The 65,000-nt window shown below is 44.1% G+C and overlaps 5 protein-coding genes across 5 annotated transcripts; all 5 read left to right on the top strand.

Moving 5' to 3' along the window:
- The first annotated feature begins 2,447 nt into the window (after positions 1-2,447).
- On the top strand, positions 2,448-6,714 carry cyp26c1 (cytochrome P450, family 26, subfamily C, polypeptide 1). The gene is made up of 6 exons (XM_069177175.1): positions 2,448-2,654; positions 3,745-3,969; positions 4,115-4,390; positions 4,483-4,641; positions 4,961-5,383; positions 5,783-6,714. The coding sequence occupies exons 1-6, from the start codon at positions 2,448-2,450 to the stop codon at positions 6,125-6,127; spliced, it is 1,635 nt and encodes a 544-aa protein (XP_069033276.1). The 3' UTR covers positions 6,128-6,714.
- An 8,861-nt stretch (positions 6,715-15,575) lies between these two features.
- LOC138215196 (C-type lectin domain family 10 member A-like) lies at positions 15,576-19,097 on the top strand. Its single transcript, XM_069177224.1, has 7 exons — positions 15,576-15,660; positions 16,194-16,271; positions 16,400-16,489; positions 17,255-17,635; positions 17,736-17,893; positions 18,561-18,673; positions 18,757-19,097. Exons 1-7 carry the CDS (start codon positions 15,600-15,602, stop codon positions 18,878-18,880), a joined length of 1,005 nt encoding a protein of 334 aa, XP_069033325.1. The 5' UTR covers positions 15,576-15,599; the 3' UTR covers positions 18,881-19,097.
- Positions 19,098-24,922: 5,825 nt separating this feature from the next.
- Positions 24,923-27,069, top strand: LOC138215187 (D(1)-like dopamine receptor). Its single transcript, XM_069177212.1, has one exon. It carries the CDS (start codon positions 25,297-25,299, stop codon positions 26,788-26,790), a length of 1,494 nt encoding a protein of 497 aa, XP_069033313.1. The 5' UTR covers positions 24,923-25,296; the 3' UTR covers positions 26,791-27,069.
- Positions 27,070-34,463: 7,394 nt separating this feature from the next.
- Positions 34,464-40,051, top strand: fgfbp3 (fibroblast growth factor binding protein 3). The gene is made up of 3 exons (XM_069177213.1): positions 34,464-34,538; positions 37,725-38,025; positions 38,821-40,051. The coding sequence occupies exons 2-3, from the start codon at positions 37,730-37,732 to the stop codon at positions 39,254-39,256; spliced, it is 732 nt and encodes a 243-aa protein (XP_069033314.1). The 5' UTR covers positions 34,464-34,538; positions 37,725-37,729; the 3' UTR covers positions 39,257-40,051.
- A 14,305-nt stretch (positions 40,052-54,356) lies between these two features.
- ppp1r3cb (protein phosphatase 1, regulatory subunit 3Cb) lies at positions 54,357-56,795 on the top strand. Its single transcript, XM_069177238.1, has 2 exons — positions 54,357-54,518; positions 54,723-56,795. The coding sequence occupies exons 1-2, from the start codon at positions 54,505-54,507 to the stop codon at positions 55,717-55,719; spliced, it is 1,011 nt and encodes a 336-aa protein (XP_069033339.1). The 5' UTR covers positions 54,357-54,504; the 3' UTR covers positions 55,720-56,795.
- The last annotated feature ends 8,205 nt before the right edge of the window (positions 56,796-65,000 follow it).

Genomic DNA, 65,000 nt, shown 5'->3' with positions numbered 1-65,000 from the left:
GATGTCAGAGATTCGTCTGGAGATTGTGGCGCAGAGGATAAAACAGGGAACTTTTTAATTAGCACGTTCACACATGGAGACAGAAAGAGAGAGAAAGATAAGGATGAATTTAACGACTTGTCTCCCTTCAAAAAAATAAAAATAAAAAAGAGCATAAAATGAGCAAAGAAAATGACAAAAACATGTTGAATTGTATCGAATAATTTAAAGGCGTTTACGACATTTAGTATGAATTAAATAAAGTGTATTTTAATGTGCTGCTTTTAGAAGAAAACCTTTCCTGAAAACTGAGAATAAATGTGATAAAAATGTTCCTTTTTGTAGAGAGCTCGCGGGATCTCTGCAGGTTAAATTCACACAGAAATAATGGTGTTGATTGAAGGTGTGAAAAGCAGCGCGCGGCCTTGTTTCCATCAGGCGGCTCGGAGCTCGTTCACCCACCGGCAGCTCCTCCAATCAACACCGGCCGGGTGGGACCGGGAGGACACACACCGGAGGAGCGGGAGGTGGGTGGGTGTGTGTGTGTGTGTGTGTGTGTGTGTGTGTGCGCGCACGAGGCCCGATTTTACACGTCCAGCTGTAAAACATCAGCTTGAATTCTGTCCTTGAAGTCGCAAACTCGAACATTTAAGTTCGAGAAATGCCAAGAAAAAATTAAAGCAGAACATTTTTTTGCAGGTTAATATACATTAAAAATAAATTTCACTTAAAGCTGGAGGTTCAGTGGATTTAGATCGGAGCAGATTTTCTGCACAAAAATAATCCGGCAGGTCTGAAGCTGTTCTTACGTTGAATTCATCTGGTTTAGGCCTTTTTTCCAGGTTAAATTATTACGTCTTCATTCATATTTTCTGGACGTAACAAAGAAACAAACCGCGTCACAGTTCACTCCAAAAATCTGCAGAATGGAAAAAAAACAATATACTTTCAGTTTTTGTGCATTTTTTTTTAAACACGACTCTTTTATATTTAAAACTCTAGATTATATTTATTTCTCTGTTCTTATTTCTTCTGAAACCAGACTGACAGGATGAAGTGAACTGAAGCAGGCTGAACGTCAAACCTGCGTAAAACTCTGAACGGATCCACGCTGATTGGCTACCTGAGAGTTTCCTCCATCTGCCCCCCTCCTCCTCCTCCCTCCCTCCCTCCCTCCCTCCTCCCCTCTCTCTCTCTCTCTCTCTCTCTCTCTCTCGGCGTCTCCGCTCTGATCTCCAAACGTTTCCCTTTTTTTTTTTTCCGGTTCCCAGTCCGCTCCGCGCGGCTGTGAATGAACGAGCCTCTTTAACATATTCAGACCAACGTCATCCGCTGAAGGTGGATCGCTCGCGCCGGGCAGCCTCGTCTATAAAGCCCCCCGCAGCCCGCTCACTGTGGAGGAGCAGTCTCCGGTCGGACGGCGGAGGAGGAGGAAGAGAAGAGTTTGCAGGAGAACTGATCGGAGTCGTGTCGCCACTGAGGCTGCGTGGAGGTAAGTCCGCGGAGGATAAACTGAGGGACTCCTTTAAAGCCAAACTCCTCCACTCATCCTGTTCTCCTCCTGTTCTCCTCCTCTTCTCCTCCTGTTCTCCTCCTCTCACCTCCTGTTCATCTGAAGCCGACTACTGTATTCAAAACCCTCTTTCTTCTTCTTCAACTTTTTTTTTTTTTTTTTTTAAACCTGATTTATTGCCATTGCTCTATAAACTCCGGGGTCGCCCGGGGTGGTGGAGGTGGAGGTGGGGGAGGTGTAGGGGGAGGTGTGGGGGGGGTGGCTGAGCCCCCTGAACTGTACCTATAAAGGCGCATAACCCTAATAGACAAGCCGGCGCACGCAAACCTGTAAAACTATTTGGAATAGTTGACAGCTTCTCCTCATTTTGAAGCAGCAGCAGCAGAGTTTGTGATCTGGTTCATCCATCTGGTCCGATGACGGTTTTATTCTGTAAAACAAATCTCTCACTTCATATTTCTGAATAATTTACGGTTAAAAGAGAAAAAACTTCGCTTTGTTGGAATCTAAAACGACCACAAAATTACAAATAGTCTGGAAAATGAGAGAAAAACTGTCAATAATCATAACAGAAGTGACCACACATCCATCAGGAGGCTGAGACCACTGTGATTATGATCATTATCATTATCATTATAGTAATAATAGGAGTTTATAAAGGCTCTGAGTCGTCTCTGACAGAGTTCACAAAGAGTTTAGCTTCCCTCCTTGTTTTGGTTTTTTTCTGCAGCAGAGGTCGAACATCTCAGTCCGAGCTAACACGCCCTGATCCCTCTTCACACAGATCCCACAGGAGCCCAGAGGACAGAGGAGGAGGAGGAGGAGGAGAGGGGAGCACACCACAGCCGGACGGGAGAAGCTTTTACGCGCTGCTGCTGCTGCCGCCGCCGCCGGACACCCGTTTTTCAGACGACGGACGCAGGTGCATGCTGGGAGGCGGACCGGCTCGCAGGAGATGTTGCCCCTGGCCCAGTTCGGGGTGCTGTCGGCCCTGGTCACCGCGCTCACCTCGGTCCTGTCAGCGGTGCTGCTGCTGGTGCTGACCCGGCAGCTGTGGAGCCTCCGCTGGAGTCTGACCCGGGACAAGGAGAGCAGCCTGCCGCTGCCGAGGGGCTCGATGGGCTGGCCGCTGGTCGGGGAGACCTTCCACTGGCTCTTCCAGGTGAGTCCGGACCTTTTCTTGGGGGTATTTCCCCGCGCGCGCGTGTTTGTGTGTTTGTGTGTTTGTGTGTGTGTGGATCCTTTTTTTTTTCTCATCTGCTTTCCATCCTTCACTTTCTGACTTATTAATAATAAGGATGTATAACCCTCAGGAAGTTTTAATAATGCCATTATTGATGATGTTTATGGAAAGGCGGGAGGCTCGGAGAGGCTCGCTCGGATTCTTGTGCAGGCTGAGTTGTGTTGTTAATGCGACGTGTGCGGACTTGATGCTCTCGGTGCGTTAATTCCTTCTCTGGGAGCAAAAACAGACGTTTTCTGTTCAATTGTCGCAGCTCTGCGTTTCCCTCCCTCCGCCAGGAATGTCCGCTCTCATCCCTTCACGTGTCTGCTGCAGACATCCTCTCTGCACGCGGGCCTTTTTCACCTCATTTTAATCTCTCAAACCAAGTTGAACACTTCAGCTGAGCAGGATGTGTTGATATTAACACAGTAAGGAAGTAAGAAAGCAGGAACATTTCAGTTTTCTTTACACCTGTAAGTTAATTTGTGTTCATTAATCTGCTGCTTTTTACCTGATAAAAACTCGCTGAATATACAAACATATGTAATAAAGTATTTTTAAAATTCCACATCTGCATCTGAACACTGAGAATGAACATCGGTCAATTGTGGCAATAATTAGGTGCTTAAATGACATAAAAAATTAATAAATTGCACTAAAGGCTGCAGAAAATGAAAAAAAAAAAAAAAAAAAAAAGTAAAAATGTCCTCGTTTATAAAGTGATGAAATCTTAAATAAATCAAATAACTAACTATGTATTATATATTTATTATATACAGTATACTGAACTATTTTTTAAACTATCGTCCTCAGTAAACTAACAAACTGGATCAGGTTGATGTTTGAAGAGTATATATTCATAAAATATTTTTAAAAAAAAATATGGAAAATGCACTTTTAAATTTCTGGTTTAATTGTTCAAATGAATTTTCTAGTCTGACTTCAAACTTTTAAAATCTGAACTTCTTAAATCCAAACTATAAATCTAAACTTTTTAAATCCTAATTTTCCATTTTTCCGTCCGCAGGGCTCCAACTTCCACATCTCGCGCAGAGAGCGCCACGGCAACGTGTTTAAGACACACCTCCTGGGGAAGCCCGTCGTCCGGGTGACGGGCGCCGAGAACATCCGTAAGATCCTGCTGGGCGAGCACAGCCTGGTGTGCACCCAGTGGCCCCAGAGCACCCGCATCATCCTGGGGCCCAACACGCTGGTCAACTCCATCGGAGACCTGCACAAGAGGAAGAGGAAGGTGAGACGCCGCTTCCTCCTCTTCCCTCCCCCCCTCCTCCTCTCCCTCCTCCGCCCTCCATCTCTCCTCTCCAGTGAGTGTTGACTGCCGTGTACCAGGTCATAACTTTTTACGGCTCTCCTTTGTTTTCCTGAACCCTTTGAAGATCCTGGCGAAGGTGTTCAGCCGCGGCGCTCTGGAGTCCTACCTGCCGCGGCTGCAGGACGTCGTCAAGTCCGAGATCGCCAAGTGGTGCTCTGAGCCCGGCGCCGTGGACGTGTACGCCGCCGCCAAGGCGCTGACGTTCCGGGTGGCTGTGCGGGTCCTGCTCGGTCTGCGGCTGGAGGACGAGCGCGTCGTCTACCTGGCTCGGATCTTCGAGCAGCTGATGAACAACCTGTTCTCGCTGCCCGTCGACGCTCCGCTCAGCGGCCTGCGAAAGGTGAGAGGACGAGAAACGGAGGACGGAGGTCACGTTTAGATCTTTGATTCTGCAGCACAAACTAACCGGCGACGTGTCCGCGGTCTGTCCAGGGGATAAAAGCCAGAGAGATACTCCACACCAACATGGAGAAAATCATCGAGGAGAAGATGGAGCGGCAGCAGGCGGAGGACGAATACCACGACGCCTTCGACTACATGCTGTCCAGCGCCAAGGAGGCGGGCCGGGAGCTCAGCATCCAGGAGCTCAAGGTAGCGGACGGCGTGCGGACGAGACCACAAACACACCGAACCTTCAATTCAGACCACGTTGACAGACAGGAAGCTCTCAAAATAAGAGTGGATCTGTGTTCCTGTCAGATCAGCTGGTTCCTCTGGAATCCAGGTCCACATGTTTTTAGAGCTCTCTGCTCAGTGACGAGAGATTTATTTTGGGCTTCATTCAAAATCGTAGTTTTTCTCTTGTTTTTGCAGAATATTTCCTTCAGTTGATCATCGATGTTTAATATTTGAATACGTGCCAGTAACTCCAGGTGACATTAAGTCCAGGTGTCCTCCTCCGTCCCTGCAGGAGACGGCGGTGGAGCTGATCTTCGCCGCCCACTCCACCACAGCCAGCGCCTCCACGTCGCTGGTGCTGCAGCTGCTTCGCCACCCGGCGGTGGTGGAGAGGGCTCGGGTGGAGCTGGAGGCCGAGGACCTCGGCTACGAGTCTCACGGCCCGTTGGCGTGCGTCGCCACGGAAACAGAAGAGGATGCCGCCGCCGCCGCCGCCGCCGCCGCCGCCGCGGAGACGACCCTCCTGCTGAACACGGGGAGTCCGAGTCGGAGCGATGAAGCCGGGTCTCCGCCGTCCCGCTCTCACATCCCACAGCTGAGTCTGGACAAGCTGAGTCAGCTGCGCTACCTGGACTGTGTGGTGAAAGAGGTGCTCCGCTTCCTGCCGCCCGTCTCCGGGGGTTACCGGACCGCCCTGCAGACCTTCGAGTTAGACGTGAGTTCGAGTCTCCGGTAGCGAGATGTCTTTTTGTCTGGTGCTGTTTGGCTCTTTTTTCTTTTTAAAGACGTAAGCAGATCATCTAAAGTGGAAGTTCATTTAGGTCTAAATCTACTTTTACAAGTTTAACGGCAGATAATCTGAGTTCCACGGTAGAAAGAGGTCGGACTGAGTCTTCATCAGTCAGAGGTGTTTTAACATAAAAGAAACCAATCAAAGTCTCATGTCCCTTTAAAACCCAGGAGAAGCTTATTCCACCAATGTTTGATCTGCATTTTTAAATAATAATAATGTTTTGCATGTTTGTGTACGTGCATATTTTTTTTGAATCAGAAATATACACAAAAAATGCCCCGACCTTCTTCTATGTGTTGACGGTCCTTCCTCCGTTCTCAGGGCTACCAGATCCCCAAAGGCTGGAGCGTGATGTACAGCATCCGGGACACGCACGAGACGGCGGCGGCCTTCCAAAGCCCGGAGCTGTTCGACCCGGACCGGTTCGGCCCGGACCGCGAGGAGAGCCGCGCCGCCCGGTTCAGCTACGTGCCGTTCGGCGGCGGCGTGCGGAGCTGCGTGGGGAAAGAGCTGGCTCAGGTCATCCTAAAGACTCTCGCCGTGGAGCTGATCGGGACGTGCAGATGGACCTTGGCCACGGAGAACTTTCCCAAGATGCAGACGGTGCCGATCGTTCACCCGGTGAACGGGCTGCACGTCCGTTTCAGCTACAAGCACCCGCTGTAGAGGCAAAACAGACTTCCAGAAACACTCACCCACGAAGCAGGAAACTCTCCGAGGACGGAGACGCCACGTCCTCACGGTCCCGACGCTGCAGCTCTGTCGGACCTGGACGGGTCGACGGCACTTCATCACTTATCTGATCCGAACCTCCTTCTGTTGTAGCACAAGTTCATATTTAATTCGGTCAAACAGGTTCTCGCTGTCCTGCAGGTGAACTTTAACTTATTGATGCATCGAGGAGAGAAAAAAAATACTTTTTTTTTATCTGCTCATCAAACAGAAGATCCGCCTCAACGGCAAAACACACTGTCGTTGAAAGACTATGAAAACACACATTTTAAGTTATTGAAACATCTATCAGAGATCTGCAGCTGGTTTCTCGGCTGGTGTTCAGCTCGGTGTGATTTCACTGATTTCAGATTCCTCTCCGCTGACACCTGTCAGTCTCTGCAGACATCCAAATGTCATGCATTTGGTTCTGGTGCTTTTTATGTGCATCACTAACTTCACAATATGTTCTCTGCAGAACCAGCTGGTCAGGAGAAGTTTTCTTTTACTTAAATGTCGGGAAACGTTTCACAGACTTCACCTGCAACGAATGCAAAAGAACACGTTCATTCAGTACGAAGTGAAAACGAGACGACCGGACTCGTGCAGCAGGGAACGTTTTTCTTTTTTTTCAGCGGAACGTAAACTTGATTTTTTCACAAGTTGGTTCGACCGAAACATCCAACGAGTTCTGTTCTTTTAAACATGAATGTTCTCGCTCTCTCTCTCTCTCTCTCTCTCTCTCTCTCTATATATATATATATATATATATATATATCCTTACCAGTGCTATTATGTGTGTATTAAATGAAGTAGCATTATGAATAAGCTGTATTTAAATTGCAGAGGCATCATATTTTGTTTTATCGTTTTTTTTGATAGAGAAAACTAACCTGTCAGAGATCTGTCATTGTTTAGAGCAGCAGACACCGACAGCGACGTTATGATGACGATATCTAGCGCTGGTCCGACGGCGGGACTGTTCCCGTGTCGGTCTTGAAGTCTAATCGATGTGAAATCTTTCGTACGGATGGATTTGTTTGGAAGGAGATAGCACTTTCTCCGCTTTAAGGAGTCTGTAAATATTTGTCCCGTTCATGCGTTCATTGAGTGTGTCGGATATAGCTGCTGTACAGTTGATGTAAAGAGTAAATTAGAAGATGAGAAACTAACCAGTTTGTCATGTGATGCTGATGAAGGTTTTTTTTGGGTAACTTTTTTGGCAAAGTAATCAAGAAAATATAGCAAAAATATTCATCCTGGAACATAAAGTTCTGACATTTTTCTTTTTGCATTAAAACTGCAGGGCGAAAATGTTGTCACCCCCATCTGGTGAGCGAGAATAATTACAAACAACACTGACGCTGGTGTCGCGGCATTAAAAGATAATTGTTGTTTAGTTACCAATAACAACACAATAAAAAAAACAATAAAAAGGACAATAAAAACAAGAATTAGATAAGATAAAAGGTCCATAAACAATTAATACAGCAACAAAATCACATTGAATTATTTTAAAATTGGATAAATTGCGGACAAATGAAATAAAAAGACACCAGATTTAAAAACGGTCTCCTGTGAAATACTGACAGATTTATGTCACTGTGATCTCGTAGCGGACGTTTATTTATATGTAAAATACCAACATTATAACTTCAGGATTGTAGAATTATTATTATTTATTTTTTTGTAACCCCACCCACTTTTCCACCTCTGACGTAGAAATGCGTCATGATTTTATGTCTTTTAAATAGTCCTTAAAAAACGAAATAATCAAATAGTTTATATTTTTGGGGGTATTTTTTACCGGAGCCTGGAAGTAGCACATCATCCTGCCAGGAGGTGGCGGTGATGCACCTAAAAGCTGTTTACAAACTGCGATGAAACAACAAAAGGAGGATATCATTGATATAAATATAAGATCATTAATAGTCGAATATCAGCGAATATGGAACAGCATTTATGCTTGAAATGTTGGATGGTTGAATACTTTTATGAAATTGTTACGCAACTATGAACAACAAAAACATTTTTTTTTTTAAAGCTTTCCAATTCAACACCTGAAACATGTCAGGCTGAAACGAGACGCTTCATATCTCGACCTCATTACAAACCAAAAATGACAGTGAGGTCAGCGCCGAGGTCACGGCGGGGGTCAGCGCCGAGGTCAGCGCTGAGGCTGCTGCTTAGGTCAGCAGGCATTTGCAGCCTCCACCTGACCGCCCTCATTGACAGGTGGAGAATAGGGTGAAGCTATGTGGCAGAAAATTAATGGGGCACAAACAGCCCGGCCTAATTATGTCCGCTGCAGGGCCCCGTAGCGCTGCCAAGGACGTTATCTGATGGACACGCAGCCACTGTGAACTTGGCGACGTTTTCAACCCCCGGGTTCACCGCGATGCCACCGGCTGCACAGGTCAGCGACCGGTCAGCTGATCGGGAGGGCGCATGGGAACCAACAAGGGGGGACGCAACACAACACGGGACAGTGTGACGCCAGCGAACCGCCACTCCTGCAGTGCTTTATACACCCGACACAGGTCGTATAAAGAGCTACAGGAGCTTTTAGTTAGAGATGGCAATAACGCTGACTCGTGGAATCCTGTCACAAAATCAAACATATAAGAAAAGTAATGTTTTTTGTTTTTTTTGTCACAAACATAACTCTGAAAACGAAGCCTCACTGGTGCTGTTTTTTATTTTTATTATCAGAAATGTTTTCTCAAAAAGTTCTGATGTAATTTGTGGAGTTTTAGTTTGCATTAAAATTGCAAGAATTAGAGAAAAAAAATGTTTTCTTTGCAGCTACATTTTGTAATCACTATCTATGATAATAAAAATGCTGCACGTCACAAAAATACTTTTAATTTGCAAATTATTGAGTTTGTATCTCGTGAGATAACCTTTTGAATGGGAGTCTATGGAGCCAGAGGTTTTTGTTTGTAGCCAGCCCCCTAGTGACCTTCGGTGGCATTACACTTTGTCATTCACTTTTCAGACCTGGAAGCTCCGCCCCACTTTTAAAGACAGTCTATGCACTCAAGCTATGTACGTTTGTACCCACAATGTACCGACCTACAGCTCGTAGCTTCAGCCTTCGCTGTGATTTTAAGTCTGGAAACCCTGCTCACTTTAGAGTTGCACATCGGGGGAGGGTTTGTTTGTTTTGTTTACAGCTTCTCGAGTTTCCGTGCAACAACTTACGTCACTGGAGATCCACGCACATTAGGATCAACGAGTGGAAACATTCCTCAGCGGAGCGAGGCCCGACTCAGATAATCACAGCGAGTTTGGGTCCGGTAACACAGAAGGTTGTGTTTACAAATGCAAGATTTAAAAACACAAAGATTTACAGGTTTAAGACTCCTGGAAAATAAACTCCAGCGCCTCACAAATCAACAATAACTCAGGAAATAAATAAAGGAACAACACCACGTTTAAAACAAACCAAAACAACCAGAATGAAGGTCGATCTGACAAAAAGAGCCAAACCCATCATCCTCTGTCACGTTAGCTGTTAGGCTGGACACAGGGCGTCCTTTCATCTGCCTGCTCAGATATTCACAGGATCAAACTGGATGACATAACAATAACTCCATCAGCAGCGCTGCACTCTGAAACACACTCACGATGTCTTCATCCGTCCCAAGAAATCTATTTTTTTCTTTCCCCCTCTGAGCTATAATAATCTTTCCATTTCGGTCCCTTGGCCTTCTTCGCCTTTCTCCTCCTCGTATTTGTGTGTTTTCTGGTTCAGAGGCAGTTCTCGGCCACGATAAGGGACGCCCATTTGCGAAATGAGGGGGAAAACGGGGTCAGATGGTGACTTGGATAAAACGATTGGTGGCTAACATCAAGCCGGCCTGTGTGTGTGTGTGTGTGTGTGTGTGTGTGTGTGTGTGTGTGTGTGTGTGTGTGTGTGTGTGTGTGTGTGTGTGTGTTCAGATATTTTACCTCCAGCTTGTGTGTTTTCTTTAAGTTTATTTTAATCGCTGCTGCTGTCACAGGAAAAACCACAACGCTGCAATCTTGGTGTTTTTTTTCTTCTTTCTCATACTTGTAATTGAAAGTTTACATTTCCATTTATGTGCTGAGTCAGTTCAAAGGACCTTCGGGACTCCATTGTGTGACTTCAGGAATAAAAATGGACCGAAGTTAAATTCAGCCTTGAAGTTTCGACAGGAGTTCATCAGTCCTGAAGCAGCAGAGAAATGTTGAAATAAAGATTGATATCGAACCAATTTAACGATGACTTAAATGAAACCCTGACAGGTTGTCACCACTGGGACGTGAACATACGTGATTTCACCACTGGGACGCGAACATACGTGATCTCACCACAGACGTGAAACTTGAGCAGAGGAATATCCCATTTTGGGTCAAACCTTTTTGGGAACGGAAAATTTTTCAACACGCCAAGTGTTCCTGAGCCCATGCCCGTGATTTCCACTACAGAATCCCGGGGAACCCTGTTGCCATGGCGACACAGATCAGGGACATTTGTGTTTTCCGGCTTTTCAAAAGACCCAGCAAACAGACAGGAAACTGAAACAAAGTGACAAAGAGAGAAGAAGAAGAGCACAGACTAAATACAGCAGGGAGGGAAGGACAACGAGGGACAGGTGAAACTAATCAGGGGGACGGGGCCAACAACTCTGTGTTGACAGACTGACTCTGGGGAACGAATTCACGGTGACACAACCCTGCCAACATTTCAAGGGCAACAGGGTTCCCCGGATTCTGTGGTGGAAATCACTGCATGGGCTCAGGAACACTTGGCGTGTTTAAGATTTGAGTTTGACATGCAAATTGGAACTCTTACGAAAGTTACTGCAACTCTTTTTCTCCGTATTTCATTTTCTGAACGAACCTTATTTTTCATTTTGAGAATCAACTGTTTTATTTTCACCTACTTTTTTAATCAAACTATAGATCTGGACGATGACATGTACCTTCTCGGTTCATAAAAATAAAAAGTTTCTTGTTGTTTTCATTCTTTAGTAGAAACATAATCTAAACAAACAAACTAACAACCTCAGAGCTTCCTGGTGCATCGCCACCTCCCGACCTCCTCACCTCGGACTCGTGTCGCTGGCGCTCCTGCTCGAGAACAAAAGGTGCACATCAATAAATGTTTCCCTAAACGGCTGTTTCAGGTCATTGAGAGAGCACCTCATTATTATAATGAGGTAAAAGAGCGGTCTTTAGAGAAAAACTAACCAACGGGCCTGCGGGTCAGCGGTGCGTTCGCTTGGCGATCCGCCAACTCAGACAAAACAACGTAAAGTCAGGTTTATTTATAACAGACGTTGTTCTGCAGCAGCGTTTACATGGAGCCCAACGTTCCCATTAAAAACTGTTTAAAAAAAAAAAAGCTCCATTTAAACACCTTGAGTTTAAACCTCATCAAAAAACTGATCAAAATAAGAATCTCACCACTTAAACAACTAAAACTGAAAACGACTTTCTGCTCTCGAAATGTGAGGACGTACGGAAAAATGCTGTTTTAACCTCGCAGGCTACAACACAAAGTAGAAAATAACAACAACATATGGACAAAAAACAAACATTTACCTGCTAGAAGCACTAAGATGAAGAAAAAAAAGACCCAATCAGGAAATAAAATAACCAACAACAACAACAGGTGAACAAAACGACGTATTTCATCACTTCTGCAAATCGGCCTGCTGATCACAAAACCATGTAAACAGCTGACAAAGTATTCAGAGTGAAAACAGAGAACCCGTAACAGCAGAACGATGAAGAGCGGCGAGCACCAGACTTCTCCTTCAGTTGAGCTTTTTGCAACGACGACTTCTTTTTATTCATCTGGTGAACAAAAAATGAAAATGTTAAAGTAAAAAAACAAATGCAAAACAGAAAGAACTTATTGGTGCTTTAGTTTCCTGTCTTCCTGTTGCACTACAGTCTGTTCTGCATGGCGGCGTTTTAAAATACCGGGCGGGTGCAGTTCAGCTGATATTATGATCATTTTCTCCTCTGACGACTGTTTTTCTTCTGCATTCCTGTCCAGACAGATATTTTGTGTGAATTTTGCCTTTCAGAGGTTACTCAAATGAAAACTTCCAGGTGTCCCAGCGACGTGAAGAGTCTCTAGTTTGTCCAGACTTTTTTAAATGTGTTTTCAATGCTGCGAGCGACATAAATGCGACCGCTGAGCTGCGGTGGCGTGACGTCCCACCAGGAGGAAGTGAGACGCTGTGGTGGGTTTTTTTAATTTTTGGGTGAAGCTGCTCTTTTAAAAGCTACAATTGGAAGTTATGATAAAAGATCGTTTTCACGTGTTTGTCGACTCGCAACTGGAGGAAATGTAGATGTCGGAGCAGTTGAGGAGGCGGAGGAGGATGTGGAGAGGGGTGGGGGTGGGACGGGGGGGGGGGGGTAGGAAGAAGAGCGGGTACGGACATACAGCCGTACAGCAGATAATTATTGGCTGTGTCAGACAACATCTGTTATGTCAGCATTCCAGCCGTCAGCCCGGAGGAGGACGAGCTGCAAACCGCCTGCAGAGTTCAGGAAGACCGAACCCGACGAGAGCTTCATGTTCATGTGAACAGAGTCACAAGTTCAACCCCCGTCTGTCCCGCTGTCGTGTACTTGACCAAGACTGAGCCCCCTCCCTCGGGCTGACCTTGACCTCTGACCTTCCTGGAGTCTGGAGTGTCCTGGAGACGGCGGCTCAGACTGACAATTTTGACTTCTTTCAGTCTTAACCAATCAGCAACCAGCAGTGATGTCATCGTTGGTTTGTGAACCTTATGAAGCCTCCAGTTCAGATTCTGTCCGTCACCATCTTTGCTAGTTCGGAGCAAGTTTGGACGAGCTGGGGGAGGAGCCAGCGGTGGATCTGACCAATCTGATTAGAAACCTGACGATACTACGTCCCGCCCACCGATAGCTGTAACCTGACTACACCGCAGGCCTGTCAATCAAACAGACACGCCCCCAAAAACAGGTCTTCTTGAATCTTCTTTTCTAATGAATGAGGGATTATTTTCAGATGGACCTCCAGAAAACTAATAAGAAGGAGTGACTTTAGCTAACAACACCGAGATAACTGATGGACACATTTTATTCACTTTGGATTTGATGAGAGAAGTTGAATGGGAGTCTATGGAGCCGGAGGCTTTTTGGAGCCGACCTCTAGTGGCACTCGGTGGTATTGCAGCTGAAGACACTTCTGCATCAGAACTCTTTTATAAACAGTCTGCAGTCTTAACACAGCTTCTACTGTCAGGTTTAGTTCACGCACCAGGTAAACACTTCTGCTGTCCCGGCCTCGTTCAAATGAAGCGAACTAAAGTGCCAAAACGTTTCTGGCAATAAAGGATTTATTCCATGTTGCATCTCTAAAACCTGCACCTTTTTTTTCCCTGCAGCAACATGTCAGAAAAAGACAATCTGATCAAATATTCTCCTTCTGACTGCACGGCGTGTCCACAATGTTCCACAACGCTGCGTGATGCAGCAGGTGTGTCGCCCCGAGGGGCCGATAAAAGAGAGTGAGAGTCGGAGGGAGGAGGGCCGAGACGAGAGGGATGGGGGAGATATACGAATCCAGAGAAGGAGAAGGGACAAACACACGACAGATTTACTGCTCGTCTCTGTGATGGATCCTCTGACTGACTGACAGATGTCAGGCACTCGGTCCCGTGTTGACAGATCTACTTTTACTGCAGAGACACTCACTGTTTACATGCTGTTTTTTTTTTTTTTTATATAATATAATAATACAGGAGTCCAGAGAGAGAGAGAAGTCCAAACAAACTCTCTTTAAATTTAACGTTTTCTCCTCAGATTATGATTTTAGGACGAATCAAAGCAGCAAAACAAATGTGGCGTTTACAGAGGAGGCAACAGCGCCCTCTGTGGCCACTAACTGTAACTACATTAACACTCTGTTTCCCCGCTGTGCAGGCAGGAGATTAAACCCCAAACAGAAGCGTTCAGGTCCTTTTGCTTTAATCCCGCACGGTGACAATAACCGAGCGTCTGCCTGCCGCATACCAGAGATCGGTTCAAGAGTTCAGTTCACTCATGAACTCTGTCGGGGCACCACGCCCAGCCGGCGGCACCTTCAAGCCCTCTGCAGGAGCGTTCGCGCCGCGGCGTCCTCATGCATTAGTGACTCTACAGTATGTGTGGACGTCTGTACACGAAATCCATATAAGACACAGGTGTTTGCACTTATTCTGCCTGATCGGAGCTCCGGGTGGGCGGGGTAAGACTCTGACTGACAGGTCGGACTCTGACTGACAGGTCAGGGGTTCATCGCTGGACTCTGAAAAAATTTAAGAAGTTTGAGAAGTTGTTTTTCGAAGCCCTCTGCAGATGAAAACGTTACCGTCGGTCCGTATCGAGGATGCGCACTTCCACGTCTGCTCGTACATACAAACGTGTGCTAATTAGTAACGTGCACATACTGCAAATATGAGCCGCTGAAGGACAGGAAGACCGAGTGGAAAGGGAAGTTTAGGCTCTAGGTTTCACAGAGGAAGTTTTCATGTTACAGTTTTGGTGACAAAACTTTGCACATCAGCAGAAAAAGGAAACTTATCTTTAGACGTATTGAACTTAATTTACTGAGAAAAGAAAGTAATCTGCAGAACACAGAGGGAATTAATCTGTTTGGCCTCTTTACTCTAAATCATGTGTTTATATGGAGTCGTTTCTTTTCTGTTTGGGCTTTAAAACCGATTCTAAATTGGAATTTAAGACTTCATGTGAATGTATTTGATGAAAAGGTTCTTGCATTGTGTGACGTAACAGAAAGCAGGTAAATGAAGATCAGCGTTGGACTCGGACTGGATGGAGGCCGAAGGACGACGAGGAGTTCATACTGTCGGTTTAAAACCTGCGAAACTGTTTAAAGTTCAGCTGAGTGAGACCGTCGGAGCCGTAAAACAGATTTTACTGTCGAGAGCTTGAAAAATACGGAAAAATTTGACCACGTGGGACGACAGCTGTGTAAAAAACTAAATAACTCAATGTATTGGTGTGTAACAGAGACAGAGTTCATGCTGACACGCTGCATTCACCAGGTGCATGCTGGGAAAAAATACAGTGACCCCCAAGAATCCTGTCTGGATCCAATTAATTTTCTTTATCGTCAGAGTATTTTATGTTGTCACATTATGTTACTGAGGAAATAAAATAATGTGGATTTTAAAAGTTCAAACTGTTTGTCAGCAGCCCGAGATGAAAAAAGTTGCGTTCACACGAGTCACACAAGGGAACGGTCACATCACCGCAAAAAGCAGAAGTGCAGGTTAAAGCCAGACCTCCCCCCCCAAACCATCCTCCACCCTCTCTAACCATCCTCCACCCTCTCTAACCATCCTCCACACTACCTACCCACATCATCTTCATAGTCATCTTGAAGACTGCTGCAGGACCACCGCTCAACATGAAGAGAGAATCCAGAGAGATGGCCGTCACTTATACTCTGAATGTTAACATGTCGGCAGGTAGGATTTTATTCCACTTTATCATTTCTGAAAACTCATAATTAAACGTAATGATTTTCTCGGACCATGCAGAAGTCAAAAGAAGGCGGTCGGGCGGAGGCCCGAGTCAGCTCAAACGTAACGTTGGTTTCTGTTCAGTAACACAAAATCCTGAATTTTGGTTCAATATTAAAACAATGAAGCATGTTGTGTGAAAGCAACTTTGACTTTTGCAATATTTAACCCCCCATTAATCAAGAGCTTTACAGTAGAAAATTAAAACTGGTAATATTGGTTTTGTTTCCAGGAGTGGATTTTGTCTAAAAAACAAAAAAAGAAAGTTTTTTTTACTGAATGTTTTGCAACTTTGCAGATTTGTTCCTGATTATGCTGATTAAATAAATAACCTGGTTTTTTTTTTCAAGTGTAGTTTGTCATGTTTTTCCTACATTGCATGAATCTTTTAAATGTCAAAAACAAAATTTGTCAAACTTCTCACTTTCTTTGATATATTTCAGTTCAGACATTTCATTTCCTTTTTCTTCATTCTGCAGTTTCAGATCAGCTGGAGGAAGAAGATGTCTACATGAACGCAGAAGTTTGTACCACGGTCAGCGAGACGGCTGTTTCAGGTATAAATATAAATATTTTATAGTTGTTGATGATGTTTAAAATCTGAAATCTGTATATTCGGTATAAAATGCAGCACTTTGACTGTTAAATGACACCTTGGTGGTGTTTTGAATGATGTTCCCCTCAGATAGGAATAATCCCTCCATCGTTCAGGACGTCTCACCGGTTGCAGTCTGCTGGCTGATACTGATAATCATCATGTCGCTCCGGATCCACTGTGAGTCCAAAACCAGCACATCTTGGAATGGCCCCGCCCCCTTTTGGGGAAAAAACAAGTGACACTCGTTGTAGACTTTAATGTGGCAGTACAAAACCAAACTATCAGGATCAAATTATAAATATATGTTATATTTACTCGACTAGATACGACGAAAAGTTGAATTTAACGTTTTAGTTAAATTTTTGCTGGTTTTTTTTCGAGTTTTAGTCTCCCACTTGAAGGTCCGAACTTTCCCACTTCCCAGTTGCTCATGAACGCACCATATTTTCAACCTTTGTTAATACATTGAGGCAGAATTACCATTGTAGTCTTAAAACCTGAGGAGAAGAACTTTTTGTCTCCTACTTCTGCCAGCGAGAGAAATTACAAGAACAAAAAGTCAACGCGCGCTAACATCGTAGTACGTGACATGTACTTTACTGCATCGCTACTGTGGACAATTATCGGATAAATAAAATCAAAGTTGAAAAGTCTAAAGGAGCTATATGATTGAATTATTTCGTCTCCATTCCTGTTAGCGTAGGGCTCAACCGGACGTTAGCCAGCTCGGGAATGTCTCACCAGACACCAGATTTAAAAACTCTGTATCGTGTGACATGCAGAGATACAGATTAATCTGGTGGCTGCTGCTTAATCAGCATTTTTAATTGTTAGCTGTTTCGTTGGCACATCGCACAATGATAGTTGTGATTTTATTTAGTTAAAGTTCATCAATTTTATCAGGATAACAACGACTTCGCCTTCGTCTTCTTTACGTTCTAGTTACTTCTGTCATTTCTACCAAACTGAGCGATGAGATGGAAGGTTCAGGAGACGCCAACAAGAACCTCAACGACACCATCCGAGCAAACAAGAACCTGAAGGGGACCATCAGCGATCTGAAAGACGAGATAGAAAACCTGACACGAGCCAATTCTGACTTAACCAACTTCATCGCAACCCTGAAGGAAAGCAACGAGCGGATCGCGGCGGAAAATCGGAATGTGACGGCGGAGAAGGAGCGCGTTCAGGAAGAAAACCGGCAGATGAGGACGAACCTGACAGAGCGAGGATGCTGGATGAGTCTTCCGCCGCCAGTCACATCAGAACCTCCGACTAACTCCACTCACAGCTACACTATGTCAGGGGAGTTGGGAAGATACAGTATGCTAACATCTCTCGATCATAATCACCAAATATAACCAATCATTTTGCCAAAACACGTTGATCCGCGGTCTTCGGCCGGTCTTTTTATTCCCCTCAGAGAGGCAGAGTGAACCCTGTGAGACCGGGTGGCTCCACTTCCTGTCCCGATGCTACCTGATCCGTGACGCTGTGGACCGCAGGACCTGGGAAGGAGCTCAAGACGACTGCAGGGTGAAGAACGGCCATTTGGTTGTCATAGAAACCCCAGAGGAAGAGGTAAGGCTGACGCGAATGAAAAAAAACGAAAAAAAACACACAACACAACGGTCAACATGCTCAACATGCACCATTTTATTATTCTGAAGCCAATCAAAGCGTCGCTTAATGACCGCAGTTAACAAACAGTTTTATGGAACTGGTTAGCATGAGGCTAAAAGGGGCGGAGCTTCTGCTGTTGTCTCCAAGTGGCAACCCATCTTTTTGGAACCAGAGGTGACCATCTTGCGCCATCTTGTGTACAATTTCAGTCCTTTAATTGGGGCCTGAATTGCTTTTAATGTATTTAAAATGGATGTTAAGAGGTTGTAAATGTGAGGCGTTCAGGGAACATCAGTAAAAGTCTCACGCTCCCCCTCTAAAAATGCAACGTGTGATATCATCATATTTTTCTAAAATTCTTGGATCTTATAAGATCGGTGATGAAGATCGGTAACGAACAAAAGTACCGTTCAGGTACCGGCATCGAAGTCGAGGTGTCGGCACCGACGTGAATTCATGTTGAGTGATTGATTTGCTTTTCGATTTTTTTTTTGTGTGTACAGAACATTTTAAAATACACTTTGCTGAGTACATGTTTATCACATCAAACCGAAGAGGACAACGTTCGAGTTTTGGAGAAGTTTTAGCAGATTATAAATCAAATAATCGTCTCCGTGGTTACCAGGACTTCATCTACAGCAGCGGAGCAGCCGGTTCGGGAGCCTGCGTCTACTGGATCGGCCTCAGAGCCGAGGGAGACCGCTGGAAGTGGGTCGACGGACGGGACCTGAACGACACGTGAGACGTATTTTCTCGAACGGCGCGAATCGCAAAGACTTCGCGATTGTAACCGTCCGTTTATTTTTTTTTTGTCCTCGCAGCAACCGGATGGAGCCGCCGGCCGACGACCGGCGCTGCGCCGTCGCAGCGACCAAAGTATGGAGAAACGTGAGCTGTGATGTCACCAACGAATGGATCTGCCAGAGGAACCCCGTGTTGGGTTGAATGCTGCAGGCAGAACCGAGTCGGATCGATTTTCTATTGTAGTCTTGTGAACAGTTCGTCACCACGTTTAGAAACAGCTGATGAACAGTGTGTTTTTAAATAAGAATTTAGTCTCCATTTGATATTTATCTCTACAAATTAGTTTTGTCTGAAAATTATTTTATTTTATTTTGGCTGTTAAAATTGTTCCATTTCTTGTGTATTATTGGCTCTTTGTTTGAACAGATTTTGCCACATTTCAATAAAAATTACATCAATGAATAAAAAACATTGGTGCGGTGTTTTTACAGAAAAAAGTCCATTTTAAATATACGTAAAGGTCGAGAAAAAAACAGCTAAACGATGTCTTCACGCCCTCGTGTCGTAAAAGATGTTAAATTCTACGCATGAGCCGACTTTTTTCCACAACGTCCCGCCCACCGATAGCTGTAACCTGACTGCACCACAGGCCTGTCAATCAAACAGACACGCCCCCAAAAACAGGTCTTCTTGAATCTTCTTTTCTAATGAATGAGGGATTATTTTCAGATGGACCTCCAGAAAACTAATAAGAAGGAGTGACTTTAGCTAACAACACCGAGATAACTGATGGACACATTTTATTCACTTTGGATTTGATGAGAGAAGTTGAATGGGAGTCTATGGAGCCGGAGGCTTTTTGGAGCCGACCTCTAGTGGCACTCGCTGGTATTGCAGCTGAAGACACTTTTATTTACAATCTATGTTTTACATGAACAGAAAGAGATTATACACCTATAAATTTCATGCTACCATAAACACATAAAATGCACGTGGACCTGTCAATCAATAAAAATGTCACTAAAAGACTAACTGTGTCTGCAGGTCAGTCAGTGTGTGGTGGAGGCAGTCGGTCCCGTGTGTTGTGTTAAAGAGACCAAACATTTTTTACTCCAAAACACAGTCTCTCTCACACACACACACACACACACACACACACACACACACACACACACACACACACACCCCGGGTCACGGTGGGGTCCACGGCCGAGTCAAACGGGCCGCGGCTGCATTCCTGTACGGAGGTTTGTGTTGATACGTGCGTCGCAGCGCCGCGCGGCTGTCTGGACTCCCGGCCTGCGAATCCAAACACGGAGAGGGGTCAGGACCTCGACGCATTTGTTCCAACGGTGGAGATAGGTGTCACGGCGGCGGGGCGGCGGCGGAGCAGCACCGGGCATAACTGGCTCCGGAATGACAACAAACACAGCCGGAGTTTTGTTCCGGCTAATTTGCTGGTGTTTTCCCAAAGCCGGAGCTTAGCTGACAACACAGGCCGTTTAACTCGATCAGTGTTCCGTTTTTTCAGCTGTTTTATTTTTCACATAACATGTTGTCGTCGGATCCGCCGCTAAACTCCTCCCCCAGCTGGTCCAAATCAGGTCAGGTCCCGCTCCGAACTAGCAACGCTGGCGACGGACAGAATCTGAACCTGAGGCTTCAGAACGAACGTTCATTCATGAAACAATAATAATGAACGGAAGAAAATGAATAAGAAGGAGTGACTTTCGATAAAAACACTGAAATAACTTGTGCAAAATGTTTTATTGACTTCGTATTTGATGAGAGAAGTTGAATGGGAGTCTATGGAGCGACCTCTAGTGGCGGAACGTTTAAGTGCAGCAGCAGTTGAAATAACTTGTGTAGTTTATAAAAAACAACAACCCGTGACCTGTTTTTAACCTGCGGCCTGTTTGAACAGAGCTGACATGACCGGTTCACACTGACTTGTTTTTTTTTATTTTTTACAGTGTATCCGTCTGTCCCTGCTGTAAAAGCAGAGCAGGCTGTCTGTGTGTCTTTGTGTCAGTGTTGTTGCCGAGTGCAGTGACCTGAGGTTACACTCTCCCTGCTCCCGTTCGGGTAAACGTCCCTCTATTAGCAACAAGTGGTCCGAATGCTGTGATCCTCTCCGGGACGGGAAGCAGCGACCGCTCCGGTGGTTCTGATCCGGTTCCATGGACAACAGAAGCTACGTGGACACGTTATTTAAACCCATCTCAACGTACGACTCTATCACAAGTTGTGTCAACGAACTCCTCCTCGGTGTGTTCTTAAAAAAGAATAAAAGTCAAAACATCACAAACGATGGAAAAAAGCAGTTTTTTGAACAACAGCTGTTATTAATGAGGTCACAGGATCTAAATAAAATACTGCCGGTGATTCTGCTGTTATCTCTCTGCTCCGATGAAGACATACAGAAAATGCCTGTTTTTAATCCATCTGTTGTCATGGTAACGGGATGGTTGCAGGCCGACAGGGCTAGAAGTACCGAGACTCTATGAAACATTTCTTTATTCTGCAGCCGTTCTATTGAAACACTTTCATTTTAAAGACTTCTTCAAATTAAGATCAAGCTTTTCATCTTGTTAACATGTCAGTGGAATAATCAGTCAACCACACGGCTTAACTTCAAAATCCAGATTCAGACAGCCGGGGTTTCATATGTCACACAAGGAGCCAATCCTGTCAGCGTGGGGGCGGGGCTTCACCTATCAAGGTGTGGAGTTACATCTACACCACTGGTAGGACAAAAAAAAACGTCTAAATATGTAATTTGAGTTTTTAGGGGTTTTATATTAAATGTCAGGAGAGGAACGTTAATGTCGGCAGCTCGGCCTTCGTTACATCAAACATTTGATTCGTGATCGACTCCAAGTTTACAGACTTTGATTGTTTCTCTTCGGTTTCTTTTTAATTATCCCGACGAGCTCTCACGTGAGCCGCGCCCTCGCCGGCTGTTTACGTTAGACGAGACTCCCGCGACGGGCCGAGACGCTCGTCTTCACGTGAGACACACACACACACACACACACACACACACACACACACACACACACACACACACACACACACACACACACACACAGGCCTGTGATTTAACAGGCAGGAACTTCCTCAGAGTACGGAGGAGCATCGGACACACACTTACACAAACATCCCACACACACACACACACACACACAAACGGCGAGCGGCAGGCTCCGCCCCCTCGACAGTCGAACCAAAACAGTGATTAAAACTTCAACTCTTCACCTCGCCGTCGAACCGCCGCCAGATCTGCCACCGGGCGTAATTACAGGTGAGAAGGAGACGGGCCCCATCAGACCGCTTGCGTCAGAGATGACTCCGCCTTTAACCTCAAGGCGACACACACACACACACACACACATACACTCACACACACACACACACACACACACACAACACACACACACACAACACACCACACACACACAACACACCACACACACACACACACACTCACACACACACACACACACTCACACACGCACACATACACTCACACACACTCACACACACACACACACACTCACACACACACACACACACTCACACACACACACACACACACACACACACACACACTCACACACACACACTCACACTCACACACACACACACACACACACACTCACACACACACACACACACACACACACTCACACACACACACACACACTCACACACACACACACACACACACACACACACACTCACACACACTCACACGCACGCGCACACGCGCACGCACGCACGGACTCACACACACACACACACACACACACACACACACACACACACACACACACACACACACACACACTGAACGAGCACGTGAAGTACAGTAGCAACCGCAGAGAATTAGAGATGTAAAAAACACACGGAAGAAGAAGCTTAGAGGTACGTACAGGTACACACACACACACACACACACACACACACACACACACACACACACACAATCTCAGAGACTCCGCCCACAGAAGCTCACTGAAAAATGCCCACAGATGGTAAACAGTAATCAATGAATCTGTTTTCATGCACCCGGACGCGTATAAACTTTACATGTTCCCTCATCTTCAACCTGAAGTGGAACTCTGAAGTTTTCAGCTTCAAACATCCTTTTAAACGCCGAAAAAAAATCTGCCAAAAACCGAAACCTTCCCCCGTCGGGGTCTGAATGTCCTCGCCGTGACCTCAGCTCCCCACCATCAGGGTGGAGTGACGGGAACGCTGTCGGTGAAACACTCACAAGCATATTTCTGGAGGTCAAACTGTAAATGTTCAACGGAGAAACTTGAAAGTCTTCAGAAAGTCTGACGGCGATGAAGCGACGAGCCGGCGAGCTGTTCTGATGACATCGCGTTTCAAGAGGGGCGGAGCTTCATCGTCCATCAGGTGAGGAGACACCAGGTGGGTTTTCTTTGTGTCACCGTGAATTCGTCCCCCAGAGTCAGACTGTGAACACCGAGTTCCACCGGGACCTTCTAAAGGGTAAAACATCGCCATGGCAACAGGGTTCTCCAACAGGTGGGAAGAGGAATCAGAGGAAATCACTCCGGTTTCAGGTGCGCGGTGACATCACAGATGTTCACAGAAACTACGAACAAAAAGAGGCTCAGTTCAGTCGAGCTGATTAAAAGAAGAAGAAAAAAAGGACCAATACACCTCAAATGGTGTCACGTTACTTTAATAATTTATCACATTATGAGCCATTAGATGGATTTTCTCCCTCACAGGAAGCCACTGGTTTCCACTACAAAATAAAATAAGCCTCAGATACATCATCATGGTGTTATCGTTACTGACAGCGTTGTTAGATGGAAACTCTGGAGGGTAAAAGACTTCAAAGCGGACAGGTGGCGCCATCTTGTGGTCGCGTCGGAGGAGTTTACGTCTGCGTGTTGGAAAAAGGTCCATTAGAATAAATCTGACACCGTCAGCTCAGTTTTTATGGCAGTTCATTGTTCGGGGGTGAAGGGAGCCTCTGATTCCACCAGGTAAGCAGATGAGGAAGAATATAAAGGTTTTCTGAGGGTTTTTTTGTCGATCTGTTTACAGCTGAAGTTCATTATGAGCAGTCACAGAAAATATATTCTGTCCCTCTGATGAAGCGTCTCTCACTCTGGTCCTTCTGTTAACAGATTATGAGACAGATGCAGAATTTATTGCCTGCTAATCTCAAACAGAGATTTATTTAAGAGACCATCTGACTCTTTTTGAGTAAAACTGCTCCAGCCAGCAGAGGGCGCCATAACAACCACACAATCATCCATCACTTCAAATGTAATGTTCAGAAACTGTACAAACAACTGATCTCTTTAGATACTGATGGGATTTGATGCCCAATTTTTTTATAATTGATTTAATATTTTTATAGATAAATCATCGCTCCATTTCCCTTTTCATTTACTTAAAAATGGAAAGTTTTATAGCTCTAGATTTTAAGGGACCTTTGAACAACTGCACGTTAACTTTAAAAGATAATAATCCTGGAAGAATCAAATAAATCTGATGATTTTATGTTGACTTCAGTGTTTTCTGTAAATTTAATGGTTTTTATTTGTTTTATTTTCCAGCAAAAAGCAGGTTGTATTTCACTGAACTGTCAATCAACAGAAAAACTGTTTGGGAGAAGCCATGAATCACTTAAATCCAAATATCTTTCAGCTTCTTCGATGTGAATTCCTGAAGCTTTTTACCAGAATTACATGTTGAATTGAAAAGATTTGAGTTTTAATCTTTGGATTGAACAAATAAAAAAACGATTTGAATTTATGAGGAAAATATTTCTTCAGCTGGTTAATTCATGAAGAAAATGGTCTTCAGCAGCATCCCTGATGTTTCTCTGCTTATTGTTTGGGGACTTCTGTTATAAAAAACATTTACACTTCATTTTCTTGCTGTTATTCAAGTCTATTTATGATAAATTTAAATAATTACACCAGCAAAAAGGAGAAAAACAGATACAATTTAGTTTTTTCCTAAAAATAACGGCAACGCATTTAAAATTAACAATATAATTATTCTCTATAATCAAAAACGATCTAAACAGAAGGAGCCGTGATATTGATATTTATTGATTTCCTCCTGATCGTCCAGACAGGATGGACGCCAGTGATCTATTACCCTGTGAGGAGGTAAGGAGCTCCGCAGCAGCAGCCTCCACCTGACAGAGTCGGAGAGGAGCGGAGCGGAGCGGAGCGGAGAGGAGAGTCTACCCGGGGCCAGACCTCCATCACCCCGCGGAAACACTCAACTTCTGCGGGATTTATTAGTTCAGATTCACAGGATTTGTCATGATTTCTTTTCTGAATGATTTTCATTTCTGGGGATATCATCGCGGAGCGTTTGATTGGCGCTTCGACAGTCCGGAATCAGGATCTGATTCTTTAAAGAGACGCAAGCAGAAGAGGAGCAAACAGAATATTTACTGAGGAAGGTCACATTTATCTTTCACTCTTTATTCTTTATCGGGACAGCAGAGGATGGGATCAGGTGGAAAGAGGAGAAGTGTGATTTTAATTCCGTTTCCACTTTAATCGCCGTTTCTGTGCGTTAAATAAATAAATAAATAGATTCAATAAAAAATGGAAAACTACACGACGTGGACTAATTTCACCCAAGCTCTGTCGGAGCTGGACGGGACGGGCGGAGAGGAAGAGGAGGAGGAGGAGGACGGTGAGGAGGACAGCGGGAGTAGCGGAGGGAGAAGCGGGCTGCGCGTGCTCGTGGGCTGCGTCCTCTTCCTGCTCATCGTGTCCACGCTGCTCGGGAACACGCTCGTGTGCGCCGCCGTCATCAAGTTCCGCCACCTGCGCTCCAAAGTCACCAACTTCTTCGTCATCTCGCTGGCCGTGTCCGACCTGTTCGTGGCCGTGCTGGTGATGCCGTGGGAGGCCATCACCGAGGTGACCGGCACGTGGCTGTTCGGACGCTTCTGCGACGTGTGGATCGCCTTCGACATCATGTGCTCCACGGCGTCCATCCTGAACCTGTGCATCATCAGCGTGGACCGGTACTGGGCCATCGCCAGCCCCTTCAAGTACGAGCAGAAGATGACCCACCGCGTGGCGTTCGTCATGATCGGGGTGGCGTGGACGCTGTCCATCCTCATCTCCTTCATCCCGGTGCAGCTGAACTGGCACCGGGCCGGCGAGGAGGAGGAGGCGGTGATGGAGGAGGCGGCGGCGATGATGGCCGCCGGCGTCCACAACTTCACCAACGGCACCGGCGCCCTCAACGTGAGCGCCGTCGCGGCCCAGAGCTGCGTCGCCAACCTGAACAAAACCTACGCCATCTCCTCGTCCTTCATCAGCTTCTACATCCCGGTGGTGATCATGGTCGCCACCTACACGCGCATCTACCGCATCGCCCAGACGCAAATCCGCCGCATCACGTCGCTGGAGCGGGCGGCGGAGCAGGCGCAGAACAAAGGCCACGGCGTGAGCCGGAACCAGCAGCAGCACCGGCCCAACGACGACGCCTCCCTCAAGTCCTCCTTCAAGAAGGAAACCAAAGTGCTGAAGACGCTGTCCATCATCATGGGCGTGTTCGTGTTCTGCTGGCTGCCGTTCTTCGTCCTCAACTGCACCGTGCCCTTCTGCGACCCGCTGTGCGTCAGCGACACCACCTTCACCGTGTTCGTGTGGTTCGGCTGGGCCAACTCCTCCCTCAACCCGGTCATCTACGCCTTCAACGCCGACTTCCGCCGGGCGTTCGCCACCATCCTGGGCTGCAACCGGATCTGCTCCAGCAACGCGGTGGAGGCGGTGAACTTCAGCAACGAGCTGGTGTCGTACCACCACGACACGACGCTGCACAAGGAGACGCTGGTGCCGGCCCAGCCGCAGCAGCATCCAGACGCCGGGTCGGACCGGCTGGACGACGTGAGCGCGCGGTTCGACGAGGAGTCGTTCGTCTCCGACGGTTCGCCGAGCCGCGACAAACCGCTGCTGCTTCCCGCCGCCGTGCGGCTGGAGGACGAGCCGGAGATCTCCCTGGAAACCATCACGCCGTTCACCTCGGCGGCGGCGCTGGAGAGGGACGCTCTGATACCGGGACAGATCCACCAGGATGGATAGGACCGACGGCCGCGGGGATACCGGAAGTTAGGCCGGGGGTTCTTTCAAAATAAAAGCGTAAACTTCAACACAAGTGATGGAACTCGTCCTCCGTGACGTTTGTTGTTCATTTGAAATATTGAGGACTAAACAGTTTAACACGAATGTACTTTCCAAGATTCGACTTAATGCCGGTTTCAGAATTTGTAGATTTAGTTTTTTGTGCGACTGTTGAATTGTTTTGTTGAATTTTTTGCGTTTGAAGTTATTAAAATGTTATCAGCCCATTAAACAGAAGTTCGTCAACGTGCCACAGCTCCCATCGTATCCACGCGACCTCTAGTGGCCGTAGTAATTATGACGGGAGGAAAGGAGGAAGTCAGTTGACGTAGCATAAAGAGAAAAAGTGGGCAAAGGGAGGCGGTTCATCCAAGAGACATGAAAACTGAACCGAAGCACTTATTTTAAGTAACTCACGGAAGCGAACTCATCGTGTCGTACGAAACTTAAAGGTCACGAACTTCTTTTACTAAACCGAATTCTGTAGTTTCGGTTTCTAAATCTAACTGAACTGCGACCGTGTGACTACGTTACGTTTCTTATTTCACCAATATTACACCAGTGATAAAACTGTGCTACTATCTTAAAAATATACGACTTTTTTTTTCATCAGATATCTCAGTTACGACGAGACTGAGCTCGCTGAGCAGTTTAGCGTTTCTACGTGTTGTATTTATTCAGTTGGAGAAACCGTCTCCAGAAGGCAATAAAAACGGACGAGAAATCGTCTGTGTTGTTACGACGTTGCCATGGAGACGGAGGAGAGGTATTTTTCCAGTGATAAGGACGGACAGTGTGTGTGTGTGTGTGTGTGTGTGTGTGTGTGTGTGTGCCGTCATGCAGATCTGAGCGCGCTCCAAACGTACAGCTGACCAATCAGATTTTGCTGTTGTCCGGAACTACTTCTGTTACCATGACGATAACGGCCTATTACCGTTTTGATTGGCTGACAACATCCGAAGACGCCGAGTTCTTCATACGGCAGCAGATTGACTTCCTGACACCGAGCGGCTCGAATGATCGTCAGCCATTAAATCTCATTTATTCCCGCCAACCTCTGAATGTTTCCGTTAACTTCCTGCTGCGGCGTGTCGGAGTGAAATCCTGCCGTGTTCGTGAAATCGGCGTCGTCCGGTGAAGGTCGAGTGTTGGCGGTGAAACGGGCCGCGTCAAAATGCAATCAAGGGTTCGGTTGAAAAGCAGACGTTGAAATTAAAGGGTGCAGAAATGAAAACGGAGGCAGCTGCAGAATTCAGATAGAAGTCGGAGGGACGCTTGAAGCCTTTTCAAGAAGAAAATTTGAATATTTTCAGCTCTCCAGAAAGTCTGTCAATCACTTCTCACAAGGATCAATCTGCTGGTGCGTTCAAGGACACGTCAGCCTCACTGTTTGAGCACATTCACATTATTCTGTTTGTCGTCTTCATACGAGTTTCTTTTTATCATCAGTGCAAGTCTTTTTAAAGCCTGATCTAATTTTCAGATTATTTTGAAAGTCAGTGGCAGCAGAGGAGATGATAATATTATTATAAAATATTACTTTTGATAGTACTGTTGGTGCAAATGCAGAAATCGTGCACCTTTGAAGGTTTGTAAGGAGGTTAGTTTTTTATATTAAAGGTACATCTACTTCAACGACAGTTTGAAGCTGTAAAGTCGGATTCAGACTGCGTTCAACTCCAACAAACCCTCGCTGCTTTTCTTTGGATTAGTCTTCAAAGAATTAAAGTGATTAACTAGGAATTAGTGCGAAAGATGAGTGTTAATATTCAAGAGAGATCAATACGCGTTGATAAACTGGTTAAGACAAATATAAGTCAAGTTTTTAAACTATTAGAGACGAATAAAAAAATATTTTGAGTGTTTCAATCAGTTATTTAGATAAAAACTGCAGCTAGACATAAAAAAGGATCAAAATACAGACATGTTCACACACACACACACACACACACACACACACACACACACACACACACACACACACACACTTACAGTATGCTCCTTTCATCTTCCGTCTGTAGTGCAGTTGAAACGGAGCGAGGCCCCCTGGGGGCCACAGGGGGGACGACGCCGTGACCCCCACAGGTGTCGGTGCATCATCACAGTGTTGGTGGACGTGGGTGAGAGTGCTGGTGGTTTTTTTTTAGGTTTTAGGGCGGAGCGTTGTCATGACGACTGCGCCAGCACATGCATCCTCCATGCATCTGTGTCTGCTGGATGCAATACACAGATGGACTGTAGGGGGCAGTGTGGAGGTGTTTACAGGGTCAGTGTTCGAGAACGTTACACTTTAGTTACTTACGTAAAACTGCTGTTTTAACCCAAACCATGATCTTTAAAATAAAAAACAAATCCAGCCAAAGTAATTTTGGTGCCGCTTACTTTGACGTGACACTGACACGGTGTCCCTCTAGTGGACTGACAGGTGTATTACATGGTTTTTAATGTGATAACAGGTCAGATACAGCGGTGAAATGACTGACGACTGATTTTAATCGGTCCTGTGTTCATTCATTTAATTTACTCCTGGTAGAATATTTATGTCTAATTCTCAAAGATTTAAATAACAACTCCACTCATTGATATATATATTTATATATATATATATATATATATATATATATATATATATATATATATATATATATATCTGGCTGCTCCACAGATATCTGATAAAAACATAAACAGCACTGCAGCAAAGTTTTAGTAATATTTCTGCACAGATTTGGTCCAAAACCCTCGAGAAAGAATTTCCAGCTACAAAAGATCAACCTGCCGCTGCTTCCTGACGACCACTCAACATTTCTCCTTCAGTCTCCGGAGCACCAGAAGGTCTGCTCGTGAAATATCTCCGACCTGAGCTCTGCAGTACCGACAAATGATTGATGATAACTCTGTAAAGATCTCATCAGTCTGTCCTCTCTCTCACAGCGGGATCTCTTCACCACCCCTGAGGTGAAATGCGATCTGCATCCAGATAACAAATGATCAGGTCGCTGCCCTGAATTTAAACTGTGTTTTTGTCTGCATCCTCTGGATTTGCATTCGGACCACGTTTTTTTGTTTTTTTTTGTGAGAAGCATCATTTGAGTCTCAGACGAACCGGAGGAATCTGCCCTCGCCGCGCAAACAGCAGCATCCTTAATACGCTCGCAATCTTTCTGAGTTTCTGAAATTAAGATTCAGATCTCACGTGTTCAAACTGGAGGCTGTTTACATCCAATCTAGATCAAAAACAAGTTAAACTTCACCGTTCAGAGAAAGTAGAAGAGAATAAAGACATGCTGGGATGAGTTTGAATGCAGGAACAGGGAAGGGGAGAGGCCGCTGTGATTGGTCAATTCATGTTTTCCAAAAGAAACACACCTACGACTCATTAAGTGATCTACAAAGTAGAAGCTCCTGGAGCCGCACTCAGATTATTGGCTGTTAAATTAGCAAAAGTGGATTCGGACACAACAGTAAAAAGCTTTGGATCATTAAAATAGAGGCCTTTTTTTGTTGTTGTTTTTTTTGTTTACATAATTAGTTTACAAACAAATAAAAGACAGAAAAAGGAAAATTGCAGTCATCATTGGTAGTTTAAAACATAGCAACAGCTCTCTTAAATGGGTTTTCAATGACAGACACACAAGGTCACGGCTCGGTGTCATAATCACAGCAGTAATCACAGCGGAGGAGGTGACGGCGGCGGCGCAGCGCTGATTGCAGACGTCTCTCAACGACCGTTCAACAGTAAAGAGTGGACTCCTCTGTTCGCTGTCAAGGACTCCGAGTCATCTCACACACACACACACACACACACACACACACACACACACACACACACACACACACACACACTCTCCAGTTATAAGAAACTAAAGAGGAGAGAATAAAACGGGGAGCATTAGTTTCTACAAACTACCAGTAGGAGGCGACAGAGTCCCAGCGGCGTGTCTGTTCCCCTGCTGAAGGTGAAGACGCGCGTGCGCACACACACACACACACACACACACACACACACACACACTAAAAACACACACACACCAGATCAGATGACCTTTTTGCCTCCTTTTAATGCATTATTGTAAATGCATCATTTTTGTCCTGATGATGTGACGCCGACTCTTCTCGGCTTCATGAAGCTTCACAGCGAGTTGCAGCTCTTTGTTTGTGTTGCACCGCTGTCACAGCGTCGTGCTCAGCAGCAACGCAGCCGGCAGGCACGGTTAAAAGACTCGCTGGTGAACACTGACGCAGCTGAGGAGACAGAAATCTCCCTCAGGAGCTGGCGGAGACCAAAACCAGAGCAAAAAGAGAGTTAAACCTGCCGGGTGCCGAAAATCACAACTCTACATGAAGGATGATGTCGCTTCATTGCTGCCTGATGTGTAAAAAACGCATCTTTGTACAGTCATAATACAGAATCCGCTTGTTTATAGCGCCCCCAAGTGGCCAAAAACTCAGTTAAAGGAAGCATAACCTAACCCTAACCTCGGTTGAGTCTGGTTGTTCATAAGCAATGTTAGTAATTCATGATTAGTTTCAGTCTTTGTGATTAAAAATGTCTTTTAGTTTCACTCATTTGGTTCCAATTTTTCGACTTTGGAAACGTGGAAAAATTGTGCAGCTAAAGAGCCGGTGGAGATGAAATCAGAGCAAAAAGGAGATTCGACACAAACACGACTCCAGTCTGCTTTACGAGCGGCGGATCTGATTGGAAACCTGACGATACTATGTCCCGCCCACTGATAGCCATAACCTGACTGCACCACAGGCCTGTCAATCAAACAGACACGCCCCCCCCAAAAAACACAGCTTTTAGAGGCTAATAAGAAGGAGCGACTTTTTCAAAATAACGACCTGGCAAAAAAACAAAATACAAAATGTACTGACAAATTTGATGAGAGAAGTTGAATGGGAGTCTATGGAGCCAACCTCTAGTGGCAATCTGTGGTATTGCAGCTTAAGGTATCATTTTAACCAACCTGGAAGCTATGTCCACTTTTATATACAGTCTTGGTTGGGATTTCTGCCCCCTGGTGGTCTAAAGAATAAATGCAGCTTAAAACAAAAGGCTGAATGCAGTATTTTACTTTCCACTGTAATACTACAAGATTTGTACGAAATACAGGATATGGTTTCTATCCGGGTAAATAAAAACAGGAAATAACTTTTGTCTGGTTTAGAAACAAACATAAAAGGGGCTGAAAGTGATTGAAATCATCTCTCCATATATTATTCATCCTCTCCACGAGTCACACACAAACTGCGACACCGCCGATCTGCTTTTGACAATAACTCGAGTAAATGACGGCGATCAGCGAGACGCCACTCAGCTCGAGGAGCACTCACAGACGCAGAAAAACAAAGTGACATATTTGTTCCTGATTGGGCCGGACCGGGCGGAACGACGTGTTCACTGTGGTTGACTTGTTTTTCAGAGCATCCTTCGCTAGCCAAGCAGATTTTTGGCAGCAGCTCGCGGAAAAAAAAGGGGAAAAGAGGCCGTAGTCGGAGCTCCAGCAGCCCGAGCTGAATGAGAAGGAGCTGGGCCCGGTGACGGAGCACCAGCGGGGGGTTAAGCTGTGACCCAGATTCCTGCCCCAAGTCTTTGTCCCGGAGGAGAGAAGATTCTCCTCGTTCACCTCGCTGAGGGGCGACGGACTCACCGCCGTGAACACGGACAGAGAGAGAGGCGAGGAAAAGGAACTAAAACATGAAGTGACATCCACATATTTCATTTATATCACAACACGTCTGTCTGAGCTGCTTCACACCTTTTAAATGCTGTTGACAGACAACGCAGCGTTAGAGCTGCATTCAGGAAAACGAAGTAGAATAAAGTCAAAACGGTGAGAATAAACTGCACATTTCAAGATTGAAGTCGAACATTTGAAAAGAAATCAGCTTCAGTGCAGATATTTCCACAAAATAAGAGATAGTGCCGAACATTTGGTCTCTTCAGAGGAAGACGGCACACAAAGAGGCGGCTGCACTCGTGCAATATTGAATACTAAACATTATTCTCGACATTTCAGCTTGAAAAATTTTAATAATAATAATGATGTGGTATTTAATATTCAGTTCAAGGTGTAACTGACTTTAGAAAAGAAAGTCTGCTTTTCCACTAAATCTTAAATCGTTTGTTTTGAATAAAACTGAAGATGATTTTTGGCAAACAGGCAGCAGTTTGCTGAGCTTTTTAATTATCATATGTGTTTGTTTGGATATTTAATCATTCAGCTGGTTTATTCTTGTGGACTCTGGAGCCTTCGTACAGAGAATCCTGTGATCCTGATTAACCCGTCAGGATTTTCACAAAACATTACTGCTGATTGTTTTTGGAATTAATGCAAAATATAATTATCTGGAACTTCTGTTTATTTTGTGAATGTTGACAATAACAGCAAGATTACATTTAAAAAGATCGACTGAATAAATGAGGATGTTTTCAACCATCAGTGATGTCATTGTTGGTTTGTGAACGTTATGAATCCTCCAGTTCAGATTCTGTCCGTCACCATCTTTGTTAGTTCGGAGCGGTTTGGAGCAGGAAGTGACCATATTTGGACGAGCTGGGGGAGGAGCCAGCGGTGGATCTGACCAATCTGATCGGAAACCTGACGATACTACGTCCCGCCCACCGATAGCTGTAACCTGACTGCACCACAGGCCTGTCAATCAAACAGACACGCCCCCAAAAACAGGTCTTCTTGAATCTTCTTTTCTAATGAATGAGGGATTATTTTCAGATGGACCTCCAGAAAACTAATAAGAAGGAGTGACTTTAGCTAACAACACCGAGATAACTGATGGACACATTTTATTCACTTTGGATTTGATGAGAGAAGTTGAATGGGAGTCTATGGAGCCGGAGGCTTTTTGGAGACGACCTCTAGTGGCACTCGCTGGTATTGCAGCATTGCATCAGACAGAGAGCTGGAAGCAAGGAACACTTTTATATCCAGTCTGTGGTCAAACATATTTCAATAACTACACAGCTCATCAGAAATCACCTCTTATTTCTTGTTTCCTTTCATCTGACCGAGTGTCTAACAACACCAGCTTTGCTCAAAGCAAATAATATTTTCTAATTAACATGCTGGTTTTTTTAAGCATTTACTGCTAAAACGAGACAATTACAACAAAACCCAGCGACTGCGGAGAGAAACTAAAAATCTCAAGATGCTCCAGTTGATGAATTTACTCAGAAAAGTTTCCCCTCATCAACAAAGACGGGTTTTGTGTTTTGTGTTTTGTTTGTGAGCTGAACGACAGCAAAGCATCCAAAACCCTCGACGTGTCGTCGGTGTCGCGCAGAGTGAGAAAACCTTGGCAAGTGTGTCCATTGTGCCGCTCGCACACGCACACACACACACACACACACACACACACACACACGCACACACACACGCACACACACACGCACACACACACACACGCGCACACACACACACACACACACACACACACGCACACACACACGCACACACACACGCACACACACAGGGGGGGGGGGGTGAATGTAGGAGGGGCCATCGCTTTTTTTTTTTTTTTTTTGAGGGTGGGCAGTACTCCCCATACAGTGCAACCCCCGCCTCCTCTTCCTCCCCCCCCCCTCTTCCTCCTCCTCCTCCTTTATCCTCGGTCTTCTCCCCTCTTTTATCCGAGTGTTTGTGGCCCCCACGTTCTCACAGCGTCTCAGAGCCTCGCAGCGTCACATGGTAAGAACACCGGGCCTCCGCTCACACTAACAAACCTCCGACACCAAACTCAACTTAACCTAAACACACATCACGGCAAATATTAGAAGGAAGGAACAACTGATTTATTTATTTAGTCATGACTTATTGATGAAGGTGGGAGGAGGAGGAGGAGGAGAGGGGGGCGGCGGGGGGAAAAGGGGTCTTGGAAAGAGGATTATTTTTGTTTTGGTGCTGCGCCTTTGTTTTTTTCATCTCCCTGAAACTGTGAAAATGCTGCAGTGGAAAAGTTGACTTTTACTGTCAGAGGAGATCCGACCGATGCCGACGTGTCACTTTGTTTTTCTGAAGAGGTTAAAAAAAAAAAAAAACGAATTTAAAAATGAAACCAACAACAACAACAAGGAACAAAGCTGCAGGAATCAGCGGCAGATTTTGTCTTTTTAAAAAGATGCAGCTTGTCGTAATTTTTCCAATGTTGTTGCACGATAATTGACTCTGGGAAATTAATTTTAATAGATAAATAGATGCGTTGCAGTAACACTGTGCATCGCCTTGGTTTTAGTTATAAACATGAACGTGAGGTTACTTCAGGCTCAGTTGGACAGAAATGTCTCTGATGGACTCGGGTGGTTGTGGAGGGATGAAGCAGATGCTGATGGTTCCTTCTGTGTTATTACCATTCAAAATCAGGTATTTTTCTTATTGACACAGCCAATGAGAAGTCTCCATTCTAATTGGCTCTGATCATCCCGTAGTCATGTTTTTTTTTTTTCTATGCTCGAGTGCGTCCAGCTCGTAAAGCGGCTCCACTGATCAGTGACCTGATATTCAAACAGCAGCAGGTCACGGAGACGCTGGAGGAAACTTTAAATGTTGGGAGATACTTTACAAACCAGATTGCACATGATTTCAATGCTGATGCTGCACAAACCACGAAATACACGCAGAGCTGAATGAAGTCACATCTTGTTTTACTTGTTATTAACTACATTTAAGGGTGATATGCAAGTTGCTGGTTCTGATCAGACTGTTAATAAAAGAGTTCGTAGCTTCCAGGTCTGTAAAATGGTTCCGATCCAGAAGTGTCTTCAGCTGCAATACCAGCGAGTGCCACTAGAGGTCGGCTCCAAAAAGCCTCCGGCTCCATAGACTCCCATTCAACTTCTCTCATCAAATCCAAAGTGAATAAAATGTGTCCATCAGTTATCTCGGTGTTGTTAGCTAAAGTCACTCCTTCTTCTTAGTTTCCTGGAGGTCCATCTGAAAATAATCCCTCATTCATTAGAAAAGAAGATTCAAGAAGACCTGTTTTTGGGGGCGTGTCTGTTTGATTGACAGGCCTGTGGTGCAGTCAGGTTACAGCTATCGGTGGGCGGGACGTAGTATCGTCAGGTTTCCGATCAGATTGGTCAGATCCACCGCTGGCTCCTCCCCCAGCTCTTCCAAATATGGTCACTTCCTGCTCCAAACCGCTCCGAACTAGTAAAGATGGTGACGGACTGAATCTGAACTGGAGGCTTCATAACGTTCACAAACCAACGATGACATCACTGATGGTTGATGACATCACTGATGGTTGATGACATCACTGATGGTTGGTCTGGTGCAGCTAGATGTAAGACAGCGTGTTTTTAAAGTAGATAGAGTGATTATGTTGTACCAAGATATGAACAAACACACCGTGCGGTGTCTGAGGCGGCTCATGGATCAGTGTCAACACCGTGTTACAGGATCCAGTTCTGCTCGCAGCGTTTGGAAAATTCACAGTAAATCAGACTTTTTATTGCCTCCCAGCTCAGCTGGAGCTGCAGCAGTATGAGAAATATCTGCACCGGTTAATCCACTAAACAGCGAAAAAAACAGTGCAGATAAAAAAACAAACTCATTTATCTGCTTAGATTTCCCTCAACTGAAACTAAACGGCGCTCCGGAGCTCCATGTACCTCCGATTTAATTTTCCATAAATGTTATTCATGGCTCTTCGTTTGGGCTAAACACACATAATCAGCGCGTCCCGTCATTAAGCATGCGGCGGTGCCGGGAGGCAGCCTGTTCTCGTACACGGACCCGGGGGGTCGAGGGGAATACATTTAATCTCAAAAATCCAGATTCTGTTTGCATGAAGGCAGATCTGCAAACGTAGTTAATTAAACAACCAACCTGAGAATCAGACTGAAAATAAAACTCCTTCCACTCGGAGCGACCGCCATCACTTTCATGAAGTTATTCACCGGATTTTGACATTAAAATAACAAAATAAAAAAGTTGTATTGAAGAGTAAAAAACCAACAAGGATTGATCTTTTATTAACACTTGTGATCCATATTTCTTCATAATGTTGTTGCTGCGATGACCCAGAAATCTGGACATGTTTCTCCAGCAGGTCCCTGTGATTGACAGCTGAAACCCTCCCTCCCTCAGTGTTTGTTGATAGCAACACGTCCGGTCCGGACTGCTCTCGGGGTGTTTCTGACGCTCGGCTGAGTTTCAATAAGCCGCTGACAGACAGTCGCTCCGGCTCATTGTCCCGTTTCTCCAACGTTCAACGCTCGTACAGCCTCGTCTTTGGTCTCCAATCTCCCCGTTCACCACATTCGGGAACATTTTGAGTCATCTGTGTTTTATTAGACGGCATTTCATTGATATGATAAATCAGGGTTTCCTTGATTAATCTCAATATTTATGTTATTATCAATATTTTACTAGAATGTCTTATATCCTAGAGTAGGCACTATTTTTGTTTTGTTTTTCTGTATCAGGTAAATTAAAGAAATACAAGTTTGCCAATTTTATGGAAATGCCAAACTATTTAGCTGGATTGGCTTTTTTAAATTCAAATAGCTGGATGTTAATGAATCATCTGATACCGAAATTAAATCATAAACATGACTAATTCTTTGATTAAAGTCTTTACAGCCACTCCGAGCAAATCAAAAAAGGGGATTTTAAACTCTGGTTGCTGCAAGACAAAAACACTAAAAGTTGCTCGTCCGTCTGTTTTATCATCCGTTGCTTCATCTGTGATGATGTTGATCCGTCTGCTGAACTACAGCTGAAGTCTTTCTTAAATCATTATCTGACCCTTTTAGTTCCAGCGACTCTCTAACTTCGTCTTCCTGCTGAACCTGAAACCTCCAAATCTCAAATTAAACCGAAGTGTTTTAAAGAATATTAAAAACCTTTAATATTTTCCGTCCTCTCCAGCCACCATGAAAGTCCTACCCTGCAGCTTCCTCGTCCTCGTCCTCATCCTCTGCCTCCCCGTCCTCACCGAGGCCAAACGCCAGCCGGGTCAGGATAAACCCGACAAACCCGAGAAGCCCGACAAACCCCGCCAGCCTCCGACGACGCCCCAGCCGGCCAAGCGCCCCAGGAACCGCTCGGTGCCCGGATCCGGAGAGCTGAGCACCAAGGAGGGCCATCGCTGCACGTGGCAGACGTCCGGTGACGACCTGGTGAGCCTGCTGGTGAACTGCAGCACCGAAACCCTGGGAGAGCAGCAGAGGTGAGACCCGCCGGCGCCGCACCGGACGCCTCGTCTGTCTTTTAACGTCACACAACCTCCTTTTGCATATTTTCAACTTTTCATCCAAAAAGAAGCAGTTTAAAAAAAGATGTGTTCAGTAGCAGCTTCTCAACGCGGTGACATCGTGCTCAGTCCTTCTGTAATCTGAGGGATTTATTTAGCAAATGACATTAGTGACCAGGTGAGTTAGTGATGCCTGAAGTGCAGCTGACCGCTGCAGCGTTTCAGGAAAAGATCACAGGTTCGGGTCAAAAAGTGATGACGCAGCTTTACGATCAAGTTATAAATATTAATAAAAACATTCCAGCAACAAAAGCGTGTCGAAATCAGTTAAATCCTGGAAATATGAGGGTGATGGAGGATCACGTGCCTCGACCTAGATGATATCAGGCTAAAATAGATATGATAGAATATCATATGTTAATAATAATAATAATAATACTACAACTAATAATAATAATGTTCATTTACATAGAAGTCTTCAGGTGATTTATTAACACAGATGTGCCATTAAAGCTGAGAAACATCCGTCATAAAACTTACCAGGACTCATTAGCTCTTAACTTGAATTAAATATGATAAATTCTTTATGACTATTAATTGTTATTTAATGGTAAAACCTTTCCAAAGTCAAGCTCATAATCTGTTGAAATGTCATATTTTTCCAAAGTGAGATAAATGAAATCTTCATGTGCTCCTTTGTGTTTCATTGTTTTTTCCTTTCCTTGACTTGGACTCTTCGTGCTTCACGCTCCCGTCGGGCTCCTCCTCCAGGTACTGGTGCCGTTACGCCGGTAAACCCGACCTGTGCCAGGCCTACGGCGTGAAGTCCAGCCAGTACTGGAAGCAGCTGGTGGGGAAGCTGAAGAAACGGCAGAACGCCTGCGAGGGGGAAAAAGTCCTGAAGGCCAAAACGTGCAAGAAGGCGCCGGCCGAGGCCCACATGAAGCTCGCCATACGCAGCGGGGAGGACGACAGGAAGGGAGGGAGGAAGAGAGGAGACGGGAAGAGCTCGGACGGCGGGAAGGTGGAGAAGAGGAAGAAGAAGGAGGACGAGGAGGAGGAGGAGGAGGAGGAGGAGAAGAGGGAGGAGTGGACTGGGTTTGACGAGGAGGAGGGAATGGTGAACGACATGGAGCCGGTGCAGACGTACTGCAGCGAGGGCTGGCACTCCGTCTGCTCCTTCTTCGTCAGGTTCTTCGAGGGCTGATCGGAGAAAATTTAGATTTGATCTGAAAACAACGGCGGAAATATGTTTTTAACCTCATGAGAAAACAACCGGCAGCTAGTCTCTTGAGAATATTTCTTATTCTATCTTCAAACTTGAGTTGTTCTAGTATAAAATATGTCACAAGTCGGGATGAAAAAAACACTTCATCTTGGATTTGATCGTAAAACCTTCCAGCTTATTTTTTTTTTTTTTTTAAAGTGTTTTTTTTCTACAAATGAGGCATCGAATTTGTAATATTTTAGATGAATGCTAAATAAAACCAGGCAATCTAAATGATAAAAAAAGACACCTATCAACACTAAATAAAAGCTCTAATTCATTATTCATCAGGTGAAAACGTACTTTAATAATCTGATTTCGGTTTTGTTTATTGAGCATATTTAGCTTCGTGTTGTGTTCTGTCATCGTTCTAGTTGTGTTTTTCTTCTCTAGAGATGTTAAACTGTGTAAACTGTGAAATGTTCCAACTGTCTGACTAATAAATAAAGTTTTGTGAACAACAATCAACGGTCACCAGTGATGACGGTGTGAGTAGCGACGACTAGATTAATCCATGTTCCTTGTCCTTATCTTTGTGATGTGAAACTAATATTTTCTACCAGCTTTGTGTAACTGTTTTGTAAAAAAAAAAAAAAAAAAAAAAAGAAACCACCTCTTAACAGTTGTCATGGTTACTGTTTGACCTGTGCACCATTTAAAAAAAAAAAAAAAGTTTTTACAGACGTTTTAACACCGTTTCTGCAACTCAACAATAAAGTGATGAAGACAAAGAGATGTCTTTTGTTTCCTGTTCATTTATGTGATGTATGTTAAAACAACTGGAAAAGCCCAAAACCAATCAGTGTGTCGAAAGTACCGCATAGCCACGCCCACTGATCGCTGATTGGTCCACGCTTCAGAATGGACGATGGTCCAAAGAACTGAAGCTGGTCGGAGGCAGAACTAATACAAAATAAAACACACGCACAGAACTGAAGTTATTAGCTGCTCCGAATTTGAGCCTTTCTTTGTTTTTGGTGATGAGAAGACGGTGGAGGCGAGTGTGGCGGAGCAGCCGGTGACTCAGGTAAAGGTGAGGCAGCGTTTTACTGCCGAGACACTCGACTCAACCGGAGCTGCTGCTTTAAAAATAGAAACTCTAAACGCTGCAGCGGAGAAACTCTGAGGACACAAAAAAAACTAAACAGGAACGAACAGGGACTTTGGAGGGCCTGGACACCTCTCAGTGGCTACCATGCCAACAGCCCAGAAGGTGGAGGGTGTGTGTGTGTGTGTGTGTGTGTGTGTGTTTTGTAGTGGGATCTATGGCAGTTTGGCAGGACATATAGTCGACGCTGCGGTTTGTTAAAAAGGGGTTGAATGACTTTCTGAGCACAAGTATTTGTTTGGGTGTGTTTTGTTCACACACGCACACACACAGTTAGTTTTACTTTGTATGACCTGGTGATCCTACATTTTCCTCCCATTCATAAGTTCATCTGTGTGGACATTTTTCTAAACACACATTTTCCCTCCATTTAAAAACAACAGCTTCTGTGTGCAGTGAGCTTCATGTCATTTAGTGATGACATCACGTAGTCGGCGTTTCCTCGGCTTCAACACGTTGAAAGTGAACTGCGACGGTTCCTGCAGATCTACAGGTGAGCTGGGAAACGTAAACCTGCCCACATGAAGCTCTGCTGGAGAGAAAGCGTTCCTCCCAACGAGACTCCCCGAGGTGCTCGGCGGAGCTGCGAGCTGGCCGCTGCTCATCATTTACATAATCTGCATACCAATCGGAGCATTCGGAGCCCTCGTGGTCCTCCTCTCCTGCATTCAGGTTCGGTTCGGTTCGGACGTAAGCAGCGAGGAGAAGCGAGACTAGAGCTGCTTTATATCCGACACTCCCGTCTCCGTCCACTCCGGGATTCATGCTGGAGTTGCGATCCTCTGCTGGACCACTACCCCCCCCCCCCCCGAGGAGATACGGCTGTATTTGACAGAAAAAGGTCACATAAGAGCCGTCTGGTGAACGGTAATCAGGTGGATTGCCCGTTACTGCTGTTATTAGAGGAGATATTCACAACATAATCACCTCTCCCACTTCACATCTCCACGGTGGCCTGATTGTCCTTCTGCTACACACACACACACACACACACACACACACACACACACACACACACACACAGGAGCAGCATGGGTCAGATGCTCCATAGATGGGGACACTGAGACCCCCCATGTTGGACGCTGGCTGTCTGCCTGTGAGGACTCGGGCACAGCGAGGGTCTGGCAGCTCCCCGCCTCGCCTTTTATTCACAGCTTTTCTCTTTACCATCTTCATTTTTCCCCTCCCTCCCTCCCCCTCCTCCCCCCTGGTGATTGCAGGCAGACACCTCCAACAACAGACCCAAAGGGTCCCTAGAGCCTCACGATGAAGTCACCGAAACCTTCTGGGAAACAGATTCCTCCGCAAGTCTTTCAGCGCTCCAAACACAGATTCGGTTAAAATGGAGCATCTAGTTGCATCACAACTGCTCGTTGTATTTCAAACTACAGAAAGGAGTTGAACCGACAACCTCTCTCATCTGAACACTCAGGAATTTGTGAGCTACAGCCAAGCCGTGACGTCATCGCTGGTTCGTGAACGTGATGAAGCCTCCAGTTCAGATTCTGTCCGCCTCCATCTTTGCTAGCTGGGAGCGGTGGACTGGTCTCCTCCGTCCCCAGACGTTTACAGAGTGTTGTTAAAACAAGAGATGATGCAACACAGTGGTGAACATGCACCTGTCCCAATGTTGGTGAATCGTGTTGCTGCCATCAAATTCAAAATTAGCATTTATTTTCTTCCAAAAACCAATCAATGTTGTCTTTTTTTCTATCTTCTATTATATATGTTTACAAATCATCACAATCTGTTTTTATTTACATTTTAAACAGCGTCACAACTTTTCTGGAAGCAGGGGTTGTAAAATTAAAGTGTCTTATTGTTGACAGCCTACTATGTCATGTATGATGTAAACCGATGACTATTTTTATCAGTAAGTCAGTGAAGTGAGAGTTTATGAGCAGCTCTCTAAATTTAATGGGAGATTTCATCATTTCTGCTGCTGCTTTTCTTCTGAACTAAACATGACATCACAGGTCTGTTTCCATCCATCATGTTTGGTAGAAAAAGATTAAGAGCTGCAGCTTCTCATCTTCCTGCATCCCTAACTTTAAAGCTGCATCACTTGCAGTCCCAAATCCAGCAGGTGTCTGCTGCCCCCTGCTGGAAGATGTTGGTAACTGCAAAACATAAGTCAATTGTCCTCAGCTTTTTCACTGCAGACGTTAAAGGACAAGTACTGGTGTATTAATGATGGGACACTTCATGGAACTAAAACCATCTCCAGGTTTTCACCCACCGTCACTATTTAAGTACATAATGGACAATAAGAACGCAGCTTATCTTTCCTTTAGGCAGCTGGGAAATTAGAAAATTCCCATTTGGGAAAATCCCACTTTGTAGTTGAGAGCGTTCACAAAACAGGCAACTTAACCACTCTGCTCGATTTCTGCTGTCAGAATAACAAAATGGTGCGTTCAAGAGCACCAGGCAGGTGGGAACGTTTTCACATCGATTTCAGAGCGAGTACATTTCTTCTGTTCACCACAACCCAAACCAATTCTCAGAGAAAAAGATCCATAAAAGCCATAATCTTTACCAGATATTAAGTTAGGAAGTTGTTATTAAGAGACAACATTGACAGAGTCAAGATGTTTACGAGTTAGATGTTAAAATCTAGAAATAAAAAATGAAGCCTTGAGCACCTGAACTAAGATAAAAACCTGCTCTCATGAATGCTCATGACAGATATTACTGCATGCATAAATTAAAACTGAGGTAATCTTGATCTAACTTAACAATTGATGCCTGCGGAGGTCAGGTTTCACCACCAGAGGTCACTGTTGGATCAGAGCAGTAAAACAAACAAAAAACAATTGAGATAGGAGAAGTATGTGCAATAAAAAGATGGAGGGAGAGGAATTCAAGGGGGAGTGCTTAAAACAAATCCTCATGTTTGTACTGCATGCCTGCAGGTACATTTCTCTCATACAGGAGAAACTGACATCCTGTATGATCAGCTGTTAATGTGTAAAATTCATGTTGTAACCTGTCAAACTGTGTTTACATAACGCTCACTAATAATGTGTCATATTTTATGAGCAGCAGATTTAATAAAACAGGAGGATGTTTCCCTCTGTGATGTTGTGGAGAAGGAAAAGATGACTTCTGAAGCTGATAAGAAAAATCTAAATTAAAAGTCCTCAGATGAAGTTAACATATTTTTTATACAGACTAGAAAATAAAATCATGAGATGGAAATGGAAAGTCTGTCCTGATGGTGAAGTAATAACAAAATAAAAAGGGTTTATTGAGATCTGATTGGAAACCTGACGATACTACGTCCCGCCCACCGATAGCTGTAACCTGACTGCACCACAGGCCTGTCAATCAAACAGACACGCCCCCAAAAACAGGTCTTCTTGAATCTTCTTTTCTAATGAATGAGGGATTATTTTCAGATGGACCTCCAGAAAACTAATAAGAAGGAGTGACTTTAGCTAACAACACCGAGATAACTGATGGACACATTTTATTCACTTTGGATTTGATGAGAGAAGTTGAATGGGAGTCTATGGAGCCGGAGGCTTTTTGGAGCCGACCTCTAGTGGCACTCGCTGGTATTGCAGCTGCCTAATTTTTCAGACTTGGAAGCTATGAACTCTTTTTATATCCAGTCTGTGGGTTTAACAGCAGTTAAATTAACTACAAATACGGGTTTATAAACTCGGTCTTGTTGACTGTTTGGACTGGAATGACCGCTGGACTATTTCCCACTCACGCCACAATATTTACAGAAGCTGCATCATCAGTGAAACATCAGTCAGGTTACAGCGCGGCCGTGGACGTCTGGCTATTTCAAGACCAGCTGGGCCGCAGGTGTAGGTGTGTGTGTGTGTGTGTGTGTGTGTGTGTGTGTGTGTGTGTGTGTGTGCTGCAGTGTCCCACAAGAGGACAAGTGTGTGTTTGAAAATGCTCCAATATATAAATGGACAATAGATAATACTGCATACGTGTCACACTGCACTGAAGAAGGCTTTTCTATTCAATAAGTCAAAACTCTTACTGGTCAGGTCTCCATCCACGTTACACTGAATAAAAGCCAATAAAAATTAAAATTAAAATTCATCCACTACGCAAATATTCGAAGTTGGCTGACTCATGATGACCAATACAGAAAAAGAAGAAAGTGCAACAAGACGACAAAGTCAAACTTAAAATGACGGTAAATGATGTCAACAACGAGTTAGAAGGTGTTTTGACATCAGTGGCTCAGTTGTAGCTCAGATGAGATCTTCATCTTCAACAAATTGGATTATAATTAAAAATTTGTTATCAATATTTTACTTTGACATACATTTCTTTAAAATTTAGTTTAACATCTCATGTTTATAAAACAACATGGGCGTAATCTGCAGCTGCTGTTATATGATTATAATTTTGTGGAAATTTGAAAGAAGTGAATTGATATAATCCTCTCCCAATGAGAGGCATCTTTATTTTGCAGACTGTAAACAGCCTGTTCGCATTTATCTGCCTGTTTTAGGATGTGCCTGGCAGAGCGCTCTTCTTTACTTCTACACGTCATATTTCTTGAAGGCTGCAGATCTGCGACGGCTAAAAAAAAAGCTGCTGCAACTCTGCAGAGTCACTTCCCCTCGTGTTGCTTTTATTTTGAAAGTGCAGTTGTCACGGTAACATGACTTTACAATCATGAGAACCACAGCTGAGTGTGAGAAAGTGATAAACATGTGAGTTCCTGTCATTCATCAGTCATCTCTCCGGAGCTCGTTAACCGTTCAGAATACCTGCGCAGGTGTTTTCACTCATTCTGCCTCATTAAACAGGCTTTTTTTCTTTCTTTGTTTTTTTTCAAGACGCAACAACACACGAAGGGCGTCTTTCTGGTGGCTGGTTGATCCGGCGGGACAGATCACACCTCCACGAGTCTTCTGACAACATTAAGTTCGACGGCTCCAGAATTTAAAAATACAGCCGACTTCATAACAACACGTTCACATTCTTGTCCCATTCAAGCGCGATAAAAACACAACTTGCAAAAAAACAGCCTCAAGACTAATAAACCTTTTCAGAATATTTCCACAGAGGATCGAGACAAGAGGAGAATAAATCTAAAACCTGAACTTTGACATGAAGTAAAAAAAAAAAAAACCAGGAAAGAAACACCAACAAGCGCTTTCAGAGCTTTCAAAGCTTTGACAGGTCAGAGCGACAGCAGCAGGAGGCAGTGTTGGATTTCTGCAAACACACAACCGAGTTCAACAACAATACAACTGTTCAGTCGGGATCTTCAATGTGAAACAAACAGACCGGACGAGGCTTTTTTTTATTCCAGAATTTGGTGTTTGAGGGTCGCTGCAGGGACCTCCTGTTACATAAACAGTCTGCAGCAGGTTCATGTTTTTAATTACGACAGAACTGTGATGTTCAGCTGTCGTCTCCGGTTGGACAAAGTTCAGGTTGAGCTTGCGGATGCTTTGTGTTTGTTTCTCGTTGCTCCGCTGAAATCTGAAATCCTGCACGCGACATAAAAAGATGTGTTTGTTGTGCCGTGTGGAGGCCCGGAGGCCCGGAGGCGTGTCCGGGGTTACATGAGGTCGGCCGTGATCCTCCTCACAGCCAAACAATGGAGCTAGAAGAACATTTCAGAGGTCATAAAACATCGCGGCTGAATTGAGGACGGTGCGTCTCGAAATCGGTTTTCATCCGTTTACCTGCTTCATCTCATTTAAGCTGCAGCTTAAATAAAAACTGGATGAAGACTGTTGTGTGAAACTCCGGAGGGTTTCTGGTGGTTTTTTTTGTTTGGGTGCCACTTAAAATGAAAAATGCCATCAGTGTTACTGTTAGTTTAGCTCTTGTAGTTCAGTGTGGGAACTTCCTGTTACGTAACACAGAGCAGACACATCCAGCCGGTCCGAGAGGGACGAGCTCAGCGGGACGAGACGTCTGACTGGCATCAGATGACAGAAATATCACAGGACAACACTGGAGGTTATATTTAACATTAAGGTCAGGACCGCCGGGTGCACCGAGCAGATTCATCTGGACCCGCACAAATACCGGAGGAGGAGATGAATTCAATTAAATTGGGATGTTTTTAAATTGGATCAACACCAAAGAGTTTGTCTCATGTTCAGCACATGAATAATCTACTTCGTGAATGCTTTCTTTGCGTGCATGTGCAAAGCATTCATGTCATTAGTCCAGAGAAGTCAAAGAAACGTTCATTTCTGCTGGTACGCCTGCGATCAAAAACATGGAACAAAAAATAGGTTGTAATCCTTTGAGGGACTCGGTGTTTGTCTGAGAGAAATAATACTCCTGTAAGACATCGCCGGCTCCCAGAGAAACCACATCCACCAAATACCTCGACCAACAAACACTTTGATCGACTCACTGAGCAGGTGATGAAAAATAAATCCCTAAAATCTACACAAACACCAGCAGCTGTTTCCTCAGAGACCACCTTCTGGTCCTGTTTTTAGGAGGGACAGGGGGACAGTTAGCAGGTCAACAATACCAGCCACATAAAAGTGGTGTTCAACGTCTGAAAAGTTTGAAACCTGAAGATGAATTTGAGTTATTTCAGCCTCCTCCCTCTCTGACGGGCTAGCAGGCCCTTGTTCTGGTACCGGCTTCAGAGCAGCTTCAAAACTGAGCAGCAACGACTTCTAAGAGGCAGTGATGTCAGAAAGCACCTTGAACTGCAGCTGCTAAACAAACAAACAAACAAACAAACAAACAAACAAACAAACAAACGCACGAACGTCTGTTAGCATTAGCTGGCTGTTTTCCTTTCGCTCAATTAACGTTAGCTCCCGTTAGCCCCCGTTAGCCGCCGTTAGTTCCCGTTAGCCCCCGTTAGTTCCCGTTAGCCCCCGTTAGCTCCCGTTAGCCCTGTTAGCCCCCGTTAGTTCCCGTTAGCCCCCGTTAGCTCCCGTTAGCCCTGTTAGCTGCCGTTAGTTCCAGTTAGCGCCCGTTAGCCGCCGTTAGTTCCCGTTAGCTCCCGTTAGCTCCCGTTAGTTCCCGTTAGCTCCCGTTAGTTCCCCCGCTTTCTTACCGGCGAACAGTTTCATCCTTGCCGGGACATCGTCCGTCATCCCGCGTCGCTGTCACTTTTTTTGATGTTGTTAATCCTGCTGCTTATTCAGCTTTTTGGATCTGACGCGTTCGTTCGCCATCTTTGTTTTCCTTTTGCGCCTATGTGTGTGTGTGTGGTGACGTCACTGCCCGACCTTTAACCTGTTTGCTTGTCTGACCTTAAATGTTATTTTCGAACCGTAATTTTTCAGATGCACTAACAACCAGTTACTGAATCCATCATTACAAAATAAACAGAACCGATGAAACAAGACAATCTAATACGAGTTGTTGTTTTTTTCTTGTCAATGCGGAAGTGCATGGCCTGTACCAGCCACCAGAGGGAGCTGCAGCTTCCTCCGCACTAAAGCAACGTCATCAGCCTGCTGGCCTGCAGGACTGTCCAGCCCGTGTTGGAGTTTGTTTGGTGCTTTATTTGTAGAGCACCTTTTCATACAAGAAATGCAGCTCAAAGTGCTTCACAGCAAGAAAACTACATGCAGTGATTCACATATAAAGGAACATTTAAAAATATATAAAAGAAATCAAATACATAAGAACAGATCAGATGAATAAAATGACCCACAAATAGAGTTAAAATATAAAAATACATGTCTTCGTTTCCTTCCTGGCTGTCAGTCACCAGATTAAATAACTGAATGAGGTTTTTTACCTTTTTATTTCTCCCTTCACAACCAAACTGCTCAAAGAAGCGCTCAAACATGTATTTGGCTTCTGTTCTGGTGCAGATTAATTTGCTCGGTGGCTCATTGGTGGGCTACATTGGTTATAACCTGCAATTAAAACGTGACATCCAATGTTCTCCTGAAATATTTCTGCCATGTAATGACGTCAAACACATCGTCCCACTTGGCCGTCCGCTGATGTCGGCCATGTTGCTATCTGACCCACTTGGTGCGCCGGCTCTGTCTCCAGTAGATCTTAATGCTAAAGTCCGTTTCTATTTCTGTAGTTGAGATATGTGGAGCGGGAACACAGTGTATTGTTCAGGGAGCAAATTTCAGAGCACCATACCTCGTCTTTATTATTACCAAGGTCTCTCAGCTACAGTTTATTTTACATTTTAATCATGTTTTAATGTGGAAAAAGTCAAAAAAGAAATGTGAAGCAGGATGGAAACAGCTGCTGATATAAATCTATACCTCTTAGATCCCTTATATGATGGAGAGAAAAAAAAAAAAAAAAAATCAAAATTTATATGTAAAAATCTCAGTAACCCATCATTATCATGGTATGAATATTATCATTTTATCCCAGAAAAGGTTGTGCATGATGTTTCAGCATTAGAAATAACCCCTGGAAAGAAATGTAATAAAGTTGAAAAGTTGGTTGACCATTAACATCCAGCAATAAACCCTGGAAAAGCAGACCATACTGAAAAAAAACAATCTGCAATAGCCTTTAAAATGAACCCATTTTCATGCAGAGTCATCAGAAAAGCTGAAAAGTTCTATGGAAAAGTCCGAGATAACACTGAAAGGTCAATAATTGATAACTGAAAAGATAATCAGAGAAACTTCAGATCAAAGACAACTAACTTTAAAAAGTCTACGTGGCTCCATGAAGTCAGCGACAACCCTGAAGATGCAGGAAACAAATTGTTTTATTATTTTAGAAAATGAGGCTCTTTGGAGCACGAATCTCCGGCCCGCTCTGATTTATTAACAGTTCACGAACTCTGTTTCTGAATTCTGCGGCTACCGACACGTCCTGACCCGACAAATACCGGCCAGCGGGGTGTCTGATGACAGCCAAGACTCAGAGGCACAGAGCCCTCAGTGTGTGTGTGTGTGTGTGTGTGTGTGTGTGTGTGTCTGTGTGTGTGTGTGTGTGTGTGTGTGTGAGGATGAAAAGTATGCAGCAAACCAAAAAAAACAAATCTCCTTTTTGTGTGTTACATCAATAAACTATCGGGAAACGGTGTCTCAGGTTAGAGGTCAGAGGTCAGATTTAAGGTTCATGTTTACACAACGATTGAATCTTTTGACATTTCAACCTCTTCAGGTTGAACTTGGTTTTTGACAATCGACATCTTTAACTGCTCACAGATAATAACAGAATTTTTTTTTAAAACATTATTATTTTCAGATGGACCTCCAGAAAACTAATAAGAAGGAGTGACTTTAGCTAACAACACCGAGATAACTGATGGACACATTTTATTCACTTTGGATTTGATGAGAGAAGTTGAATGGGAGTCTATGGAGCCGGAGGCTTTTTGGAGCCGACCTCTAGTGGCACTCGCTGGTATTGCAGCTGAAGACACTTCTGGATCAGAACCGTTTTACAGACCTGAAGCTACGAACTCTTTTATATTCAGTCTGTGAAGAAAACACATGAGTACTTTAACCCTCGTGTTGTCCTCGGGTCAAAATGACCCGCAGCTGTGTTCAACCAAGTTCTATTTTATTTCTATATTTTTATATTTTTTGGGATCATTGGTCGTCATTCTTTAAAGAAACCCTCACAGCCTTCTTGTCACCAATGATCCCCAAAAAATATGAAAATATAGAAATAAAATAGAACTTGGTTGAACACAGCTGCAGGTCATCTTGACCCGAGGACAACACGAGGGTTAAAGTCCTTCATCCCTTCTGCTATCTGGCTACTAAATGCTGACGACGGGCATTTTAAATAACCGAGGCACTCTTTCACAATGTAATTTGGTTACTTGAATGGGCTACAACTTATTATTTTTTATCTATAACTTATTATAACTTATTTTTAGATCCTGCTGCTCCGTTTAAAGTTGTGTGTGTACTTGGTGTTGCAAATCAGTTGGCCTTCTTTGGATCAATAAAGTCGTCTAGCTCTGAATCAGATCAGCTGACCAATCAATGAGCAGTGTTACTGAAGCGATGTTGTCATTTTGTAAAAAAATCATTTCCCTGCAGGAGCCTTGAACATCCTCGTCCTGATGCACTTTGATTGATTTTAACGTGAAGCAGCAAATCCAAGAAATAAATACGGAAAATCTGAAACAAACAGGAAGTCAACATGTGACTGAGGAAGTGTTGAACTGAACTGTAGGAGTTCCTCAGGGCTCACGTTTAGGTCCTGTTTCCTTTACAATCAGTATTTAATGTGGGCAAATCAGCACAAATACGAACCTGCACCTTGACACTGCAGCAGAGCGATCTCTCATTCACTAAAAACTGGTTTCAGTTCAAGAATAAGTTGTTTCTGATATAAATCTCACCGTATTAATGAACAATAGCTGCTGATTTGTTTTAAAAAAGTGATCATGTGTGCAGGATTTTAGTTGTATTCTCAACAACTATAAAGATCAGCACACACAATTTGAAGTTGTCATCGGCTTTTTCACGCTGAGCTGAATTTAAAATGTTCTTAAACCCCATCAGAGACTTTAAAACAACCATTTAAAACCATTTGACCGACTTCCCTTTCAAAATAAAATACCACCTCTCATGCAGGTATGTCTGAGGTGAAGCTGCAGCTCTGCTGGATCTCAGCTGTCAAACATTTCTTCAGAGCTGTCACCATCTTACGAGAAATGCAGGTCTTGTGACGGCTGTCGACCAATCACCGCGCCCGATGGCCTCTCCTGATCCCTTTTGTCTGCAACGGTTGCTACGTGAACGGTAACCGTGCCAACTGGCTGCCTGGGAACTCACCCAGGGGCCAGAAGGTCTCTCTGTCCGTCTGTCCATCCGTCCGTCCGTCTCTCTGTCACCTAAAGTTTCCTGCCGTCGTCGCATTTGACAGATTTCTGTTGTAATGACGACGTTTACAGACAGACTGAGATTTACTGTCATGTTTGTACAGAGACGGTTTTCCCCACAATTGATTCCCAAATCCTTAAATAAACGTACTCTTACTGGTCTGATAAAGTGGAACTCGATGTACTTTGATAGATTTCATCATGTAATACTGCAAAGTAAAATCCCTGAATCCTAACTTCAGCAGAAGCTAAAAAGTATTATCAGAATGTCTTTTTGCAAATATGCATTTTAAAGTATTTTTTAATTTCTTAAATGACATTTTCACTTTGCAGTTAATTTAACAAAAATGTTATATTTTGTATAAGATCCATATCTGCAAAGTAACTTCTATATTTATAGTTGCCAGATAAATATCACATGAAAAAAAACATAGTAAGAAGAAATACACGATTTTGCATAAAAAAACAGTAAAAAACAAGATCCACAAAAACCTTTGAAATAACTGTTTTTAATTTCTTTCTTCTCCTGATTATCCTTCTGAATATTATTCTGAGAAATGTATCGTCTTCTTGACAATAGAAAAATAATTGTACAAATGTTGTTTCACTGTTTATGGAGCTGTCTTCTGTTTACTGGGTTTTAAAGAACAGTTTATTTTTACAATTTGTACTATAATAAATATTAATGATTAATGTCACTCCTGAGGGCACAGCGTCTGTGTTTACCTGCCTTTTGCCCGGTACGTGCAGGGACTCAAGCCCCCCCCCCCTCCCCTCTGTCCCCTCCCCCTCTGGATAAATGAGGTGGGTGGAGGGAGGAGGTGGGAAGTGGGTGGAGGGAGGTGGACAAACATGAAGGAGACTGTGTGAAACAGTAATGAGACATTTCATGGACTGAAACGAGCTGATTACATAATAAATAAAATAATTGCATGGATTGTTTGTCTTGCATGCTATTAATATGTTATAGTAAGTTATAATAAGTTATATGTTAAAATAAGTTATAATAAGTTATAATATGTTATAAGTTATAATAAATTATATGTTATAATAAGTTATAATATGTTATAATATGTTATAAGTTATAATACATTATATGTTATAATAAGTTATAATATGTTATAATAAGTTATGATATGTTATAATGAGTTATAATAAGTTATAATAAGTCATAATATGTTATAATAAGTTATGATATGTTATAATAAGTTATAATAAGTCATAATGTGTTATAATAAGTTATAATATGTTATAACAAGTTATAATATGTTATAATAAGTTATAATAAGTTATAATATGTTATAATACGTTATAATAAGTTATAATGTTATAATATGTTATAATAAGTTATAATAAGTTGTGCAGCAGCTGTTTCTTGTTGTTTTTTGTAAATTTCTTGAACAACTTTGTTTCTAAGAAACGTCGATGACCATGAAGCTGCAGCATCCTGTAACAGAAACACTCTGCAGAGCTGCTGCTGCCTCTCGTTCCCTTTTTATAAATCAGTTGATGTAACCTTTGTTGTATCAGATCAGCTGCAGCCTCGTTTGACTTTCGGTTGCTCGGGTTACTTTGAAATCGTGACCACATGAACGTTGCATGATCAGATGAGAGACAAAAGAGGAGATCCGCATGTCCACCAGACTTCAACCAAAAGCATTAAATGAACTTCTTCACGTGTCTTTAAAATAAAAATATGCTAAAAAAAACACATTTTACTCAACATTTTATGTTTCTTATTGAAACTAGAAGGTCAGGCGTCTTTATAAAACCTAATATTTACTGTCTTTGTCCTCCTGAAATCAGGGTTTTAATATCTTTATAGTTTACCTTTGATAACCTTTTATTTTCATCCCTGCTGGCAGGATGCAGCTATATAAAGAAATCTATTTTCTGATGCAATCCTGATATTGACCTCGCTGACTCATACAGCCTGTGATAAATAGCTCTCTGTTGCCTTTACGAGCATGTGAAAATGGCGTGCAGTCTAAAGTCTATAGGATTCAGTGATTCAGACATCGGGGCGAGTGATCCTGACCTCTGACCTGCAGGTTGGCAGAGGTAAGGAAGCTGCCCGAGTCTCGTTGCAGCTGTGATACGATATTAAAACGTGACTGACCGGGATTTGATTTGATTAAAGAAACCGTGGAGCTCCTCATTGTTTCCTGCTTCTGGTTTGTTGTCGAGTCGTTTGGCCTGCAGGGGGCACAAACAAGGCTTTCAACTCTCAGAAAGTACCATTAAAACTTTGAGGTGTTATATAATATAATATGACAGTGTGACAGAAAATAATTCACTCTAAAAGTTAGAATAAGTAAAAGAGAACTTCTCTCACTTCTGTCGGTTGTTAAAGGTCCTGAGTGACTATTTTTCTTTTTGAGAGGATAAAGTTTAACCCAGAATTAAAAAAAAAAAAAATCAATGAAGCAAATACACTTTAAAAATAATTTCTCTGTCAACATGTTCACAAGTCAAACGGCAACAACCGAAGCCAAAGAAGAGGAAAAATCTGCAAGTTTTTAAAAGGTAGTAGGGATTGTAATCTTCTGTCTGATTTGCACCGACGAAAGAGGACATCATTCAGTATTTTATTTATTCCTCAGGTTTTAAAAGGCCTCTCGACTTTTAAAATGTTTGTCTTTTTCATTAAAATTCCTTTTAAAAAGTGAAATATTAAACACTTTAGAGAACTGTGGGAAATAAGAGTGTGAGTTGGGAGTATATAACTCACAAAAAAGCACTTTTGTGAAATACATTTCAGACAAACTTCTATTTTTTGGATTTATGCTCAATTAAAATTGCGTTAAAAAAGTATTTATATCCCTCTGACGTGTCTCAGGAGCCCTTTCTATGATGGCTTTAATCACTCAGACGTGATTAATCATGTGGGAATCCAAGTCATGATAAACTTCAGTCGTCTGCAGTGAGTAATGTGAATATAATCTGCAGCTCCAGCAGGGGTCCATCATGGTTCTCAAATAGCCTCAGAGGCTGCAGGCATCCCAAGCATGAGTCCCATGCAGGCGGACACTCCCCCTATCAGCTGGCCCGCAGCCCGCTCCAACCGCAGCCGATTGGCTGGCCGGGAGGCCCGCTGACTTCTCATTGGCTGCCGGTGGGATCACGTGACAGAATATGCTAATTGTCTCTATGTGGCAGTTGAAATCCGGCAGTGCTGAGCAAACCTCGGCACTACAGAGGCAGGAAGAGAGCAAGAGAGGTGGAAGAGAAGGGGGAGTGACGCAGTATGCACTTCTAGAGCAAAAATCAAAAAGGACGGGAACGGTTTTATAAAAGCTCTTCTCTGGTCGGACTGCTGCTTTTCTTTGTTCCATGAGTGCTGCGAGGTAAGAAGTTTGTCTAAAAAGAAGACTGAATGCACGTTTTACTTTACTTTTGATTTTAAATTTGTTCTGTACGGTCGAGCCTTTTTGAAACTTCGACAAACTTTCATCAAACCAGAACTTAAAAAGTCTAAAAAGTGAAGTTGGTTTTTATTTTTTGGCACTTTTCTAATCTCTCCGTCTCTTTCCTTCCTCTTCCTCCTCCAGCGTGCTGAGGTCTTTCAGTCCATCAGCTATGCCGGGCCCAGTCATGCCGATGGATATGGCGATGAGGTTCTACATCAGCCACTCCCCGCCTCCCCTCCGAGGCTTCCTCAGCTCCTACGAGGTCCTGCAGAGGGCCAAGAGCCGGGCCAACCAGTCCAGCGGCCAGCAGCTCTACAAGCCGCTGCGGCCGTGCCTCAGCAGCCAGCAGAAGGCCGTGGAGGACGGCGGCCGCGAGGGCTGGAACGGCAAGAAGAAGGTGGTGTTCGCCGACACCAAGGGCATGTCGCTCACCGCCATCCACGTCTTCTCCAAGTTCGACGACGAGCCGTACCAGAGCAAGCGGACCGCCGAGGAGCTGCAGTTCGACATGAGCGACCTGGAGACGGCCACGATGGACCTGAAGATCAGCTCCGTCCGCAGCCTGGCGCTCGACTTCAAGCAGCCCTCCGCCGACTACCTGGACTTCCGGAACCGCCTGATCCAGAACTCGGTCTGTTTGGAGAACTGCTCGCTGCAGGAGCGCTCGCTGACCGGCACCGTCAAGGTCCGGAACGTCGGCTTCGAGAAGTCCGTGCAGGTGCGCGTCACCTTCGACTCGTGGGCCAGTTTCACCGACGTCGAGTGCACCTTCATGAACAACGTGTACGGCTGCCAGGACACCGACACCTTCGCCTTCGTCCTGGAGATGCCCGCCCACATCCCTCCGCAAAACCGGGTCGAGTTCTGCGTCTGCTTCCGGGTGCAGAGCCGGAGCTTCTGGGACAATAACGACGGCAACAACTACGTCCTGAAGCACGTGGGCTGCAACGGAGAGGACCTGAGCGCTCCGGTGCCGCCGGCCTCCGTCGAGCAGAAGAAGTCGACCGAGCACAAAAACGGGGGCGTGAAGCTGCTGGAGCTGGAGTTCGATCAGTTCGGCAGCCCGCGCATGTCCAGCGGACTCTTCCCCGGCTGGCAGAGTTTGGGTCAGCTCGATAACACGGTGCCTTACTGGTGAAGAGCAGCGGGAATGTTTGCTGAGCTGGCAACTGGAATAAGATAACGGACACTCACGGGGCGCTCAGAGCCGATCCGCCGGGGGGTCGTTGCTCTCTGGGTCTCAGCCAACATGAAGCCAACAACCTCGGCTTCTCTTAGCCGGCGGAGGCCCACAGAAACATGACTGTCAAGTTTTTTTGCGGCTGTAGAGACGATGAACAATTGAGGAAGGGGGGGACATACCGTGTTTCTCTTTTTGTAAAATATTCATGTGCCTTTCTCGGTGTTCCCGCCCACTAAAACTCAGACTAATCATTCGATCCACAACACACGTAAAAACCCAGCGCATCGGTCCAACGTGAACCGATTGAGTTGTTCCCTCTCAATGTGATGTCTGCAAGCTGATTTAGTCCTTCATATTGAAGGGGAGAGTCCGGGGGGAGGAGGGGAGGGAGGGGGAGTGCATGGTGACAAAGTGCTTCTCTGCTGCAGAAAAACACAGCTGATTCATTTCTAATGGAACATGCACACTAAACTTTTTTGCACCTTTGTAACAGAAAATAATCACGCGTGATTTAAAACGGCCTTAATTTGTAGAAGTGGAGTCCTTCTTTTATTTTTTATTTTTATTTTTCGCACGTTTGTCTGGTTGAAAAAGTGTCCGAGTGATGATGTAATTGTGAGGTGAGTTTGTTAAGGAACCGAGCTGCTATCGACGGAAGAAAGACGCTGCACGTGATTGGTCGCCTCCAACGGGGGAAGAAGAAGAAGAAGAAGAAGAAGAAGAGTTTTTGGAAACCTGTGTGGTTCCGGTATGTGAAACAGGAAGTGATGTAAAGACAGAGTGGGTTTTTTGTTGTTGTTGTTTTGCTTGTTTCTCACAAGTGCAATTCTCGATGATGCGTGTACAGTATGTGTGGCTGGAAATCCAGATTTCTTTTCTTGTTTTTGGATAAATAATCTTCTGCTGATGTCACTGTGAAGATGAAGTGTGTGCCCCAGCGTTGTGTGTGTCTCACTTGAAGGTATGTGTGTGTCGGATATGTATTTCCCTTTTTTTTTTTTCGAAATAAATTTCTGTTTGTGCTAAAATGACTTCTGACTCATTTTCATTTTCAAAATAAATTCTAGTTTCTGCTTCTTTTGATGCAAGAAATACTTATACATATATAATAAAACTGAATGAAGACATGAAGATAAACCGCAGTGGCAGTTTGAATCAGCAAAGTCCGACCGAAATAACGTACGAATAAAATCCAAACAAGTCGTCCCGCTGCAGAAATTCAAATCATTCTGATTGACAGGTCTTCTAAGGTCACACATCACATCCTCTTTTAACATTATTAATAGTTTATGATGCCGTCAAAGCTGAATTATATAAGTAATGTTTGTAAACACGAGCAAAAAAGGAGTTCTTTTGTTTACAAACATTTGAGCTGAATGGATAATAAAAAAGTGGGCGGAGCTTTTATTTACCAAAACAAAAGGGGAAATGTGGGTCTTCATGTGAAGAAGGTTGGACTTTAATAATTATTTATAATAAAAATATGTGTTGTTTTTATTTACTGTAGCTCCCACAAGTCAGTGCAAAGGACACGCCTCCATCTGTTTCACATTAAAAGCATACCGGTGCTGGCTTTTATTTTGAAACATCTGCAGGGAATAATATTTTACAGTATTTTGCATTGAAACGATGGTACAAATACTGCAGAAGTGATTTTGCATTTACCATAACAGCTGTTAGATATTTATAATTGTGTTACACTGCACTACAAACAGTGTCTTTAAACACACAAATCCAAACACACACACACACACACACACACACCGTGCCAGCAGTTTTGTTTATCATGTGACCCGCGGTCAGTTTGACCTACATAATGCGATCATGCGTGCAACAGCTGCAAATAAAATCAACTCTCGCACCACATAAAAATCTGTTTCAAACACCAGGAAGAGTTTATGACGCATTTCGCTTAATTTAAAAGACCCTGAAACACATAAATAAAAACATGAGTGAACCTCGAGCTCCTCAGACTCCACATCTCCGTTTATTCAGAAGGAGGACGCCTGCAGGAGTTTTCTTTGCTTTCTTCGGCCTCATTTCGACTGTCTCTGCTGCCGGATTCATATTCAGCAGGAAGAATGCTGACTGCTGCACTAAAGGAAAGTCCTCCGGCTGAAGCAGGACATCCCGCTGTATCGCAGTTTAACTCTTTAAAATCTATGTTTCTGGTGTTTCTCTCTTTACTGTGAACGTCATTCAGCACCGCGACATAACACGGATGTAAAAACAGACCTCGTAATATCTGTGCCGATATCTCTGGGTATTTGGATGCTGTCAACAAAGACTTTGTTGAGGTTTCTAAAAAGTCTGTGGGTGCAAAGAAACAAATAATTTTTCCAAAAGCATGAAATAACCTCCAGAAATTCAAATTTCCAACAAGTTTATGCATCCAGGAACAAAAAAAACAGAAGACAAACGATTGTAAATCAGGATGAACGTAAATCATAAAGGTAAGAAAACCTGTACGACAAATATTATGTTGAAAACAAGTATCAACCAACACTGAGGTCATCGTTGGTTTGTGAACGTTATGAATCCTCCAGTTCAGATTCAGTCCGTCACCATCTTTAATAGTTCGGAGCAGTTTGGAGCAGGAAGTGACCATATTTGGACGAGCTGGGGGAGGAGCCAGCGGTGGATCTGACCAATCTGATTGGAAACCTGACGATACTACGTCCCGTCCACCGATAGCTGTAACCTGACTGCACCACAGGCCTGTCAATCAAACAGACACGCCCCCCCAAAAACAGGTCTTCTTGAATCTTCTTTTCTAATGAATGAGGGATTATTTTCAGATGGACCTCCAGAAAACTAATAAGAAGGAGTGACTTTAGCTAACAACACCGAGATAACTGATGGACACATTTTATTCACTTTGGATTTGATGAGAGAAGTTGAATGGGAGTCTATGGAGCCGGAGGCTTTTTGGAGCCGACCTCTAGTGACACTCGCTGGTATTGCAGCTGAAGACACTTCTGGATCAGAACCATTTTACAGACCTGAAGCTACGAACACTTTTATATCCAGTTTATGGTTGAGAAACACCAGCCTGAACTTGGCATGTTTGTAAAATCCTCCTCTCTGGTTTTAAAAACATGAAAGACTAGAAGAGAGATGGTACCAGGGACAGTAGAGTCTACTGTCTGTAGTAGACTCTACTCTACTGTAGCCGGCTTTCTTCACCTCTCTGTGGGGTTTACCGCGTGAAATTGAAAAATGTGATCCCACATCGGCTTCAGAAGTCTTCATCCCGACCTCCACCTGGCTTCGGAGCTCCATCTCATCTCCACCTGCGCGCTGATGAAACCGCATGCCTGTAAAACCTGTAATATCCGGTGGGATCACCGTGAAGGACCGGCCGTCCGCTTCTCATTCCTGTAACGTCCGTCTGTAGGTTCACCGTCTCTGATTATTGCGGCGTCCGCTCTCATTTCCTCCGCTTCCTGCTGTCTTCCTGTTTACGTTCCTCTCTCGCGCTCTGCCTCGGCGTCGCAGCTGAATTCAAAAGGTATGTCAGCGGAGAATGAAGGAAGTCAGCGGCCACTCGTTATTATTTCTGACCTCCGGCACGACATTGAAAGTGAAATATCAGCATTTAACGTCCATGTTCTTGCTTCGCTCATCGGTTCTGAAAACATTTAACGCGTCAGACCGGCGGGAGAAAACGTGGACGTACGACATCTGATTCTGACCGATGACGACGTTGTTGCCGTGACGACAGACGATGCTTCATATCTGCATGTTGCTGCAGATAATAAAAGGTTTGATGCTTCAAGCACGCGTTCAACCCGACACGAAGAAGATCTGCACAGTCAGCACATTGAGTTTTTTTCTATAAAAACTGAAAATGTGCATATTAGCAAGTGTAAGAATATCTATTTCGTGCAACATTTCTTTTTAACATTTCTAGCCACCTACCGAAGATTCTTTTAATTTGACAGTGTTTTTAGTGTCTAAAGTGTTTTTGATCGCAGTTACCAGCAGGGCACTGATTCACCGTTGAACTGATGTTATTCTGCTGACTGTTGATGAAATTGTTAAGCTCATATTTTTTTTATCCCTCCATCCATCTGCTCACTTTTTCACGGAGGTCAGACGGAGATGGAGCGAATCCAGCTGATACAGGACGGGAGGTGATGGAGAGTTTCCCTTTTTTTAATCACAAAACTGACACATAAACAATCCTTCATTAAATTTATTCTTACTAGTTTTACATTTCATTATTTTTATATTATTTACCGACAATTAGCAAAGTTTGGGAGCAATTAAAAAGGAATTCTTGCTATGAAATAACACAAAGAACAAGAAGTTTTTTGTTCAAAGTCCTGAAACAGGAATACTGTGATATTTGTGGTCTTGTTTGTGGTTTTAGTTTACGCCTTCTGCAGCTTCATTAGCCGGCATCAGCTGTGATTACTACGCAGCTGGAAATGCCAGCAAGAAATTCCAGCCTGGTAAAAGTTTTAAAAGCTGCAAACATCATTTAGAATCAGATGAAAAGTTTCTGCTGTTGAATCCTCGTCAGCATCTCTGAAGCATCAGTTACAAAATCGTCAGGAGACTTCTTAAAAATAAAATTATCATTTAGTTTCACAGTCAAGAAATGTGCAGTCGGACTCGTGCAGCTCAAAGTCCAACACTGGTCAAATATTAATGGAGTTCAGGTTAGCATCCACGGAGCGACCGGACCGGAGTGATGCAACGAGGATGCAGAGACAGAAACCCCCCATGCAGCGATGGCAAGGTCACAAAAACAAACCCGAGTCTGGGAGACTTAAACGGGGTTACACGACGTCATTTAAAGCCAAAGTACCGTCTTTACTCACAGTTTCAAGTCCTTCAAAGCTGCAGATCCAATTTTTCATATAAACCTGATTCAGATGGAGCGTTCAGCTCAACACAGAAAGCTCTGCAGCGCCTCGGAGGAGATAACAGGAAAATGGAAAAAAGACATGAAAGACGCAGAACAAAGCACGACACGGTTCCCTGTGGCTCAACGTCTTCAATAAGTCCAGCTGGAAACCAAAAAAATGCACATCGAGTGATGGTTTCCCAAAAACAGGTAAACTGTTGTTTATATAAAAATATATAAAAGAGTTAGCAGTCATCATTTAGAAGGAAAACAACAGTTCATTTAGTTTAATTGTCCTTTGCTTGCAGATTTACTTAAAAAATAGTATATTTTTTCTGCAGAGTGCAAATATTCAAATATACCATGTTGTTTATTCATGTACCAGGTTGCACACGTCATCCCGTCAACCTGTCGGCCTCGGTGCTAAAAAGGATAACGGTAAGTAAAGTTGATTTAATATGGTACATTTCACAGAGGAAGGTCACAAATTTCTTCACGAGTCTAATTATTAAAAAATAAGACCATAAAAGCAGTAAAAAACAAACAAACAATAAAACCAAAGACCTGACAACGACCTAAAAGTTACAAATAAACACCACAAGGTGGATTAAAGAAGTCTTAGGGTGCTTTTTAAAGAGCGTTCAACAGCAGCCACGACTTCAAAAGGTTTCCAGCCGAGAGCAGAAACAACCAGCGTGACCTGCCGGTGATGTGAGGACAGACTCTGTCCAACATGTCCTCACAGGACTATACGTGAGGGTCATACGAGATGCAAACGGAGCTCACAATATAAAACATATGGAAGTCGTGGATTTGTGGATACAAGTCGATATCGGGGACATAAAAAACCCACAATAAACGTCAATTATTACTATTATGCATAAGTGTGTGTGTGTGTTTGTGTGTGTTTGTGCGTGCATACTCGGATGTCGCAAGAACTGACTGTTTATGTTCTTTTTTGTCTGTAATATAGTCTGCAGGCTGAGAGGTCGAAGGTCGTCAGATAGAACGGTTCCTTGTTTTGCAGGTGAACCGATAAGCAGGCGGTCGGGACATGTGCGTGTTTGGTTAGTTTCACTCATCGTCCCGTATCGATCCTCCGAGCGTCTCACCGACAGGTTAAAGGGACGACTCGTCTCTCTTTTGACTATTTAAATCTGTCCTAAGATGAATCCCATGTTTTGATGGAAAATGTCTCAAAATCTGGATTTAACCAAAAACCTGGACGGTGATTAAACGTAAGAGACTCTCGAGTCGTTTGGCTTCAACTTGGCTTCAGACGATTACCTCATTTCACTTTATTATTTTTATTATTATCCTTATCTACTGGCAGATAGACAGCTGTGTCCCTATCACTGCTGTTTGACCCAGAGTGAGTTTGACAGTGATAACCTTCGCTCGCACATGTTTGTACTACATGCTTTAAATGTACACGTGAACACGTATGAGCCGGCACACACACACACACACGCACGCACACACACACACACACACACACACACGCACACACACACACACACACACACACACACACACACACACACGCACGCACACACACACACACACACACACACACACACACACACACACACACACACACACACACAAAAGCACAGATGCACGACTGCACAAGGAAAAGAATCAGAAGAATGAAGAGATGGAGGAAGAAATATTTTTCCACATGCATGGTTTTGAGTGACAGATAAGAGGAAGCCTGTCGGCATGGACAAACGTTTCTGAAAAAGTTGGGACGCTGTTTACGATGTCAGTAAAAAAAAAGTTGTTTTGTAAACATTTTTTTTTTTTACAAATGTTTACTGTCTGGTTGTAATGTTTCAGTGAAAATGATGCAGTTGTTGCCTCGTGATATTCCCTTTGCTGTATAAAAACCTATACGCACATTAAATGCTAAAATATGGATCGGCCACCAGCAGAGACGTGTTTAGACCTTTAAAGGTTATTTTTTATTAAAGACAGTTTCTTTTTCTGGAAGAACATGTCTGTTTCAGCACAAATGTTCTGTTCTGTTCTGTCGAGAGGAGGAAGAGGAGGAGGAGGAGGACGAGGAGGAGGAAGAGGAGAAGGAGGAGGAGAGTCTTGGTGGTTAACCAGGATAAAAAATAGTTTGTGTTGGGGCCGCGTGGGTCTGCGGAGCTGCTCGGTGTAACGACGTCGGTCGGCGAGCTGGCAGACGGCCACGAGGGCTTCATGAACAGACGTGTTCGCGTGTCAGATAGAAAAACACACATGGAGTTCTGTAATTAGCTCAAAGTCATGAGTCGGGATTTTTACATTGACAGTTAGGAGACGTGCGGTCGGGGAAGAAAGTGGAACAGGACGAATTTTTGGAAACAGAGAGCCTCTTTTGAAACAGAAGAACAAATCGGGAACAAATCTCAGACATTAAAGAGGCAAAACAAGGTGATAACAACAATGTTTGTGCAGCCGAACCCAAACCCTGACCTTCACCAGGACCTCAGGTCAACCCTCACTCTGACCAGCCAGCGCTGTTACCTCTGTACTGAGAGCGTCCTTTAACCAATAAATACCTGACCCTCCATCAGCTGAATGATGCCACTTTTCAAATTGAAAGCGTGCAGAAAAGAAGCACGGACATGCAGCTGAATTTAAGCTGCTGTGTTACAAAATGTCTGCTGATTCACAAGTGACTCAAAACATGAAGCGACTGTGAAATGCTTCAGTCTTCAGCGTGCACACACACCCTCCAACACAGTAGCTCCTCTGTGGCGCTCAGGTGAGGCTGGAAAACAGAAACCGTCAACAAAGACCTCCTTGTTTCCGTCCCTCCGCCGCTCGCTTCATCTGAACCCGCATGAATGTTTATGTTGTTCTGGCTCTTTATTGTCACAGGATGAACTCACTCAACAAAGTCCTGATTCAGGGACACGCCTCGGGCCTGAGACTTTCTAGGTCACGGACGGCAGAGCGGCGGGCCGGATCGGGAGTTCAGGCAGATTAAAGCGGTTTACTGCCTCGACGGCTAGCTGCACCAAATTTGGCTACGAAGTGCCGCGTTAGCTACCAGATGAGCTCCGAGCCACTAAATGTTCCTCGGAGCTGCAGAACAGAACAGACTTTAAATGAGCCTCGTGTCGGCCTGAGTCTCCCAGCACAGTTAAACTTTCCTGGCTCGCTCCATAAAAGACTTCTGTGTTCGACTCTGGGGTTTTTTACGACGACCGCGGGGAAACTCAGCTTCTTTGTTTTGCAGAAATAACTTTGTTTAGTTCTGCAAATGTCATCATACAATAATGCATTTATGGCAGAGGTTCATGACAACTGTGTCGAACCACCTCATCGAGCTCCACATGTGATACGGACTCCTTCCAGAGTTTATTTGCGCTCCAGATGAGCTGCACCTCAAATAGCTTCTCTGCAAAAGCTCAGTTACATAATAAAAGAAAGCGTGATGGCATCCTGTGTTTAATAGAAAAACTCTCCGCTCCAAAGTCCTGACATCAGCAGCCTTATATTAAACAGAATAAACACGAGAGGCGCCTGGAAGATATTCAGGCTGCTTCTGCAAAGACTGAACGTGTGCTGGAAGATGAAATATGCAGTTTCTCATCGGTGTCGTGATGTTGGAGCTGATGATGTCATCTCCTGTAAACGCAGCTCCATTAAACCTTGTTGGGACGTAAACTAGATTTATTGTGTTGTCGGTAGCATCTGCCAACATCCCCGAACAGCTTCACAGCAGCTTCTGTGTCGTCACAGGTTGTTTCAGCTCCTTGTTTCGGTCCAGAAACTTTTTCTGCTTCGGTTCATTCGGCGTATAAACTGTAAAAGTGATGACGTGCCAGTATTTTGCTCATGAATCTTTCTGCTGTGAAGCTGCAGGAATCTGTTCGGCGTTTGGCACAAATCTGGGACAACAGTTAAGTTTTATTAAGGAAGCTTAGTTTGGGTGTTTGAATCACTTGCTTACGTAATAGCTGCGTTCACATCACCATTTGTGGCTGAAATATGTTTTGTTTTTTTTGCCTCCGTGTGACTCAGATCTTATGATTTGGTTCGTCTATATTTGTGAAATATTTTTTTAATGACGTTTATGCATAAGTTCGGTTCCCTCATTGTACTGTTCTCTCTGTGTTTTACTTCCAAAGTCTTAATGTAGATAAACAGCCGGCTAAACTCCTTTTCTAGAGCCAGGAATGCTCCTCTAATGACTTCATACAAATTAAATCAGCTTGACAACGTTGAATCGGAGTGAAACGAGAAAAGAAAATACAAAACATCTTAATTGACTGCAATATGAATAACGGATAAATATAAACAGCATTACGTTCATATTTACCTCCAAATCCTAACACAAGTCACCATTCTAACTCATTCAACACATGAAGAACATAAAACACTT

This window comes from Embiotoca jacksoni, unplaced genomic scaffold (assembly GCF_022577435.1).
Source record: "Embiotoca jacksoni isolate LCO1_2020_lvr unplaced genomic scaffold, fEmbJac1.0.p SCAF_70, whole genome shotgun sequence".
Lineage (NCBI taxonomy): Eukaryota > Metazoa > Chordata > Actinopteri > Embiotocidae > Embiotoca > Embiotoca jacksoni.
Note: the sequence above shows the minus strand (reverse complement) of the source record. Positions and strands in the feature narration are given on the sequence as shown.

Bases quoted from the DNA above. Each gene is read 5' to 3' on its own strand.
- cyp26c1 (XM_069177175.1), top strand. From the start codon at position 2,448: ATGTTGCCCCTGGCCCAGTTCGGGGTGCTGTCGGCCCTGGTCACCGCG. The intron at 3,970-4,114 runs GTGAGACGCCGC...AACCCTTTGAAG, and splicing joins TGCACAAGAGGAAGAGGAAG to ATCCTGGCGAAGGTGTTCAG. The intron at 4,391-4,482 runs GTGAGAGGACGA...CGGTCTGTCCAG, and splicing joins CGCTCAGCGGCCTGCGAAAG to GGGATAAAAGCCAGAGAGAT.
- LOC138215196 (XM_069177224.1), top strand. From the start codon at position 15,600: ATGAAGAGAGAATCCAGAGAGATGGCCGTCACTTATACTCTGAATGTT. The intron at 16,272-16,399 runs GTATAAATATAA...TGTTCCCCTCAG, and splicing joins CAGCGAGACGGCTGTTTCAG to ATAGGAATAATCCCTCCATC. The intron at 16,490-17,254 runs GTGAGTCCAAAA...TTTACGTTCTAG, and splicing joins CATGTCGCTCCGGATCCACT to TTACTTCTGTCATTTCTACC.
- LOC138215187 (XM_069177212.1), top strand. From the start codon at position 25,297: ATGGAAAACTACACGACGTGGACTAATTTCACCCAAGCTCTGTCGGAG.
- fgfbp3 (XM_069177213.1), top strand. From the start codon at position 37,730: ATGAAAGTCCTACCCTGCAGCTTCCTCGTCCTCGTCCTCATCCTCTGC. The intron at 38,026-38,820 runs GTGAGACCCGCC...CTCCTCCTCCAG, and splicing joins ACCCTGGGAGAGCAGCAGAG to GTACTGGTGCCGTTACGCCG.